We start from the raw sequence: 68,784 nt of genomic DNA, 5'->3' as shown, positions 1-68,784 counted from the left end.
CCAGGCGCAGGGATACCAGTACAATGAATGTTGTCACTGGGTAAGAATCTGTTTTTGTTGTGAACACACAGAGCAACTTCTAGTTACACGTGCCAACTCCCAGACATGAACATTTTTACAATCTGTTACGTCTCTTTTTTTTTTTCTTTTTTTTCAACCAGAGATGTGGGATTCCTTACCCAGTTTGCTCAGATAAACCAGTAAGCTATTGTGTAATACAGGGGTGCTCATCTCCAGTCCTCAAGCCCCCCCTACCCCCCCAAACAGGTCAGGTTTAAGGCTATCCCAGCTTCAGCACAGGTGGCTCAATCAGAGGCTCAGTCAGAAACTGAGCCTCTGATTGAGCCACCTGTGCTGAAGCTGGGATAGCCTTAAAACCTGACCTGCTTGAGGACTGGAGATGAGTACCCTTGGTGTAATAGATCAAGCTCTTTAACTAATACAGTAGATTAAACCTCTTATCGCTTCTTCTTGTGAAAAATGATATCAATCTTTTGGTACTGTGATGGCTTTTATTGGACCATCAAATACCCTATTTCCTTGATTCTAAGACGCACATTCTTTCCGATTTTCACATGTCTGAAATCGGGGTGCGTCTTAGAATCGATGTATTAAAAAATTTGATTTTTTTTTTTTTTTTTAAAGTGTCCACAGTACCAACCCCCTTTTTTCACTTACAATGTTTCAGGAGAGGTCCCATGTCAGCGGAGGACGAAGCGGGCGGCGGCAGCAGGAGAGGTCCCATGTCTGCAGATGGTTGAAGATGGACAGCAGGCGGGAGTGCGGTGGGAGTGCGGCTGCAATGCAGCGGCAGGACAGGTCCCAAGTCTGCAGGTTAATGAAGATAAGGAGACAGCGGACAGGCGGAGGCGGCAGGAAATCATAATAGCAGGAGAGCTGAGCAGGAGCAGAGCGGCATAGGGGAACGGTTTGGGAGGTGCACACTAACACCGGAAGTTGATCGGTGTCTGACTTCCGGTTACAGTGTGCACCTCCCAAGCCGTTTCCCTAGGCCGCTCTACTCCTGCTATTATGATTTCCTGCCAACTCCGCACGCCCGCTGTCTTATCTTCACTCACCTGCAGACTCGGGACCTGTCCCGCCGCCGCACTCCCGCCCGCTGTCCATCTTCAACCATCTGCAGACGTGGGACCTCTCCTGCCACCGCCGCCCACTTCATCCACCGCTGACATGGGACCTCTCCTGAAACATGGTAAGTGAAAAAGTAATTTTCTTCGATTCTTCGAGAGTGCGTCTTACAATCGATGGCGTCTTACAATCGAGGAAATACGGTAGTTCACATTATGCAAACTTTCATATATCTTCAGGTAGCTGCTGCTGCGAGATACAGGTGTTTGTACATTCTAAACTATGACTGTCCCATAAAAAGGCTTTACACCACCTGTTGTGAAATAAGGGTCCAATATAGCTGTTTTTATTTAATATTACTTTTCCTAAACTGTAATGGCCTGTATAAAAATGAGGCATGCACTGCAGTATATGTGGGCCTTCTGACATGAGAGTATACATCTTAACTGCTGGAGCTGTCTAATTTGTATATTTGTGGGCCTTTTTTGATAGTCAAAAGAAACAATGTGATAATGTGTTTGAATGTGTAAAACATTTCAATGTATCCGTCTATTGTCTTTTCAACCCGTCGGCAACTGCAATTTGTACAGAAGATTAATGATCTTGTATATTTTCATCCATGTGTCTTGTGAATACTAGATTTCATTAAAAATATAGATCTTCTGTTGTAGGTGTTGTCACGGTAAGAAAGGGCCACAAGCGATGATTTCCACAAATGTATCACTGTCATTTAAATATTGGTTCTGTTTTAAAATGGTAACATGTAGAAAGATGAATGAATACTTTCATTCTACAGGTTCGTTCTTAACAAAGTATTTGTTTTATAATAGTAGCTTGTTCTTGTATAGAGCTGCTAGTTTTACGTAGCGCTTTACAGAGAGATTTTGCAGGCACATGTCCCTGCCCCGTGGAGCTTACATCCATGTTTTTGGTGCCTGAGGCACAGGGAGATAACGTGAGTTGACACCAGGAATTGAACCAGGTTCCCCTGCTCAACTCTGCCAGTCAGTGTCTTTACTCACTGAGCCACTCCCTCTCCTTGTAGTTGTAACAAAGAGTTTACAGTATATTGGAGTTGTAACCAGGAGAAACATAACGTTTCCTCTTGTTTTTTTACTGCTTTTATACCTTCTGCTTGAGTGTTTACAACAAGGGGCACCAAAATATTCACAATAATGTATGTACTTAATAGAAGGGATAGTAGAACACCCAACAGTCAGCGCACACTTATTCTAAGGCCTCGTCCAGGGTGGTGCTGAGCAGGCCGGCGCTCGCTCACGCTGGACACGTTGCGACAATGCACATGGCCTGCGTGAGCAGGCGGGCACGCCTGCTCGACACTCAGCCGCTTGTCGAGCAAGCAAAATTGATTTTGCTGCTCGCAAGCGCGTCACGTGAGCGGTTCGCCCAATGAGTGCGAACCAGCTTCGTGACGTCGGGGCCGCGCCCCCAGACGGCCAGGAAATGCACGGCCGAGCAGGGCGCAGCGCTGGAGCGCCAGCGCGCCTGTTCCCACCCTGAATGAGGTTTAAGTGTCACTCCTGCAGCTAATCCTTCTCACATGATCAACGGGGTCATTACAACACTAGAACACAAACAAAAAAGGAAGCACATGGAGGGACACTAAATGTTACTTGATGTAAAAAATACACTTAACAACACTTGCGCATAAAAATGCGTTCCAATCATCCTAGTAGGACTCAGATGTTAGCCTGAAACTCGGTTCCAGCCGATATTAGGGGCATTCCCTAATCAAGGACTCTCTCTCCCATCTGCTCAAGTGGGAGAGAGAGTCCTATTCCCTTACAGGGAAACCCGCAGATCAGCTGTGAAAGCCGGTCGCGGCGTTCTTGTTGGGGGGGAGGGGGGGACCAATGACTCCAGAAGTCTGTCGTAATGCGTCGTACATCACGGAACTCTGACTCGATGCCTCTACGTGTTTCACGTCTATGATGCTTCATCAGGGGGTGAGTCATTGGCTCCCGGAGTGGCTGTATTTATACCAAATTCATAATGAAGCCTGAACCAATAGGATGGGAATCCTTCTGCTATTCAAACATTTACTTAACTAAAGCATACCATAAACAAAACACAACAGTTACTTTCATACCACATCAATTTAAACAATATCCATTTATAAGAAAAAGTTATAAAAAAATGTATTATAAATATATAACATCACATATGTGATAAGCCTAAGGTGGCGTGTAAGAAAGCCAAAAACCTTAAAAGGATACTGGCTCCCAGTGTCCTTAAAAAGCTTAATATGAATGGGAACCCTGATGGTTTTATGGAGAAACCTATAGGCAATCACTGCTATGGCAGGTGCACTGTATGCAGCTATATGTCTAAGGACAAAATACTATGTGATGGCAAAACAGGGAAGGATTATAGAATTAACCATTACATCAGCTGTTTTACCAACTTTGTGGTTTATGCAATAAAATGCCCGTGTAACTTGCTATACATTGGTAAAACAATTCGTCCTCTTAAGATGAGAATAAGGGAGCATATTACTGGGATCAGAAACGCAAAGTGCCATATGGAGAATGGTAAAAGAATCCACAATTTGGCACAACATTTTCTAGACTGCATGATGGCCAATATGTGAACCTTGATTTTAGGGGTTTAGAGGTTATCCCTAAAGATCCCAGGAGGGGAAATAGAGAACTGCGATTATGGCAGAGGGAGCAGTTCTGGATTTTTGTATTACAAACCAAATCTCCAAATGGTTTGAATGAGCTAATAGAACTGGCACCCTTTTTGCAATAATATCACGACTACTGGACTCTTCCTCTGATATAATCCCTGGCTACTAATATGTAATGATCAATGTAATCATAATTAGGCTATAGTATAATATATGAAGAAGGATAATAAGTGATAATAATGTCTCCCTTAGCAATTTATGATTGATTGAGATTTTGAATACTGGCTAAGATTTTATAACTATCTTAATTCGGATCATAGGGTGTATATATGGAGGGATCCTTTATGATATGGCTATATAAGTATCCCTCTCTTTAATATATATTGAGGGATCCTTTATGATATGGCTATATAAGTATCCCTCTTTTAATATATATTTATTTATTTATAAAATATTTTACCAGGAAGTAATACATTGAGAGTTACCTCTCGTTTTCAAGTATGTCCTGGGCACAGAGTAAAACAAATAATACATGGTTACAAGTACAGTTACATAAATGAACAAGGTATACATTATATACAAGACATTGCGTGCACAGTTATAGAAAATATATATTATGAGCGTATGAAACAGTTACAGACCAGATTAAAGTGTGAGACAGCCTTAGATTTGAAAGAACTTAAGCTGGTGGTGGATATGAGAGTCTCTGGTAGGTTTTTCCAGTTTTGGGGTGCACGGAAGGAGAAGGAGGAACGTCCGGATACTTTGTTGAGCCTTGGGACCATGAATAGTTTTTTGGAGTCTGATCTCAGGTGATATGTGCTGTATGTGGTAGGGGTGAGGAGCTTGTTCAGGTAGCTGGGTAGCTTGCCCAGAAAGTATTTGAGGGTGAGACAGGAAAGGTGAACTTTGCGCCTAGACTCTAGTGATGACCAATCTAGTTCTTTGAGCATTTCGCAGTGATGTGTGTTGTAGTTGCATTGGAGAACAAAACGACAAATTGAATTGTAGAGGGTGTCAAGTTTGCTAAGGTGGGTTTGAGGAGCCGAGCCATATACTATGTCTCCATAGTCAATAATTGGCATTAGCATCTGCTGTGCAATACGCTTTCTGACCAGGAGACTTAGGGAGGATTTGTTCCTGTAAAGTACCCCTAGTTTGGCATAGGTCTTGGTTGTCAGGGTATCAATGTGCATCCCGAATGTTAAGTGGTAGTCAAACCATAAGCCCAGGTATTTAAAACTAGTGACAGGTGTTAGGGTGGTGTTAGCGTTGGTTCTAATCAGGAGAACAGTCACTGGAATCTTTACAAATTTAGTCTTGGTCCCAAATACCATTGTTACAGTCTTGTCAGTGTTTAAAAACAGTTTGTTTTGGGAAATCCAGTTTTCGAGTCTCAAAAAGTCAGACTGAAGTATGTGTTGAAGGTCAGAGAGGCTATGGCTGTGTGCATATAGGATTGTGTCATCTGCATACATGTGTATTGAGGCTTCCTTACAAGCTGTGGGAAGATCATTAATGAACACTGAGAAGAGTAGGGGCCCAGAACAGAGCCTTGCGGGACACCACAGGTGATATCCAGGGGGTTGGAGTTAGAGCCTGAGATGGACACATGTTGGGATCTTCCTGATAGGTAGGACTGAAACCAGTTTAAAGCATGTTTCCCTATTCCAGAGCTCTGGAGTTTGTTAAGCAGGCTAACATGATCAACTGTGTCAAAAGCCTTTGCAAAATCTAGGAATACTGCACCAGTGAGTTGTCCCCGTTCCATTCCACACTGGATATATGGAGAAGTGTGGGGACATTGGTTATGTTGTTTCATAACTATATTCTTATAGTATACATGTCAACATACTGTATGGAACGGAATTATAATGACCTATAGCCTTTTTCTATGAGGTTTCTATGGTTGTTGCCTATACTATTATATTAGATTTATTTGCCTAATTAACAACTAAGAATGATATTTGTGATAACATTAGTTTTGTATACTACAAGTGTGCCATTAGGCTGGAAGTGCGATGATCGTATATTGGTGATAAAAATGGGGAATTATCAATATTTGCAAAAATTCTGATGAGCCCTGTTGATTAATAGTATGCACTTATGGATAATTGTGATTAGAATTGTTAGAACCAGAGATGTGTGAATTTTTCTTATAGATAAATGGATATAGAGATATTCTTTGTTTAAATTTGTGGTATGAAACTAAATGTTGTGTTTTGTTTATGGTATGTTTTATGTAATTGTTTTAGTTAAGTAAATGTTTGAATAGCAGAAGGATTCCCATCCTATTGGTTTAGGCTTCATTATAGATTGGTATAAATACAGCAACTCCGGGAGCCAATGACTGACAAAGCATCATAGGCGTGAAAAACATAGACCGGTTTTCACAGCTGATCTATGGGTTTCCCTGTAAGGGAATAGGACTCTCTCTCGAGTTTGGGTTCCCCTCTCTCCCCCTTGTGCAAATGGGAATGCCCCTAATATCGTCTGGAACCGAGGTGCAGGTTAACATCTAAGTCCTATTTGGTTGGAACGCATTTTTATGTGCAAGTGTTGTTAAGTGTATTTTTTACATCAAGTAACATATTTTTACTTTTAGTGTCCCTCCATGTGCTTTTTTTTGTTTCTGTTTTTTTTTTATGTACTTGCACAGCATGTGAGAGAGAGATATAGAGACGCAGTTGTGTGAAAAAGAAAGTACACCCTCTTTGAATTCTATGGTTTTACATATCAGGACATAATAACCATCATCCTTCGCAGGTCTAAAAATTAGGTAAATACAACCTCAGATGAACAACACATGACATATTACACGTGTCATGATTTATTTAACAAAAATAAAGCCAACATGGAGAAGCTGTGTGAGAAAAACTAAGTACACCCTTACTGCTTCCATAGGAATTAAGATGCTAAGTAGCAGACAGGTGCTGCTAATCAAATGCCTTGATTAATTGATCATCAGCAACTGTGACCACCGCCTATAAAAGCTGAAGTTTTAGCAGTTTGCTGGTCTGGAGCATTCAGGTGTGTGTGTTAACACAATGCCAAGGAGGAAAGACATCAGCAATGATCTTAGAAGCAATTGTTGCTGCCCATCAATCTGGGAAGGGTTATAAGGCCATTTCCAAACAATTTAAAGACCATCATTCTACAGTGAGAGATTATTCAAAAGTGGAAAACATTCAAGACTGTTGCCAATCTTCCCAGGAGTGGACATCCCAGCAAATTCACCCCAAGGTCAAACCGTGCAATGCTCAGAGAAATTGCAAAATACCCAAGAGTTACATCTCAGACTCTACAGGCCTCAGTTAGCATGTTAAATGTTAATGTTCATGACAGTACAATTAGAAAAAAACTAAACAAGTATGGTTTGTTTGGAAGGGTTGCCAGGAGAAAGCCTCTTCTTTCTAAAAAGAACATGGCAGCACGGCTTAGGTTTGCAAAGTTGCATCTGAACAAACCACAAGACTTTTGGAACAATGTCCTTTGGACAGACGAGACCAAAGTGGAGATGTTTGGCCATAATGCACAGCGCCACATTTGGTGAAAACCAAACAGCATATCGGCACAAACACCTCATACCAACTGTCAAGCATGGTGGTGGAGGGGTGATGATTTGCGCTTGTTTTGCAGCCACAGGACCTGCGAACCTTGCAGTCATTGAGTCAACCATGAACTCCTCTGTATACCAAAGTATTCTAGAGTCAAATGTGAGGCCATCTGTCCAACAGCTAAAGCTTGGCCGAAATTGGGTCATGCAACAGGACAATGATCCCAAGCACACCAGCAAATCTACAACAGCATGGCTGAAAAAGAAAAGAATCAAGGTGTTGCAATGGCCCAGTCAAAGTCCAGACCTAAACCCGATTGAAATGCTGGGGCTGGACCTTAAGAGAACTGATCATAAACAAATACCCACAAACCTCAATGAACTGAAGCCACGTTGTAATGAAGAGTGGGACAAAATTTCTCCGCAACGATGTGAGAGACATAGTCATACAGAAAACGATTACTTCAAGTTATTGCTGCTCAAGGTGGTTCTACAAGCTATTGAATCATCATTTTCGCGCTGCATGTCAATCACAGCGCAGCCTGATTCAGTGACGTCAGAGCCACGCCCCCTATGCCGCATGCGCCATCACTATATCAACTAAACGCGCATGCCACGTGCAATGCCGGGTGTGCGCCTGCATGCACACTAGCGCATACTATATAACAAGCCTAAGGGTGCAGCTTCTCCATCTAATGAGGATCCTGGCAGATGCGGTATTGATCCCCACCAGGCACATACTCTCACGGTCAGACACGGAGACTCATGATGGTACAATGGTCTTTATTCCTTCTTCTCTTCCATGGAGCAAACTCCAGGAGCTTGAGGCCCCAAGAGTCCCTCAGCTCCCTCACCCTCTGACAGGGCAAAGGGAATCACTCCCACTCCATTGAGGGAGGGAAGACATGTGAAGCGCTATGTACACTAATGGTGCTATATAAATAGAGAAACAGACAGACAGACAGACATACATAATTTGGTGGAGTGCTTGCTTTTATACCCAGGGGAGGGGCTTGTAACCCTGCCCCATAACAGGGCAGGTCCAGGTACTGACAGGCATCACATCTGCCTGTGACCCAGTCGGTACCCTCCCCAGGTATGACACTCCAAACTGCAGGTTAGGCCTGCCCCTGTATAAGGCAACATTGTACCCATCCAGGCTGCAACTGCAGCCAGGCCCTGTGCCGGACTTTAACTCCAACACTGCCTGTTCCTATCAGGACTTATAGTGTTGAGGCCAGTGGAAAGGCTATAGCCAGGGGCACTAGACTACATCACTATAAGAAGCAAATATTCGTCACTAGAGGAACACTTCCATTTTTTCTTGTAAGGCAACAACCAAGTGCTTTACAGGTAAGGTGACCAGACGTCCCTTTTTTTATGGCTCTGTTCCGACTGTTTGTGGCGCTGTCGAGCGCTGTGTGTGCGACTGGTACTTGCCGGCTGCTGGTGCGCGTGCGCAATATAATAATATAAAATCTAATTTTTTTTCATATAAAAATCAAAAGTTTTTCCCCCGGTATACTCCTTTGCCTACAATAGCTCTCACACAGGCAGCCCAGGGCGCTGTCCTTGTGTTTCTGCGAGTCTTGCTGCTTTTTAAATTCAGTGGTCTCATAAGCGTCAATGGCGTCTCACTAATAAAAATCAGTACTTTTCCCATTAAAATGAAAAAAATTTGGGGAGGCAGATTCCACAGGTTTGATTTCAGTCCTCAGAAGTTGGCGTTGGGAATTTTTGCCGCAATGTGTCGATGGCAGCAAAACGGTTAATACCAGCGCAGCATTGCAGGGGACAACGGTTCATGAGGACCCGCTGCTCGCTTGTAATATAGAAGGAAGGCCCTCGAAAACCACTGTGCGACCATCTTTATTTGGGGGTGATTTCCCCCCCCCCCCCCCCCAATAGAAACACATTGTGTAAACGGACAGCAGAAGTCTGAGGGTGGAATAACATACACAGTTCATCATAAAGTCGCCTAAAAAAACAACAAATGTCACATACATGCCAAGGAGCATGATATTTAATTGTTTTTTTGTTTTTTGTTTTTTTTTAAGAATCCATAATTATTGTAGCATTAACCAAACTTCATACTGTGGTTAATTCTACGTACAAAGTCACAGTGGGGCTCTCCCCTCCACATACCCTCAACTGAAGGGAACACTGCCAGGAACAAAGATGGCGGCTCCCTGCTGCGGTCACGTGGTCAGCGCGGTATGGGGAAGCTGGGCTGTGCAGGGAGCTCGTGCACGTGTCGGAGCCCTGCGAGCTTGCTGTGCAGCATGGGCACGTGAACTCAGGTAAGGAGGAGAGGGTGTCACTCACAAGCTTCGGGTGCTGGCAGGGTGTCAGGGCACGGGCTGAGGGTGATTGTATAGGTGCAGGCAGGGTGTCAGGGCACCGGCTGAGGGTGATTGTATAGGTGCAGGCAGGGTGTCAGGGCACCGGCTGAGGGTGATTGTATAGGTGCATGCAGGGTGTCAGGGCACCGGCTGAGGGTGATTGTATAGGTGCATGCAGGGTGTCAGGGCACCGGCTGAGGGTGATTGTATAGGTGCAGGCAGGGTGTCAGGGCACGGGCTGAGTGAGGGTGATTGTATAGGTGCAGGCAGAGTGTCAGTGCACGGGCTGAGGGTGATTGTATAGGTGCAGGCAGGGTGTCAGTGCACGGGCTGAGGGTGATTGTATAGGTGCAGGCAGGGTGTCAGTGCACAGGCTGAGGGTGATTGTATAGGTGCAGGCAGTGTGTCAGGGCACGGGCTGAGGGTGATTGTATAGGTGCAGGCAGGGTGTCAGTGCACGGGCTGAGGGTGATTGTATAGGTGCATGCAGGGTGTCAGAGCACCGGCTGAGGGTGATTGTATAGGTGCAGGCAGGGTGTCAGTGCACAGGCTGAGGGTGATTGTATAGGTGCATGCAGGGTGTCAGGGCACCGGCTGAGGGTGATTGTATAGGTGCATGCAGGGTGTCAGTGCACAGGCAGAGTGAGGGTGATTGTATAGGTGCAGGCAGGGTGTCAGTGCACGGGCTGAGGGTGATTGTATAGGTGCATGCAGGGTGTCAGCGCACAGGCAGAGTGAGGGTGATTGTATAGGTGCATGCAGGGTGTCAGTGCACGGGCTGAGGGTGATTGTATAGGTGCATGCAGGGTGTCAGTGCACAGGCAGAGTGAGGGTGATTGTATAGGTGCAGGCAGGGTGTCAGTGCACGGGCTGAGGGTTAATGCACAGGTTGGGTGTCACTGTGTTGTGCAGGTAGGCTACCAGTAAAGGAATTGTTTCATTATGCAGGTTGTTGCACAGGACGGTGTCATTGCTATATATATATATATATACATACACACACACACACACTCTCCTATATGCAAAAACGTGAGCGCCTGTCCCTTTTTTCTGTATCTTTATGGACAGTATGCACCCTTCCTCCTTTACCCTTATTTTTTGTTTTGTGCTTGCCCTGTTTCCTATCTATCCAATCTATCTATCTATCATGCAAGGTGGGTGTCACAATGCAGTGTCACTGCACAGGCAGGATAACATTGGTTGGGGCAGCTCACCGCATTAGTGGTACATGCTGGGTGTTATTGTATGGGGCAATGCTTACCACATGTGCTTTGCAGTTTACATTACACTATATTAAAGTGACATTGCAGGTATTTACACTCCAAAGCAAAACTACCCAAACGTTGTTCCACTTTACCACCTGTGCTGAAGCAGGGATTTCCTGAAAACCTGACCTGTTGGTAGCCCTTAAGGACTGGCGTTGGCCGCACCTGGTGTAGAACCTATTGCTTAATGCAGAATCTTGTCCTTCATAACGGGTGTGGAGAACATGAACCTGTTTATATTCAGCTCCTCAGTTGCGCGCTGGAAGCCTTGCAATGTTTTCTTGCTTTTTTTTCTTGGCTGTTTTTGGAAACCCGCTGTGGCGATGGGAAATGCGACTAAGGGCTCTTCTCCAGGCTGAGCGCGATCAAACACATTGCGCCAATGTGTTTGACCAGCGTGCGCATGCAAGTGCGCGCATGGTGCTCCGGCGAGACAAATCAATGTGATTTTTCCCGCTTGCTGGCGCGTCACGTGAGCAGTTCGTCCAATGAGGGAGAACCAGCTCCGTGACGTCATAGCCACGCCCCCACCCCCACGCGCAACTAGTTGGCCAGGAATCGCCTGAGCGCCTGACGTCATGGCACGCGAGCGCACTCGGTTGCACCCTGGCCGCGGCCTTGGGGTGATTGACTGTTCTGCTTCCAAAGACGTTTCACCTCGGCCGACGTCGCCCCTATTCTCCACTTACCCCGTCCCTGGGTGTTTCGAGCCCTGTTATACATGTTGGTCAGGGTGACTGCAGATGTAAGGAGGTATCCCTCCCGAAGAGCTGTATTCTCCCTCCCTCTCCCTCCACCATGTCAGGAAACGGACTCTGTTACTATTTGTTCCACTTCTCCACTCTGTGTTATTGGTGCTGTATTGTAACACATTCTCTGCCAAGATTACAGCTTTGATTTGAGTCACATTTGATACATTACAGTGTGCTGTCATTGGTGAATAGAAACATGGGAAGGATGTTGATCCAGGGAGACATCTGATTGGCATTATTTGAAGTCAGGAAAAAAAAATATTTCCCCCCTATGAGAAATCATTGGGTAATGTGTCACTGGGGTTTTTTGTTTGCCTTCTGGATCAAAATACCGTAAATACTGCTGGGGCACCTTTTATTTTAAAACTTCTCGGGGGGAGGGAGGGGGGCGTAGCAGTTGCATTTTCTAAATTCCAGGCACTTCACCGCATTCCTGCCGCCGTCGCGCCGCTGATCCACGGTTGATCTGTTTAATTATAATGGTTCGGATTTAATTGGGTGCAATTCTTCGCGTATCCGCCAGGTGGCAGATATTCATGAATTGTAATGAATGCTAATGTGCTACAGTAATGTATCTACTTGCAGGTGTTTAAAAAAAAAAAAAAAACCACAGTGGTCCATTGTGAATTGACCTTGGTACTGAAGAAGTTACAATACTGTATCAATTTAGACGTTTCATAATAAAAACTAAATGCACAGTGTCTTTTTTTACATAACTGTACTGGATTTCTCCTGTCCTGCAATGAGTACACCAAATAGGATATGTATCTGTCATCTAAATTTAGCATAGGTTGTACTCTATAGACTTTTTTTTTTGTCCTCCTCTACTAAGTAACAAAAAAAAAGAATGGAAGTATTTGTAATGGAACCCGCAATAAGGATGGTAGTTCTACCGTTTCTCTGCCAATGACATTATTTTGCATTGGTTTAAAGCCGCAAAACATGTGAAACCTTATGTATTATTTCTCTAGTATTAAATAACAGGGAATGTGGTTTTTGTTGTTTTTAATTCAACTCTTAATGCCATTTTTAATTGGGTTTGAAGCATCCTTTGATTGCTATAGTATAGCAGGATTTAGCCCACCTCGCTAGCAGTGCAAGATCTTTGCAACACTTTCCTGTTTGTGATAATTTGTTGCCAATATTCCCTGCAGTTTCAGCTGTAAACTGTAACAATAGTCAATGTTACCGTAGTAACATCAGGATACATTGTAGCTGCTGAGTTACACTGACTGACGGATTGATTGAAACTGAAAGGCGACCATTATGTTAGGCACACAATCAAGATTTTGACAGATTTATAACAGGAGCACCAAACGATTGGCAGTTTAGGTAAGAATGTAGAATTATACATTGTGACTCAGGGCACTTCGGATTTTAAACCAATTTATTTCGACAATGGATTCGACGTTTCAGTTGTCACAGCGACCTTTTTCTAGAGTGACGGGCATGACGCTGTGACGACCGACACGTCGATAACTTGGATAACTAACCGGTATTCCCTGAACCAGGAGTACCGATAATTGTACGTGTGTGTGTGTGTGTGTGTATATATATATATATATAGATATATATATATATATATCTATATATATATATATATATCTCCAGGAGACAAGATATAATGCAAAAGTATATATTAAACACAAAATACAGGCCTGTATTTTGTGTTTAATATATACTTTTGCATTATATCTTGTCTCCTGGTGGGATAATGGGTTCACTATTCATTCCTGTTGAACAAGCACCTACCCTCGCATAGCCTTTGAAGTGCCTGCGTGTGCGTGTGTGTCTGTGTGTGTGTGTGTGTGTGTGTGTGTGTGTCATAATTTTATATATTTGGAATTATACATTTTCACATGCTTTAAATATACAAATAAGAGGGGGAATGTAGTATATCAGCTTGACGGGTTTAACCCCATAACGCCCAGACACCAATATTGCATTGCTATCGGACTATAACGTGTTACGTGGCGGAGTGGTTTTGAGATCATTTTTGCATCGAGAGAGATTAATGGAGTTACAACATTTTTGCCTTATAAAAAGGGGAAATAAAGGTGCAGCTCACCCTCTGCCTCTCCCCTCTTTTGTTATGGGTGGTACACAGGGGTCATGTCTGAGTTCAGGAAGCACTAATCCTTTAAAAACATTTCTTTAAAAAATATGGTAAAACAGGAAGCTGGTAAATAACGTAAAAAATATATACTCTTGATTTGTAAATAAATAATAATTTTTAAAAAAAAGTAGATCTTTTCCTAGTGTTTTTACACTGGTTTGTGTGGGGAAGATTTCCATGTAATGTCAGCGGGCAGAACGCCTTAAGAAGATTACATGTCCATGGGAATAAAGCTGTTTACAGCCAGTGCAACCTGGATTACTCAATTTAAAAAAATAAAAAATGAAATGTATTGATATCTTTTCAATAAGCCTTAAATACCCATGCATTCTTTTTTCCCCTAATGCGGCTTTACTTCACATACTGTGTGTTTGGATATGTTCGTTGTGTGTTGCTTTCCCCCCCACCCCCCTTCCTCTTGGGAAGTAATGATTTTGCAGTTTGTATATGAGATTATTTTTAAGTAGCAGATTGAGACATAGAAGATGAAGCAACCTTCCTCCCCAAGTGACCTGGATTTAACCCGATTAAAGTCCTCCAACACAGACCTGCCCAGTCTGTCACCCTTCTCACTACTTAAAGCTACTATGCTAATACTGTGCGTTTCATCCACACACACGGATTTTTACCTTGGTGTTTAAAGCAGCAGAACGTGACATTTTGTACTACAGAACTGATTAAAAATAAAGAAAAGAAAAAAACCCTTATAAGATAATAGTGATTGTGTTATTTTTAATTCAACTCTTAATACAATTTTTAATGCGTTTTAAAGCATTCTTTGATTACTTTAGCCCACCTCCCATGCAGTGCATGATGTTTGCAACACTTTCCTGTTTGTGATAATTTGTTGCCAATGTTCCCAGTAGTTTAGGCTGCAAACTGTAACAGATGCAATAGAAACCGTCTGGTAGCTCAAGGGTGAACACACATATGGCCTAAATAAGCACAAAAAGGTAGAGTGTAAGCAGAGTATATGGAGATAATGCCTAGATGGAGATGCGTAGTGCGTGAGGGGTAACGGAGTGCAGACCCGTGTCCAATATATGGATGTTCGGCTGCATGTAACACAGTAAGTGAAAACCGGTATGGAGTGTGATTACTCGCGATTGATACCGTTCCCCTTTCTCCTGGCGTAGCGATGCACCTAGATAGGTGATTGGCGTCCGTCCCATTGTGTGACCACGATCAAGGTGTAGCAGTGAGGGAAGAAGGATCGATGCACCGGGGAAAAATGGATAAATTATTAAACTACATATAACAGATACTGTCACGAACAAGACTGAGAGACCTCCTCCCTCGCGTTTCGCGCAAGACTGCTCTTTCTCCTGCAGTGGGGATGGGTTCAACCTTGTCTTGTAAATATGTACACTTTGATAAAGCCTTCTCAGGCGAAACATGTCAGTGTGATTTTCTCCATTTTTTGTCCTTAATAAATTCGTTTATTTTTCACGCTCTTTGCTTTTCTTTGAAGCGGTGCAGCGTTTTTTGGCTTTTTTATTTGCCTTTTTTTTCTCTTGTAAATATATGCTACAACTATTAACTTGCTAACTTGCTAAGACCAGTTATATAATTCACATATGTAATTCATTATTTCCCAGTGTTAAATAACGTATAATTTCCTAATAACCATTAAGTACAATAGGCACAATCATAATCGCTTCAGGGTTAACACTTAATGCGCCAGAGGATTTAACCTGAACAGCACTGCATGGGTTAACAGAGGCTGTCGACTCCAGCCCTCAAGACAACTCCTCCCTCCCCCAAACACTTCAGGTTTTCAGGATATCCCTGCTTCGACTGAGCCACTTGTGCTGAAGCTGGGATATCCTGAAAACCTGACCTGTTGGGGAGTCTTGAAGCTCTGGCTTGGTCTCTTGTACGAGATAACATTGTCATACAGTGTGGTACATGCTTGTTATCCCCGTGCAGGATGAAGGAATGGTGGATCCAGGTTGGGCTGCTCATCGTGCCTCTTCTGGCTGTGTATCTGCACATCCCCGCCCCCAACCTCTCCCCCGCGCTGTTCACATGGAGGTCAGCGGGATCTTTCTTCACCTTCCGGGAGCAGCGCATCTTTTACAGAGGTGAGGTTCCCATACACCCCTTTCTCTCTCAAAGCAGTTTCAAGATCCGTCAGCCTGGGGATTCAGCAGGAAGAGCGTGAATCCGTTGTAAGGTGCAATCCAAGATCTTTTTTATAGTTTTAGATATTTTGTGTTGCTCTAAACCTTTAATTGTCCCAAAGCAGACCCGATTATTGCCATGTTATGAAAGTGTATACTTTTAGGTGCAGTTTTACTGCCCTTAGCATTACTGCCCTTATCTCTCCGTATTGCTGTCTCTTGTCCTTGTAGCTGGTTATTTGGCAAGAAGGGAATGTCCTGCTGAGGACCTTATTACGTGGGATATTCCGATTGAGAGTTTGCCCTGTAAATGACGACAGTACTAATAATAGATGTATTTTTCTGGTATAGCGCTTATGGTGTGCGCGGTGCTGTGCATATAATTTTTTTTGCAGTTGTGATTCCCTGCCCCGCAGAGCTCACAATCTGTTTGTAGTGCCCGAGGCACAGGGAGATGGAGACTTGCCCATGGTCATAAGGAGCCGACACCGGGATTTGAACCAGGATTCCCAAACTCGGTGTCCTTGTTCTCAGAGTCGGTGCTTGTGCTCGCTGGGCCGCTGGGTGCTCGCCGGGCCGCTGGGTGCTCGCTGGGCCGCTCGGTGCTCGCTGGGCCGCTCGGTGCTCGCTGGGCCGCTCGGTGCTCGCTGGGCCGCTCAGTGCTCGCTGGGTGCTCGCTGGGCCGCTCGGTGCTCGCTGGGCCGCTCGGTGCTCGCTGGGCCGCTCGGTGCTCGCTGGGCCGCTCCGTGCTCGCTGGGCCGCTGGGTGCTCGCTGGGTGCTCGCTGGGCCGCTCGGTGCTCGCTGGGCCGCTCGGTGCTCGCTGGGCCGCTCAGTGCTCGCTGGGTGCTCGCTGGGCCGCTCGGTGCTCGCTGGGCCGCTCGGTGCTCGCTGGGCCGCTCCGTGCTCGCTGGGCCGCTCCGTGCTCGCTGGGCCGCTCGGTGCTCGCTGGGCCGCTCCGTGCTCGCTGGGCCGCTCCGTGCTCGCCGGGCCGCTCCGTGCTCGCCGGGCCGCTCCGTGCTCGCCGGGCCGCTCCGTGCTCGCCGGGCCGCTCCGTGCTCGCCGGGCCGCTCCGTGCTCGCCGGGCCGCTCCGTGCTCGCCGGGCCGCTCCGTGCTCGCCGGGCCGCTCCGTGCTCGCCGGGCCGCTCCGTGCTCGCCGGGCCGCTCCGTGCTCGCCGGGCCGCTCCGTGCTCGCCGGGCCGCTCCGTGCTCGCTCCGTGCTCTCTGGGCCGCTCGGTGCTCGCTGGGCCGCTCGGTGCTCGCTGGGCCGCTCGGTGCTCGCTGGGCCGCTCGGTGCTCGCTGGGCCGCTCCGTGCTCGCTGGGCCGCTCCGTGCTCGCTGGGCCGCTCCGTGCTCGCCGGGCCGCTCCGTGCTCGCCGGGCCGCTCGGTGCTCGCCGGGCCGCTCGGTGCTCGCCGGGCCGCTCCGTGCTCGCCGGGCCGCTCCGTGCTCGCCGGGCCGCTCCGTGCTCGCCGGGCCGCTCCGTGCTCGCCGGGCCGCTCCGTGCTCGCTGGGCCGCTCCTTCTGCCCAGTACAGACTTTAGACTTGCGGATCTGTTTTACAAATACTCCAGATCAGAAGCGCGTTTGCTGGGCGCAGGACTCGAGCCACGGATCTCTCCCCAGTTCTTTCCACGCTGGCAGAAATAGGTGCCACAAGTACAGATGGTTAGGGCACCCAACACGCAGCCCGTTCTCCTCAAGAGAACATGCCACCCTGGGAACGGAAGTTTGCAGGAGATGTATTAACACACACAAATCTTTTTTTGGTGCTGTTTCTTTGGTCCGTCTCTGTTGCGTTGCATGTACGGAACTCGCGAGCGATTTTTTTTGAGTGCAAATAAAATTAAATGGCTCCTGATCTGTATAAAAAAAACAAAAAGACAGAACGCACATAGTGAAGCACAATTAAAAGATAATTTTACTAAAAAATTAAAGGTTCTGCGTCCATCAATGTAATGAATATCAAGCAGTGGGGTTACCACACGGAAGAAATGATCACAGCTCTCCACTGGAACGGACGCGAGGCACTGGATACCAACAGACCACATCCAAGGCAGCAGCTTCCGTGAGACCTTCAGTCAGGGTAACCAGATGTTGGGGACCGGTGAAGAGTCCCGTTATGAGGCTCAGAAGCCTCCGTCAGTCCTACAGCAATGCAGCTCCAACAGCACGCCGCTCAGACCCGTGGTGCGCCTTCTGATGACGTCACGACACGCTCCTTCTCACATGGAGCGGGGGGAGAGAGCGCATCGGCGAACAACACACAGGGCTGGCAGGGTAGCAATAGTAAACACCCGTACCGACAGGCAGTGAGGCAGGGGACCGGGAGGCACAAGCCAAGAATGTACTTGACAAACAGTATGGTCAGATAGATGAACAATCCCTGGTATGGGTTTTTAGTAATTAAAGTGTTCATTTTTGTACGGTACACACTATGTCTGGCTTTCCGTTTTCCCATATATATGGCTGATACCTTGGCAACCTGAGAGAATCAAAGTATCCCCAGGAACCCTGAGAAATAGAGAGAGAGAGAACCTGCACGAATTTTCCACACTACCCACATCAGTTTGCGTTACATGATCGTTAACTTATGAGAAAATGTGAGTTCTGAATTTATAGAAATCTACCGAATTTGGAGTATAACCTACAAAGACTGTGTTGCACTATTGTATCATTTTTTATTCCACATATTCACCACTGAACGAGTTGCGCTCCTCTTTTCTTCCCACAAGTTCCAGCAAGAAGGATTTCTGTGGACCATCCTTCTAAGGGCTTTTGAGCAGCATTTATTCTTATTTTCACCTATTGCACTTGTTTGCTATTGATTTGCACATTATTGTTTATCTTTATATCACTGTTTAAGTTACATTATACCTATCACTCAAATACCTCTTTTGAGCGCTGTTAGAGGTTTTTCTCACAGTACATGAATAACGGGGTAGGGTATAATGATTACAGAGTACATGTATAACGGGGGGTAAGGTATAATGATTACACAGAACGTGTATAACAGGGGGTAGGGTATAATGATTACACAGAACGTGTATAACAGGGGGTAGGGTATAATGATTACACAGAACGTGTATAACAGGGGGTAGGGTATAATGATTACACAGTACATGAATAACAGGGGGTAGGGTATAATGATTACACAGTACATGTATAACGGGGGGTAGGGTATAATGATTACAGAGTACATGTATAACGGGGGGGTAGGGTATAATGATTACACAGTACATGTATAACAGGGGGTAGGGTATAATGATTACACAGTACATGAATAATGGGGTAGGGTATAATGATTACACAGTACATGTATAATGGGGGGTAGGGTATAATGATTACAGAGTACATGTATAACGGGGGGGTAGGGTATAATGATTACACAGTACATGTATAACAGGGGGTAGGGTATAATGATTACACAGTACATGAATAATGGGGTAGGGTATAATGATTACACAGTACATGAATAACGGGGTAGGGTATAATGATTACAGAGTACATGAATAACGGGGTAGGGTATAATGATTACACATTACATGAATAACAGGGGGTAGGGTATAATGATAACACAGTACATGAATAACAAGGGATAGGGTATAATGGTTACACAGTACATGAATAACGGGGTAGGGTATAATGATTACACAGTACATGAATAACAGGGGTTAGGGTATATTGATTATACAGTACATGAATAACGGGGTAGTGCATAATGATTACACAGTACATGAATACTAGGGGTTAGGTATAATGATTACACAGTACATGAATAACAGGGGTTAGGGTATAATGATTACACAGAACATGAATAACAGGGGTTAGGGTATATTGATTATACAGTACATGAATAACGGGGTGTAGGGTATAATGATTACACAGTACATGAATAACGGGGTAGGGTATAATGATTACACAGTACATGAATAACGGGGTAGGGTATAATGATTACACAGTACATGAATAACGGGGTAGGGTATAATGATTACACAGAACATGAATAACAGGGGGTAGGGTATAATGATTACACAGTACATGAATAACGGGGTAGGGTATAATGATTACACAGTACATGAATAACGGGGTAGGGTATAATGATTACACAGTACATGAATAACAGGGGGTAGGGTATAATGATTACACAGTACATGAATAATGGGGTAGGGTATAATGATTACACAGTACATGAATAACGGGGTAGGGTATAATGATTACAGAGTACATGAATAACGGGGTAGGGTATAATGATTACAGAGTACATGAATAACAGGGGGTAGGGTATAATGATTACACAGTACATGAATAACAGGGGTTAGGGTATAATGATTACACAGTACATGAATAACAGGGGTTAGGGTATAATGATTACACAGTACATGAATAAAAGGGGTTAGGGTATAATGATTACACATTACATGAATAACGGGTTAGGGTATAATGATTACAGAGTACATGAATAACGGGGTAGGGTATAATGATTATACAGTACATGAATAACGGGGTAGGGTATAATGATTACACATTACATGAATAACAGGGGGTAGGGTATAATGGTTACACAGTACATGAATAACGGGGTAGGGTATAATGATTACACAGTACATGAATAACAGGGGTTAGGGTATAATGATTATACAGTACATGAATAACGGGGTAGGGTATAATGATTACACATTACATGAATAACAGGGGGTAGGGTATAATGATAACACAGTACATGAATAACAAGGGATAGGGTATAATGGTTACACAGTACATGAATAACGGGGTAGGGTATAATGATTACACAGTACATGAATAACAGGGGTTAGGGTATATTGATTATACAGTACATGAATAACGGGGTAGTGCATAATGATTACACAGTACATGAATACTAGGGGTTAGGTATAATGATTACACAGTACATGAATAACAGGGGTTAGGGTATAATGATTACACAGAACATGAATAACAGGGGTTAGGGTATATTGATTATACAGTACATGAATAACGGGGTGTAGGGTATAATGATTACACAGTACATGAATAACGGGGTAGGGTATAATGATTACACAGTACATGAATAACGGGGTAGGGTATAATGATTACACAGTACATGAATAACGGGGTAGGGTATAATGATTACACAGAACATGAATAACGGGGTAGGGTATAATGATTACACAGTACATGAATAACGGGGTAGGGTATAATGATTACACAGTACATGAATAATGAGTAGGGTATAATGATTACACAGTACATGAATAACAGGGGGTAGGGTATAATGATTACACACTACATGTATAACGGGGGGGTAGGGTATAATGATTACACAGTACATGAATAACGGGGTAGGGTATAATGATTACACAGTACATGAATAACGGGGTAGGGTATAATGATTACACAGTACATGAATAACGGGGTAGGGTATAATGATTACACAGTACATGAATAACGGGTTAGGGTATAATGATTACACATTAAATGAATAACAGGGGGTAGGGTATAATGATTACACAGTACATTAATTAACGGGGTAGGGTATAATGATTACACAGTACATGAATAACGGGGTAGGGTATAATTATTACACAGTACATGAATAACGGGGGGTAGGGTATAATGATTACACAGTGCATGAATAATAGGGGGTAGGGTACAATGATTACACAGTACATGAATAATAGGGGGTAGGGTACAATATTACACAGTACATGAATAACGGGGTAGGGTATAATGATTACACAGTACATGAATAACAGGGGGTAGGGTATAATGATTACACAGTACAGGAATAACGGGGGGTAGGGTATAATGATTACACAGTGCATGAATAACGGGGTAGGGTATAATGGTTACACAGTACATGTATAACGGGGTAGGGTATAATGATTACACAGTACATGAATAACGGGGTAGGGTATAATGGTTACACAGTACATGTATAACGGGGTAGGGTATAATGATTACACAGTACATGAATAACAGATGGTAGGGTACAATGGTTTCACAGTACATGAATAACGGGGGGTAGGGTACAATGATTACACAGTACATGAATAACGGGGTAGGGTATAATGATTACACAGTACATGAATAACGGGGGGTAGGGTACAATGATTACACAGTACATGAATAACGGGGTAGGGTATAATGATTACACAGTACATGAATAACGGGGGGTAGGGTACAATGATTACACAGTACATGAATAACGGGGGGTAGGGTACAATGATTACACAGTACATGAATAACGGGGGGTAGGGTATAATGATTACACAGTACATGAATAACGGGGGGTAGGGTATAATGATTCCCAGTACATGGATAACAGTTCCACACAGGGATGTGGGGGTAATTGGGCGTCTCTCTCTCTCGCTGATATAGTGTGCAGCCAGATCATTTGCCTCGTGTATGAATCTTGTTAAAGCAGCTGAAGATCATATAGCACTGAGCGATTTCAAATAAGTAAATTACAGGATTGAAGCAGGGGGTCTCCGGAGCTGATCTGCATTCATTCCAGCTCCGGAGACACCCTGCTTCCAGAGATACAGGCCTCTGTAGGTGCTGTTGGTATCTCCGTGGAGATTAAATATCCAGGTCACGCAGGCCAATAGGAAGCTGCCAGGGATGACATCACAGCCTCCTATTGGCCCGCGGGACATTTAAACGCCGCCATTATATTAGGCACACCGTTTCTCTGACCGGCACCCCCTCCCGAGGTAAGTATCTCTGGAAGCAGTTAATGCAGTTCAGCTCCCGGGACCCAGATTAGTGCTTTAATCTCACTAGTGGAAGCGATGGAAGAACCTGGATACGTTGGCGCAGAGTCCGAATGTTGCAGTTTGCTGCTGAGTTTGGAGCGGTGTGCATGTGTGCGACACTCCTTAATCTCTGTTCTGTAATCTCTCCCCCGCCAGGTCAGTGTTCGGGGTTAATGTTTGTATGCTCTGCAGCAAGAGTATTTATTACTCTACACCAGATAAGCAGTGAACTCCAGGATTAGTGTCTGTGTGTTTATTCATTTTCCTAATGCTACAGCGCCCATATTAACCCCTTTTTGTAGGCAGGACAGCCTGCAACACTACAATGCCACCTGGGCAATGAGGAGGTTAATGCAGTCCAGTGCAAAATATATTATTTATGTTCAAATTGTCTTTACAAAGGCAATCCCCAGCTGTTTGTTTGTTTATTTTTTAGTTTGGAGCAGGGGGTCTCCGGAGCTGAAACCCAGTAATTTCAGCTCTGGGGACCCCCTGCTTCTGGAGATGCTTACCTCCTGAAGGGGGTGCCGGCTTCTCCTGCAGGTTTCAGCTTCATCACATGGGCCAATAGGAAGCTGCACCTCCCATGACGTCACGGCTTCCTATTGGCTCGCAGGGCGCGGCATCTTCGAAGCGCAGACACATAGTGAACCCTGGAGTGGCTCCCGGCGCCCACTACGGAGGTGTCTGGAATCGGGTAGTCCCCGGAGCTGAAATGTAATAGGGGTTCGCTCCGGAGACCCCCTGCTTCAATTCTGTATTTTAAAAAAATGAAGGGGGAAAAAAAAAAACCGGGTTGGGTCGTCTCCTTTTAATTTCAAACATTTTTATTGGATTTTCACAGAAAAAGATAAATACAGAGCGAGAATACTCAGATCACAAGGCCCAGAGACAATCCGGCTGGTGGATATCGCATATAACAGATTTAGAACGGACAAGAGACATTATCCATAGTCCAACCGCTGCAATCATCGCGAGTACTTCTTGTAAACATGCCCGAGTAGTTTGGGGGCCTCCAGGACCTGTCCGCATTACATCTGGGTGTAGATTGTGTTCCTGGTTAACCACTCGGGAAAGAAAGAGAACAAAGACAGATAATGGAAACAGGGAAAGGGGGGGGGGGTGTGGGGGAGAGAGAGGGAGGGTGTGGGGGAGAGTGGGGGGGGGGGAGAGGGAGGGGGCGTGGGGGAGAGAGATGGGGGAATGAGTCCCCTGTCTTCCCCATCTGCTGCTAGCTTTGGGAAAGATATCTCACTTTGATCTGATTTCCTGGCCCAACTCCAATTTGCCTAGAAATGTTGCATTATTCAGTATTGTCCGTCCAGGGGGGATTTTATTTGGGAGTCTTTGGGCTGAGAAGGATCATCCTGCATGGCCTCTTTTTAGAGGTGCAATCCCACATAGCCGGCCAGAAAAGACAAATGTAACAGACGAACTGGCTTCTATAAACAAATCTAACAGTGCTAATAGCAAAGGTTTGGCTGATTTTCATTTTGGAGGAAAATGAGTTACAAGTTTAATTTCCCTGGGGTAGTGTTTGTCAACCAAGTGTTGTGTTTTTTTTTTAAATATTTACCCTTATCCCCCCCCCCCCCCCTCTCTATCTTTATCAGAAAGCCAATAAAGATGCGGGGAGGGGGGACTGTGGCTGTACGAGCACTTGCTGATCGCACAGTGGGAGCAGCCAGAGGAAATCACACCCCTGCCAAGTCTCAATAATCAGTGTTCGACAAACCTATACATTTGCTCGCCCCGGGCGAGTGGATTTAACCCCCGGGCGAGTAAATATTGGCCCAAGCAGCACATGTTTGGTACTAGGTGGCGAGTAGATTTTTTGGTGATTTGTCAACAACTGTCAATAATAATATAACAATACTTCTAGATTTGGGTAGAGAACAGCGTTAATCACCCAAATGAGACCCCTTTAAACCGGACCCTGGGATTAGTTCTCTCTGGTTTTAGGAAGGATTGCTCCTTTAAATTTGCTTTTAGTCCTGATCACAAACCGTATTGTAATGTCCGCCAGTCATTTGTTTATATTGGGCCAGAATTAAAGGGATTGTTGTTATTAAGCAAATACCTTTAGTAGGGGGGTGGCCGACAACAGTCCTCAAGGGCCCCCAACAGGTCAGGTTTTCAGGAGGCGCAATCAGTGGCTGACTTCGAAGCCGGGGTATCCTGAAAACCTGACCTGTTGGGGGGGGGGGGGGGGTCTTGAGGACTAGAGTTCAGAACCCCTATAGCTCCCCAACAGGTGGGTCAATCAGTCCCTGCTTCAGCACGGTCTTCGACTGAGCCACTGATTGAGCCACCTGTGCTGAAGCCGGGATATCCTGAAAACCTGACCTGTTGGGGGCCCTTGAGGACTGGAGTTGTCCGTCCTTGGTGTAGTCGTGCAAAGCCTAATCACGTTTGAATTACTGCTGGCTTCTTTCTCCGGTGAGCAATGAGCCGAACTGCGCTGTTTTTTGTCCCGGAAGACCTCAAATGTCCCGAATTACTTATGGTCAGGGGCGTAGCTATAGCCCGGGCGCCCACTCTTCCTCTCCCCCTCCCCACCTCTGTAAAGACAGGTGGGGGAGGGGGGGGGGAGATGGTATGCAGCCAGTGGAAGAGTTACTTGAGGCAGAGCAGGACTGCAGGGGAGGAGCGCGCTCTAGTGGTGTGACCCGGAACTTCCAGTGTCTGCTGCTAAAGTGCGCGCTCCTCACCTCGTGCTGTCCTGCTCTGCCGCAAGTGATTCTACTACCGGCTAATTCTTTAACACCGGGGGCCCGTCGCTGCCGCATACCATTTTTTTTTTTTTTTTACAGATTTGTAATAAAGGAAATCACACTGGTTCTCTTCCTCGTACTCCCCCGCCTCCCCCCCTCCCCCTCCAAATCACGGTTCCTTTAGGCTTGGGTCCCGCTGCGTCCGGCGGCGCGTGCGTGTTACCCACCATCACCTGGTATCCTCCCAAGCCGGTCCCAGTCCCCCCTCGCTGCACGGCTCACTACGCGCTGTGACGCGTCAGCCGCCAGGGGATGCAAGAGAATTGAGATCCCGAGCGGTGACGCGTCACGTGGTGCACGAGTGAGCCAGTAAGGAGGGGAGCAGGGAAGGAGCTATGGGAGGGAGCCGGGGAAAGTGTGTGTGTGTGTGGGGGGGGGGAGGGGAGGGGGGAGGACGGACCGAGGGGGGGGACCGACGGGGGGGGGGGGGGGGGACCGGCGGCTCCCGCTCGCTACAGACCGCAGGTAGCGGTCAATTGCCTCTCAGCGCGCCGCCTGCATGCAGTGCGGGCAAGAACACTGTAGAGGATTGGTTAGACACTCGAACATGCCCCAAGCACTCACAACTCACCAGGTAGGAACAAAAATAAAATACATTTTATTAAACTACATAAAAGTTGCAAACTGGGGACATACTGGGACAAAACAAACAAAACTCTCCTCCCACATGTTTCACGCTCTAACAGCGCTTACTCAAGGCTGCTGACAACAAGCCATATTGTACTACGTTTATTGCTTCATATAACCACTATCCCTTCCATGTGCTGGGATTTAAGTGTCTTTAGAGCTGCCAATGGTCTCTATATATTTCTCATGCAGTGCGGGCACGCTGACTGAGGCAGTGCGGGCACGCTGACTGAGGCAGTGCGGGCACGCTGACTGAGGCAGTGCGGGCACGCTGACTGAGGCAGTGCGGGCACGCCGACTGAGGCAGTGCGGGCACGCCGACTGAGGCAGTGCGGGCACGCCGACTGAGGCAGTGCGGGCACGCCGACTGAGGCAGTGCGGGCACGCCGACTGAGGCAGTGCGGGCACGCCGACTGAGGCAGTGCGGGCTCGCCGACTGAGGCAGTGCGGGCACGCCGACTGAGGCAGTGCGGGCACGCCGACTGAGGCAGTGCGGGCACGCCGACTGAGGCAGTGCGGGCACGCCGACTGTGGCAGTGCGGGCACGCCGACTGTGGCAGTGCGGGCACGCCGACTGTGGCAGTGCGGGCACGCCAACAGGCAGTGCGGGCACGCCGACTGAGGCAGTGCGGGCACGCCGACTGTGGCAGTGCGGGCACGCCGACTGAGGCAGTGCGGGCACGCCGACTGAGGCAGTGCGGGCACGCCGACTGAGGCAGTGCGGGCACGCCGACTGAGGCAGTGCGGGCACGCCGACTGAGGCAGTGCGGGCACGCCGACTGAGGCAGTGCGGGCACGCCGACTGAGGCAGCGGGGCCTGTTAGTGACCTGAGCGAGACTAAAATGGCCAGCTCTGGCATCACTGCTTCGGGGTCATTGCTGGACATTGGCCTGCAGCCAAAATATTTAATTTTGAAGACTTGGCAATGCATGAAATAACATCTTCATAATGAAGCCTTGTGTTTCTCCTTTCAGGAGATTACACCTTTAATTAGTCACACTAGGTAAACCAATTAAAGGTGCAATATTTCCAATGGCGCATATATAAAAAAAAATCTATATACATATACCTGTAGGGAGAGTCTTATTTTAATTCCTAAAGCACTCTCTGACCCTATAACCGTTCCACCCCAACAATTCCCTCTATAGACATGAGTTCAGGTATTCCCAACCTGTCGTACAATTACCATTGGATGTTACCCCAGGTCCTCTGCTTCAGGTTGTATTGGAAAAGAGAGAGACGGAGGCAAAGAGACAACAAGCCCGATATTCAAAGCAACGCCGCGATCATAGTGCAGGATCGCACGCCGCGAAAACAACGTGTGTTCCTCAATGAGGCCGCCCATAGTGCGTGCGAGTGTGCAGAGCGATCACGCGGGCAAAATTTTGAAAATACAATCCAAATTGTTTTCTTCGAGCGACGGCCGCGTCACGTGAGCAGTTCAGCCAATGAGGGGCGAACTGCTCACGTGATGTCACGGCCACACCTCCCGATACCTGCAGTGCATGTTTCCTGTGCGCGTGACATCACGCGATCGCGCACGCCGGCACTACAATCACGGCCTTGGAGGTGTTTTTACAAGAAATGTTCTATTGTACAAGAAGTAGTCAGGAAAAACCCATTAGATTTCTATAAGTATAGGTGCAAGTAAGCACGGTGTCTGGTGTTAGTGACACTGTTACTGCTGCAGTTGTGCAGCATGCTGAGATTGGATACTGCTGATGTAATCCATGCTGGGATATTTGCACTGACCTCATGTATGTTGCCTCATAATAAATATTGGCATTGATATAATGCATATTGGTTTGGATTAAATGGCACTGATATACAGTAACATATATAACTGACTTGTACTTAATGGCATTGATATAATACATACAGGCATACCCCGCATTAACGTACACAATGGGACTGGAGCATGTAGGTAAAGCGAAAATGTACTTAAAGTGAAGCACTACCTTTCCCCCACTTATCGATGCATGTTCTGTACTGCAATCGTCATATACGTGCATAACTTATGTAAATAACACATGTGTAATAGGCTCTATAGTCTCCCCGCTTGCGCACAGCTTCGGTACAGGTAGGGAGCCGGTATTGCTGTTCAGGAACTGCTGACCGGCGCATGCGTGAACTGCCGTTTGCCTATTGAGCGAGATGTACTTACTCGCGAGTGTACTTAAAGTGAGTGTCCTTAAACCGGGGTATGCCTGTATTGGCTTGTATTTAATGGTCTTGATATAATGCATATTGGCTTGTATTTAATGGTCTTGATATAATACATATTGGCTTGTATTTAATTGACATCATAATAAAAAGATGACGGGCGCCTATTTGCGCAGTGTATTCATTTGCACCGCTAATTGAACGTGTTCATTGGAGTCGTGTTGCTTTGACTTGTTTGGTCACACTCCACCAGCAGTCCTGAGAACACCATGAGATTGAGAAGCATTGTATTAATGCTGGGTGAGCTTGGATGGACTACTGCAGGGGTGGCTAACTCCAGTCCTCAAGGGCCACCAACAGGCCGGGTATTAGGGATATCCCTTCAGCACAGGTAGCTCAGTCATTCTGATTGAGCCACCTGCGCTGAAGCAGGAATATCCTTAACATGAACTGTTGGTGGCCACTTGAGGAGGGGAGTTGGCCACCCCTGGAGTAGAGATTCCAGGTGACTGGCTCATGCACTTGGCCTTCCTGTGATCCCTGATCACAAGATCCTGTAACCTACTGTAGTGTGCATGGAGCAGCGAGAAAGGCCCAAGAGACTGACGTTGATGCATCTGCTGTCGTCCTTCAGTGAAACACCCTGTGCGGGGAACCTGCTATTTCCTTAGCACGGGGCGGGTTAGAGAATGTTGCTCTGCTGCTCTTTGCATGAACATGATGGTAGGCGGTCAGATCACCAACAGAGTAAAAAGTGAACATATAATAGCAGCGTAATGTGAATACAAATATCACTTGGAAAAATGTGAACAATTATTATTCTGTGCTGACCCAAACCAAGTGATCTCGGCAAATCTATATCTATATATGAAATTGTGGTTAAAGAAACCATATCTGAATATGGAAAATACACAACCTTATCTCAAGGGTTAATTTAGAGAGAGTGCTGCTATCCAAATAAGATGGCTCGTCCTCCCAAAAGCTAAAAAGAAACAGGCAAAGGACGAGCGCACGGCTCTCATAGAGTTTCTTTCTCTGTGATGTGCAGCACTTTGACTAAATAAAGCTGATTTTATTCCAAGTTTGGCTGATTCCCATCTCGTAGTGACCGCCTATCATCTTTATTTGCACGACTCTCATAGTTTAGTACTTAAAAACATATTGCTTATTGTGGAAAGGGTGAGTATCACACGTACAAAAAGGCACTTCTATAAAGCATATCATGTAACATATTGCCGTGAGTTACCACAACACCACCTGAACACCGTTTCCACACACGCCGCAGATTCGCGCTGACCGCTCCTGGTCGGGGCGGCGACAACAAGGCAGATGAATAGAAGGATTTCCAATCAATGCGTCCACAGGCCCGGAAAATCCAACGGAAACGCGATCGCTAGTCAGTGGCACACACCAGTAGGAGTATCACTAGAGGCGGTAGCGAGCAGTGGCTGATGATGTCACCGACGTGACCATACGGCAGCACGTCATAAAAAGCCCAAATGTAACTGCAAACATAAGAAATACACACAATGTTTCGAATAAAGTCCACAGACTAGAAATGCAACGCGTTTCGCGGTGCAAACTACTTCATCAGGGATGGTAGGTCAGATCGCTAAGCCTGCAACTGAAGAAAGACCAGTGGGTGTCAGGCTTTCATATAATGCACTGGTTATCAATCTGTGTTCCATTTTTTTTAAAATACCTTGTGACCTTGGGCCAGTCACTATCTCCCTGTGCCTCGGGTATCAAACATAGATTGTAAGCTCATTGGGGCAGGGATTGTGCCTGTAACATTCTATGTACAGGAAAGACTACCACGCGCTATATTATTATACTATTGGGAGAAAAGCGCTATATGAAATAAAGTTATTATATGTTACTCATGAGACAATCATTTTAATTCTGTAATATTTCAAATAGCAATTTAACAAAAGGCTATTAAATATTTTACTGTAATATTAGAAAATAAATATATATTCTATCATATAGAAAGCTGTTAGTTTATTTAGAAAATATACACGCTGCCACAGCATACTATTTTTCTGTGCATCAGATAAGTGAATTGGAGTTACGCTGAGTCTTCATACATTGGTGAATGTTTTAAAAGGTGGAAAACCATGGACATAAGGAGCAATCTGTGTGCGGATATAGCACCGCCTGTCTAGTTTAGTCCCTTATCTGCCAGGAATACAATGTAACACTAGCCTTTTCATCCCATTATGAATGATTTCATGTTTAATAAAGGGCATTCTCCATTGCAATTTGCTTCTTATTTAACATCACTTTAAAAAAAAAAAAAAAAAAAAGGATGTACGTCTTTATTTATAAGGCGCCATTAATGTACATAGCGCTTCACAGTAGTTATACACGTGACAATCCTATAAATGGTGTTTTTTCACTAAATTCTACTTCCAATAAATCTGGCTATAAATGTCTTCTTTCTTTGTTAGATTCCTGGGGGGCCATCGGCAGCTCGGACGTGGTAATTCTCCTGCACGGTTTCCCCACCTCAAGCTATGACTGGTACAAGGTGGTGCTCTCATCTCTGATTCAGTAACTTCTAACCCAGGGTTTCCCCATCGAGTCCCGTCCTTGAGAACGACCTTCAAGCCAGGGCTGCGGAGCAACGCAGGCCTGAGCAAGTTTGGCTTGGTGATAATTAGCCAGGTTAATTAGGTGTTCTTGAGGGAAATCCTGGAAACCTGGTCTGTTGGCTGTTCTCCAGGACTGAACAGGGGGGAAGCCGTGTTCTGGCATTTTAAAGGTTTTATGTGGGGTGTTGGGGATGCTGTTATAGTTTATGTATATGGGTACATCATATATAACAAGTGCACTGCGACAATTCCAGATGTGCAAGTTGTGCATAGGGTAGGACTGGGTGATTTGGGGGAATACAGGCAGAACGCCTCGTTAGAGGGTGTATGAAATGTTTTCAAATACATTTGAATTGCACGTCAAGGCTAAAGCACTAACATTTGCCCAAGGAAATAAAATAAATTAAACATTGGACATATGGGTTAGAATGGGCCAGATTCACTCACTCATAAAGAGTCATTTATTTATTTTTTTGCGCCAAATTCATGAAGACAAAATTGGGTGCAAAAAAAAAAACAAAAAAAACTGCCTTGAGAGTAAATCTGACTCCTCATACAGCAGCAAATTACCCAAAATGTGAAATGTTAACAGGATTGAACCCAGGGGTTTTCCTAGAGCTGAGAATAGAGAGGGTCTTTTCCAAAGGGTCTCCCCTCCTGTTAAAATACAAAACTAAATGAGAGACGCTGGGAATGCAGAATTAAAGAATGTGCTTCTCTCTGCCTCTTATCGTGTGCGCAGGAAAATAAATATATATTCGTTGCGAGCTTTATACCACGTACTTCTCTGCTGACCAGCATAGGGCCATTTAAGCCCGTGTTATATTGAGGTGTACCTAATGCTTTATCATGAATGGGCCATAAGGGGTCATCCGGTGTCTTATGGAATAGCTCCACTTAGTAAATATGGGCCAAATCTGTGTATCTGTGTTATCCTCCCCCCTCCCCCCACCTCTCGTTGAGTCCTATTAGAAATAACACCTGCCCCTATTACTTGTACGGGAGTAACATGTAGCCATTTATAAGATTTGAGAATTTAAATGCAGCGATCTCCAAAGTGCTACAGTGTAACGATGGAAGCACAGAGTGGCTGAAGAACGTGTAAATGGCACATTACATGGATACATCTCCAGAACAATGGCAAGTGTGTAATCCAGTAAGAGCAACTGCATTTCTATTGGCTTCTTCAGTAAGCTCCGAAGGGCGGAAACTCTCGTTGACGTGACTGAGTGTCTCTGATCACTGAGCGCCGGCTGCTTCAGAGATAATGGAATAAGATCGGTTTTCTCTTGTAGAAATTCAGATGTTACATTTTGTCTGGTAGCCCTTGAGGTGTGTTGGGGGTTCTTTCCTTGTGGCGGTGGGACTGGCTGGAGTGTGGGGGCGGCGTGGGCTGGCCGCAGTGTGGGGGCGGTGGGACTGGTCGGATTGTGGGGGCGGTGAGATTGCGGGGTATTCAGTAACACTCCCCCCTCCCCCTCTCTCTGTGTTGCAGATCTGGGACGGGCTGACTCAGAGATTCCATCGCGTGATCGCCCCAGATTTTCTAGGATTCGGGTTCAGTGACAAACCGGTAAGTGGAGCAGATAGTGTATAATATCTCCCTCCTGCACAAAGATGTGATGGCTCCGGAAAAATAACCAAATGACACGTGCGCTCCACAGGTTTACATGAGCCAGCAGTATACAGGGATCAAGTAGGTCACTGCGATGCTGTGTTTAAAAGGAAACCGGGATTTGGTGATTTTTAAAAAGTTTTTTTTTTTTTTTTTTTTTTGGTATCCCGTCTCCGGTTATTAATCGCCTTCATTTTCCATCGACCTGTGTAAACTGGGCCTGTCCTGGGTAAAACAAGGACATATTTAGTAGGTTTAGGCTCCCCCCCCCCCCCCTCCCCTGAAAAAGAGACTGTGTTTATCTCTTTGCTACAAGAGGTAACTGCATTACCCTGCAGGCCATCGGGCGGCAAGGGGCCGTGCCTTTTTGGCATTAGAGATTACATTTACTTAGATTGTAAGCTCTTGGGACAGCGTCTCCTGCTGGCATTTACCTGCTGCACTTATCCCCATTTGTTTGTCATTTATTTACCTTGTATTGTATTTGTAATTTTGTAAAGCGCCGGGCACACTGTTGGCGCTATAGAAATAAAGTGACCCGTACGTACGAATCAGAAATCCCCCCTTTTTGTCAGACTGTATCGATCTTACATCAGAAGTCACGTCCCACTGCGTCTGCCTCCCTCCCCTGAAGAGCTTGCAATCTAGACACGTGTAGTGGGCGTGCAAAAGGTCTGACAGTGTAAATCCGTGGAATCAAAGCGTGGCCGCTGCTTGGGCATAAATGAACGAGCGTCCGTAAAAGAAGACAGAGAAAGTAGCAGACTCTACTGTTCCCTCTAACACAACAAATCACGTTCTACAGCCATGTAGAAGAGCACAGCGACTGGGATTAAATGGCCGTGATGATGCAGAATATCACAGGATATTCACCATCACGATGCCCGCTGGGGCAGTAACCCCGGCTACATCTTCAACCGGGAGAAGGTGACCAGTTCTATGCCAAAGCGTTCTGTAGGAAGGATGGGTTTCGTGGTTGAGTGTTGACGTTAAGGAGATGGGGTGAGTGAGTCTTGTGAATAAGTGAATCCGTTTTAATGCTTCCCCGTCCACGTTCTAAAACGGGACACCCTCCTCCGCGTGCCCGTTTTTGTAACACGTAACCCAGATTCGTTGTTGGCCTTGTTAAACCGCTGCTTGGCGTGTGATGATGATGATAATGATGATGATGAACGAGTGGGGTTTGGGAAGACTCATGACTCGTGGCTCTTTGCAGAGGCTCCACCGATATTCCATTTTCGAGCAGGCCAGCATCGTGGAGGCGCTGACCCGTCACCTGGGCCTGACGGATCAGAAAGTGAACCTCCTGTCCCACGACTACGGAGATACTGTCGCCCAAGAACTCCTGCACAGGTGAGAGCTGCCGTGGGGGCTTCTCCCTCAGTCACTGGCGGGGCGGGGGGGGCTTCTCGTGTAGGGCCAGATTAAACTAATGACCGGGATATGTTTGGAGAGGTTAAACAAGGTCATTTTATGCCCAACTCCTCCTGTGTTGAAAAGTGAGTTCCTTTCAGCACTAAAGGGTTTGCACCAATCGGATAAGTGTATATATATATTTCTACATTTATTTTTCAAAGTTAACCCTTTAAAGTGTTTTATTAATGTAATATTAAAGGGTCTGTAGCTTTTCTCTAAAAAATTAACCACTTCTCAGTGTAACTGGCTTCTGTAACGAGAGTAAATTACCCTGAAAGTAACCATTTGAGTTATTTGTATCCGGTGAAAAAATGAATGTTTCTATTGTCTTTGGACCTCTTAATTCACGATCCTCATATACTTATATTTAACTGTTTGCCTAACAATGGGCATCGTAACTACCCGGAAGGGGGAATCGCTCCCAGGGCAGAAGCACACTGATGGCAGTGGTGTGTTTTAAGGCAGTGGGACCCTTCACCAGTCCTCAAGACCCCGCAACAGGTCAGGTTTTAAGGATCGGCTTCAGCGAAGGTGGCTCAATCTCTTGCTCAGTCGAAGACTGCACTAGTGCTGAAGCTGGGATGTCCTGAAAACCTGACCTGTTGGGTGGGGGCTTGAGGACTAGAGTTGAGCACCCCTAGTTTAAGGTGTTACATCTGGGTGACTGATGTCCTATTAAACTCTGAGACCTATAAAAGCTGTAAACACGGGGAGGTGGGACATGGAAGGGAGTTGATTTGCTCTGGCTGCTCCCTTTTGTCTAATGTCTGTGTGTGCAACAGGAGTTTGCACAGACAAAGCCCCCTTTATTTTACCACCTCGCTGATAAGGACAGGGTGGGATAATGGCAAAGAAAACACTTAATTAACAAACACTCCCCCATTTAGAAGGGCCAAAGAAATTCAATCTGTAATTCATTTCCAAAGACACAGAAGCAGCCACATCTTTGCTTTTACCATGGTTATGTTATTTTCAAGGAAGCTAATCAGATGTCCAAATTGCTTACAAAAGTTTTTTTTTTGGGGGGGGGGGTCAGCTACAAAACAATGGACAAAAAGTAAAAAAATAATTGATGTATGGATTGACAGACAGTCTTTAACACCAGAAGATGCTTGTGAGTGAGCTGTTTGGGAGGAGGTAAGGGAGGTTTCCTGTCCGTTTGCACCTCTCTAATCACCGTTTCAGTCGGCCGGGTCTGAGGATGCGTTTACCTCTGTGTGTGTATAATGTAAGACACGTGATTTAGGGGGGCTCACCTCCCAGTCATCGAGCCCCCTCAATAGGTCAGGTTTTCAGAATATCCCTGCTTCAGCACAGGTGGCTATCAGAGGCTCAATCTTCAACTGAGCCACCTGTGCTAAAGCTGGGTTATCCTGAAACCCTGACCCCTTTGTGGGAGGGAGGATAGGGGTGGGGGGTGTGCGAGGACTGCAGCTTAGCCCCCAGCTACAAATGATCATTTGAGAGAGATTCCGGCCCTGTGTCCTGCAGTAAATGACTGGACGCTGATGCATTATGCTCTATATAATGTTCTTTCTTTTTAGGTATGAGCACAAAAGAGCCGGACACATTAATATCGGCAGCTTGTGTCTCTCTAACGGAGGTAAGTGGATCATTTCACTGTGATGATGGGGAGGAATAGAGGGACAGAATTTGGCGACGGTGAGATCCGCGTTCTTGCACTTGGTTTGTTAGGGGGGTGGGCGAGCTAATTTTTGGGGCCGAGTAGGTAGAAGAAAGAAAGAAAGAAGGGGGTTGCACGAGTGTCAGATCCAGCAAAGGATAGCTCCCCTGCATACCATCATAACTTGCACTCTCTGAGGTGTCACTCTCACACACTACTGCAGGGCTGGCCAACCCCAGTCCTCAAGGGCCACCAACAGGTCAGGTTTTCAGTGTATCCCTGCGTCAGCATAGATGGCTATCATTGACTGAGCCACACGTGCTGAAGCAGGGATATCTGTTAATCCTGACCTGTTGGTGGCCCTTGAGGGCTGGAGTTGGCCACTCTTGCTGTGTTTGGATTACCATGCCGTTTGTACCTCCCCTACCTCTCCACGTGTGAACACGTAACTCCTGAGCACCATACACTATATAATGTTTGGATACAGCGTATAGTCACCTACACAGAACTTGATCAGTAATAATTACAAACCAAACCACGTGGGCGCCATGTGCTGCGACTTGGTGCTGTCTAGTATATCTGAGTCTGTGTTTAGGCGTAATGTCTTATCTTATGGTTAGGGATTCCAGTTTTTAGGTTTTAACCGGAAAAAAAAACTTCACCGGCGGACCATCTTACACTTTTGGTTAAAATCGGCATCCTTTCCTATCAAATTCCATTTTAGTGGCAGCCACAGGTAGGAGACGTGGGCATTACAGGGGGAGTATGGAACATAAAAAAAAAGTGCACCGATAAATACTGAATTCAAATTGTGTGTCCGTTACTTTTTATTGTTAACACAGATTTTTTTATTTATTTTTTTAATAAAAAGAAAACGCCAGAAAAATAAAAATACACTGATTTGATGAAAAATCATACACCGAAAACTGGAATCCCTATTTATACTACAGGGGAGTAACGATGTCTTGCAGAACATTATAGATGATCGTCCATAAAGACTCATTTATATCGTTTATAAAGGCAGCCGCCGGATGCTGAAAATGTCCCCTGGAGATATTGTGTGCGTTTTTATCATGTGAAAAGTACACCACGAAGAAGCTACTGTACATTGTGGATGATAGTTTTGACCTTGCTTCCCTTTTTTAACCTTTTTCGGTTAAGGAACCCTGTAACTATATTGTGACACTTGGAGATCAGATGCATTGTAAGGAACCCCAACCCCCTCTAATAGCGCGTCTGAGATCAGATGCATTGTAAGGAACCCCGACCCTCTCTAATAGCGCGACTGAGATCAGATGCATTGTAAGGAACCCCGACCCTCTCTAATAGCGCGTCTGAGATCAGATGCATTGTAAGGAACCCCAACCCTCTCTAATAGCGCGTCTGAGATCAGATGCATTGTAAGGAACCCCGACCCTCTCTAATAGCGCGTCTGAGATCAGATGCATTGTAAGGAACCCCAACCTTCTCTAATAGCGCGTCTGTAATCAGATGCATTGTAAGGAACCCCAACCCTCTCTAATAGCGCGTCTGAGATCAGATGCATTGTAAGGAACCCCTACCCTCTCTAATAGCGTGTCTGAGATCAGATGCATTGTACATTCTTCTGTAGCTGAAACAATTTTCAAATGACCTGAAAACTTCAGGTAACCCTTTACGGATGCCCGGGGAACGCCTGCTGAAAAACACCGGGCTAGAGAATGAGATACTATGTAAGGGAAAGTGCTGGGGGAGGGGGAGGAACGGATATTTAAAAAAATAGTCTATACTAAAATACCAGTAATATGCAACATCTTCCATGCCATCATACTACACCGCCTACCAAATGTGAAAGATGATGGATAGAGGGTTTGAACGGGCCTTTGTAAGATGGTGCACTCTCTCTCTCTCTCTCTCTCTCTCTCTCTCTCCTCTCTCGTCTCTCTCTCTCTCCCTTATCTCTCTCTCCCTTATCTCCCTTATCTCTCTCTCTCCCTTATCTCTCTCTCTCTCTCCATTATCTCCCTTATCTCTCTCTCTCCCTTATCTCCCTTATTTCTCTCTCTCTCCCTTCTCTCTCTCTCCCTTCTCTCTCTCTCCCGTCTCTCTCTCTCCCTTCTCTCTCCTCTCTCTCCTCTCTCTCCTCTCTCTTCTCTCTCTCTCCCTTCTCTCCCTTCTCTCTCTCTCCCTTCTCTCCCTTCTCTCTCTCTCCCTTCTCTCCCTTCTCTCCCTTCTCTCCCTTCTCTCTCCCTTCTCTCCCTTCTTTCTCTCTCTCCCTTCTCTCCCTTCTCTCTCTCTCTCTCTCTCCCTTCTCTCCCTTCTCTCTCTTCTCTCTCTCTCTCTCCCCTCTCTCTCTCTCTCTCTCTCTCTCTCTCTCTCTCTCTCTCTCTCTCTCTCTCTCTCTCTCTCTCTCTCTCTCTCTCTCTCTCTCTCTCTCTCTCTCTCTCTCTCTCTCTCTCTCTCTCTCTCTCAAATCAGCTTTATTGGCATGACGAAAGAACATTTCAGTATTGCCAAAGCGTGAATAATAGGGGGTGGGGGACAATAATTACATGAATACTAGGGGGTAGGGTATAATGATTGCACGGTATATGGGTAACAGTTTCGCACAGGGCTGTAGGGGTTAGTGTACGTCTCTCAGCTTGTGGCAGGTGCTGATATAGTGTGCCGCCAGTTCTGCTGTGGTTTCATCTTCTCCCAGGAGGATCGCTATTTTTTGGTTCTCTTCTATATTATTAAAGTTCTGGATAACAGCAGTGAGTTTCTCTAGGTGGCCACTCCTCACTTCAGAGTATTGTGTGCAACGCAACAGGAAGTGTGTTTCATCTTCTACCTCTCCTAGTTCACATCTTTGGCACAGTCTCATCTCCCGGGGCTTCCAGTTCTGGCTGTGGGCACTTATTCTGTACTGGCTCAGGGTCTGTCTCCGTTTTGGGTCTTTTACCTTCATATATGTATTCTCTCTGTAGGCTGTGGTAGGTCTCCAGCTTCTTTGAGCGTTGGATATCATTTTCCCACACAGTCACATACTGCTTCTTCATTTCGTTGGCGATTGAGTTGATTTCTTTTTTCGGCAGGTTGTTGATCTGTGTGGGGTTTTGTCCTTGGAGTGAGAGGACAAGTTATTTGATGGCACAGGGTTTAGTGAGGAGGTCCTGGCTTCGCATTGCTCTGTAGCAGTAAGACTGTGGGTGGCTGGTGTTTAGTGGGTGCTCAGCCCAGCATGCATTGTTTGATGTACTCCTGTGTACTTGGAGAAGGTATTTGCAGAATTCCAGATGCAGTATTTTTGTTGGGCTAGTATCCCATTTTGTGGAGTCTGGGTATGTTACAGGGTCCCACACCTCGCTGCCATACAGAAGGATGGGTGTGATGATGCTGTTGAATATTTTCTCCCAGATTCTTATTGGTGGTTTGAGGTCGTACATCTGTTTCCTTATTGCATAAAATGCTCTGCGGGCCTTCTCCTTCAGTGTATTTATGGCCAGGTTGAATTTCCCTGGTGAGCTGATTGTTAGACCAAGGTATGTGTAGCTCGTTGTCTGTTCCAGTGCATTGTCGTCCAGTGTGAATTGCAATATGGTTGGATGTGTTTTAGATTTTTTCTGGAATACCATTATTCTGTTTTTTTCTAGGTTCACAGAGAGTGCCCATGTCTGGCTGAATTTTTCTAGTATTGCCAGTTTCTGTTGGAGGCCTTGTTCTGTTGGAGACAGCAAGAGCAGGTCGTCTGCGTATAGTAGAGACTTAATCTCAGTTCCAGCCAAGTTGAGCCCAGGTGCTGAGGAGGATTCTAGGGCTGCTGCGAGCTCATTGATGTAGATGTTAAAAAGTGTGGGACTCAGGCTGCAGCCCTGTCTAACTCCACGGCCTTGATGGAAGAAGTCTGTCCTTTTGTTATTAACTTTCACGCAGCATTTATTTTCAGAGTACATACTTTTGATCGTGTCGTATGTTCTCCCCCCTATTCCGCTTTCTAGTATTTTCAGCAATAGGCCTGGAGGCCAGATGGAGTCGAAGGCTTTTTTGAAGTCCACAAAGCAAGCAAAGATTTTGCCCTTGTTGGTGTTGTGGACGTGCTTATTAATCAGGCTGTGTAGGGTATAGATGTGATCCGTGGTGCGGTGGTTTGGCAGGAAGCCTGTCTGGCTCTTACTCAGTACACTCTGCTCTGTCAGGAAGCTGAGGATTCTGCTGTTCAAGATGCTGTTGAATAGTTTTCCCAGGGTGCTGCTGACACAGATACCTCTGTAATTGGATGGGTCCATCCTGTCTCCTTTCTTGTGGATAAGGGTTATCAGTCCTTCGTTCCACAGTTCAGGGAAGTAGCCAGTAGTGAGGACCAGGTTGAACATTTTCAGTATTGCTTCTTGTATAGATGGATTGCTATACTTCAGCATCTCTTGTAGAATGCCATCTGGTCCGCTGGCTTTCTTGGTTTTTATTAGTTTTCTTTTTTCTTTTATTTCCTGGATTGTGATTGGTATGTCAAGGAGGTTTTGGTTATCTTTTATAGTGTTCTCCAGTGATGTTTGTTTGGTGAGGATTTGTTTTTGTTCTTGCGTCAGGTTTTCTTCTGGGATTTCTTGGTAGTAGTTTTTCCAGATGTTGCCATTCTGAATGGCCAGGTGTCTGTTATTCTGCTTTGTATCCAGATGTTTCCAGGTTTGCCAGAAAGTATTTTCATCTAATGCTTCTTCAATTCTTTCTAATTTTTTGGCAATGTGGTTTTGTTTTTTCTTCCTTAGGGTTGTGCCTGTAATGCTTCAGGTGTTGGTGATACCTCATTCGTAGTTCTGTATTGTTTGGGTCTCTGTGTTTTTGGTTTGATATTGTTCGCAGGCTTTTTCTAAGGGTGTTGCATTCCTTATCAAACCATTTTTCTTTGATTTTGTCATTTGTTGTTGGTCTGTTAGGGCTAGTTTTTTTCAGGTTTGATGTCTTTGCTATTAGATGGAATATTTTGTTGAGATTTCTTACTGCCAGGTTTACACCGTGTTTGTTCTGCTCGTAGTTTGTGTCCTGGAAGCTTTGGAGTAGGTTTCCAACTTCTGAGCTGTTGATTGTTTCTGTGTATGTCGCGAGGCTCTGTTTTGTCCATTTGTAGGTGGCTTTGAGGCTATAAAGGTTGGAGAGGGGTTTTTTGTGTTGTGCTTGGTTGGTCTGGTCTCTTAATAAAGAGCAGGGTTTGATTGTGGTCTGATAGGGGTGATGCTGGTGTAACTATGAAAGCACTGATGGCTTGTGGGTCTATGTCGGTTATTGCGTAGTCCACTACGCTGCTGCCCAGCACAGAGCTATATGTGTATCTACCCAAAGAGTCTCGTCTTGTCCGTCCATTGATAATGTACAGTCCCAGACCGCGACACAGGTTTAGGAGCTCTTTACCATTTTTGTTTGTTGCACTGTCGTAGCTGGTTCATTGACGTGTCACAGAGCTATGACAAGTGTCATTTCCAAAGATGTAGTTATTTCCATCTGAAGATATGAAATCCTGTTCTCTGCCTGTTCTGGCGTTCAGGTCTCCACATACCAGCACTTTACCCAGGGTCTGAAAGTGGATTGCCTCTGTCTGCAGGGTCTCGAAGATGTCTGGACTGTAGTATGGGGAGTCGGAGGGGGGGATGTATGCTGCACATAGGTATGTGTCATATTGATGGGTGAACATGGAGCCTTTTATTTGTAGCCACAAGTGGCTATCTTCTCTCTTCATTGGGTTTATTTGGCTGTTAAGCTCCTCTTTGTACCATATTATGATTCCTCCTGAATGACGGCCTCGTTTTACACCTTTGTGTTTTTGGGCTGGGACTAGGAGCTGCCTATAACTAACTCTCTCTCTCCTCTCTCCTCTCTCTCTCCTCTCTCTCTCCTCTCTCTCTCCCCCTTCCCCCCTTCTCCGAAGCACAGGCTCTTCCACCATGTTATCACCCCTTTAACTCGCTTCCTGAGCTTTTTAAATAATCCACTAAGTCTGATGTTTTTTCTCTGTGCCATTTCAGGTATCTTCCCTGAGACTCACCACCCCAGGCTTGTACAGAAGGTCAGCTGAACCATTGTTAATATATTTTGAGACCACAATGCATTGCTTCTATAAGGCCCCCTTGCAGCAACTTTTAAACGAGGGTAGGACGATAGTGGAGACTGTAATTATAAATTATCTAATGAACATGGTTTCCGAACTGTATCCAAAATATTCTGATATAAAGGAACTGTGTGTATATGTGTGTGTATATGTGTGTGTATATGTGTGTGTATATGTGTGTGTATATGTGTGTGTATATGTATGTATATATATATATATATATATAACACCCCATCCTACTTATCCTATACAACAATATTGCAGTATTAGTGCTTTTTTTTTAATGCACTACTATGCATCGTATATAATGTTACATTAAAGTGCAATATTTTATAACCTTTTGAATGATAACATTCAGAATAAAAAATTATTTGAATTCCTAAAATATCCATCATTACTAAATAATTTTCGGGGAATGCCCTAGTAACCTGACTGCAGAGCCTTGGTAACCTGACTGCAGAGCCCTAGTAACCTGACTGCAGAGCCCTGGTAACCTGACTGCAGAGCCCTGGTAACCTGACTGCAGAGCCCTGGTAACCTGACTGCAGAGCCCTGGTAACCTGACTGCAGAGCCCTGGTAACCTGACTGCAGAGCCCTGGTAACCTGACTGCAGAGCCCTGGTAACCTGACTGCAGAGCCCTGGTAACCTGACTGCAGAGCCCTGGTAACCTGACTGCAGAGCTATGGTTGAAAACCAACCATACATATGCCAGTGCATAGTCACTGAGCAACGCATTGCAGGCCCCATAGGGGTTATTAGGACGGTCTAGGAAATGTACTCGTCGCGACCACATTTCCGCCGGCGTTTAGCTGCAGGTGACCTCGCTGCCGGGATCCTTCGCGGCGAAGGTAAGTCACTAATCTTAGCCTTTACCCTAAAGCCCCCTAATATTGACCCCTAATACTAATGCTACCCCCTACCCTAAGCACTAAAACCCCTACAATTAACCCCCCACCCTAAAGTTAACCTCCCCCAACCTAAAACATACCTTCTCATAGAAAACGGCGGGTCCAGCGGCTGCGGCAGAGGGTTCCCCTGCGGCCAGACGCCGACGGAGACTTGGTTCTGGCGGGGCGGCCGTGACCAAATGTCCCATTCCGTTAATCGGGCGGCCCCCCTTTCATTAAAGCCAGGGTCCGACATTTAAATTGCGATGGGAGATTTCAAAGCCAGTCCCATGTCCTATATAAAATGGGAGACACCCGCACAGAAAGGAACGTGACACATTGCGCTTCGGCCGCGGTTTCATTCTTCCGTTATTCTGCAGGTTGCATTATATTACAAAGTGTTTTTGTTTCTTTTCCCCCCGCTTCTGTGTAGCTGTTAAAAGACAGTGGGATTTTTTCACCCATCCTCACCAGACTGATGAACTTCTACCTCTTCACCAAGGGGTGAGTTTGTCTTTGCCGAGGTGTCTGGGGTAATAAGATCTCTCTTCTCATAATCTTTTATGTATAACGCGCCAGCATATTCCGTCGCGCTGTACAATAGGGTCGGAAAGACGAAAGACAATAAAATAACGAACGTTAAGACACATTGCTACAGTGGGTGAGGAGGGGCCTGCCCCAAGGAGCTTACACTCTATAAGGAAGGGTGAGTGGAAACATAGGGTACAGGGGGACACAATATTTTACCCACGACCAATAACAGAGCAGCGGTAACCTCAGCGAACGGCACGACTCTGGTGTCATGTCCAAGAGAGTTTGAGGAAGAGTAAATTGAGACCCCCTCACCGCAGACATGCAGGGGGAGCGGCTGACCAACACCAGGTGGTCTTTAAAGTTGTGCAGTGATGGCATATTGGGGAGACGCTTGGGGTGCTAACTTTGGTGCGACTCTGGTGTTGTGTCATCCCAAGTGCAGTACAAAGGACTCGGGGTCATTCCCTTAAGGTTGGAGGAAAGGAGATTTCACCAGCAACAAAGGAAAGGGTTCTTTACAGTAAGGGCAATTACAGTGTGGGATTCATTACCCATGGAGACTGAGATGGCAGATACAGTAGATATGTTAAAATAAAGGTTGGACATCTTTTTAGAAAGGAAAGGTATACAGGGATATACCAAAATAAGTAAACATGGGAAGGATGTTGACCAAGGGAGTAATCCGATTGCCAATTCTTGGAGTCAGGACGGAATTTATTTTCCCCCTTATGGGATATCATTGGATGATATTTCCCTGGGGTTTTTGGTTTGCCTCCCTCTGGTTGATACTTATCTTATATTTGTATTTACAGTATTTTATGTCGTCTACATTTAGCACATGTTGGCCTTGATGGACGTGTCCTTTTTCAACCTCATCTACTCGGTCACTATGTCCAAGATAGTTTGAGCAAGAGATGATCACCAATGCGTGTAGCAAATAAAAAGGCAGGAATTCAATAAGCAGAATGTAACTGAGTTATAATGTATCTAGGGCTGTGCACCATTCTCCTTCTGCTCATATTGATGCACAGTTTATTTAGTGCGTTGATGCGCAGTTTATTTAGTGCGCTGATGCGCAGTTTATTTAGTGCGCTGATGCGCAGTTTATTTAGTGCGCTGATGCGCAGTTTATTTAGTGCGCTGATGCGCAGTTTATTTAGTGCGCTGATGCACAGTTTTAGTGCGTTCATGCGCAGTTCATCACCAGCTGAAGCTTTTATTTTCGGGTGGTGGGGGGTCCTGGCAAAGCCAATATTCCAGTTGAGTCCACGCGCCATGTCTGACGGTGGTTTGACGCTTCCTTTTCACAGAATCAGCGAGGTGTTCGGTCCCTACACGCAGCCCTCCGAGGCAGAGTACTGGGACATGTGGACTGCGGTCAGGACCAACGATGGGAATCTAGTAGTAGACAGGTACAGTACGTTAATCTGATGGTTCAGGCGAATTACCCCATTCAGCGCTGGCATCCCCTGTTCCCCCGGAAGGGCTGAAAGGTACAACCCCCTCTAAGTAATATTGGAATATATTTGATGCCAGTACATCTGTTTGAAATAGTTTGTAAAAGAGTGAGTGTCAATGCAGGGTTTTTGTAGCCTGTGTCCAGCATATGTGAATGTAAAGTTATACAGTATGTGATAACAGCCGCCCGGTCACTCAGTATTTTGCAGTATATAAACCAGCGACACAAGCACAGGGACCGCTGGGTGGGAGCTCTTACCAATGCATCGGTTCCATGTGAGTATTTTCTTGGGTACCCAATAAATCAACAATTACACCTTTCCTTTCTTTCTCAAGACATAGGAGTCTGTTTTTATCACAGTCTTCCATGTGAAACCGGTGCCAAGAATATTAGGCCACCGCCCTGCGTTAACAAAAAGCATTAGGTACTGCTCCAGTTTTGCAATTATTTTACACCCTGGGGAAGAAATGGAAGGTAGCTGCACATTAAACCATATTTAAACAAACATGTATTACTCCATTACTTGCAGACAACGTTTCGACCCTCATACTAGGTCTTCCTCAGAGCAAAACTGAGCAAGACCCTCTAGTGCTGGTTGAAATGTCTGTGTTTTAAGGCGCAGGAGAGTGTGTGAGAGTGTGTGTGTGCGTGAGAGTGTGTGCGTGAGAGTGTGTGCGTGAGAGTGTGTGCGTGAGAGTGTGTGCGTGAGAGTGTGTGCGTGAGAGTGTGTGCGTGAGAGTGTGTGCGTGAGAGTGTGTGCGTGAGAGTGTGTGCGTGAGAGTGTGTGCGTGAGAGTGTGTGCGTGAGAGTGTGTGCGTGAGAGTGTGTGCGTGAGAGTGTGTGCGTGAGAGCGTGTGCGTGAGAGCGTGTGCGTGAGAGCGTGTGCGTGTGCGTGAGAGTGTGTGCGTGAGAGTGTGCGTGTGCGCGTGTGCGTGAGAGTGTGTGCGCGTGTGCGTGAGAGTGTGTGCGCGTGTGCGTGAGAGTGTGTGCGCGTGTGCGTGAGAGCGTGTGCGTGTGCGTGAGAGTGTGTGCGTGAGAGCGTGTACGTGAGAGCGTGTGCGTGTGCGTGAGAGTGTGTGCGTGAGAGTGTGCGTGTGCGCGTGTGCGTGAGAGTGTGTGCGCGTGTGCGTGAGAGCGTGTGCGTGTGCGTGAGAGTGTGTGCGTGAGAGTGTGCGTGTGTGCGCGTGTGCGTGAGAGTGTGTGCGCGTGTGCGTGAGTGTGTGTGTGTGTGCGTGAGAGTGTGTGTGTGTGTGCGTGAGAGTGTGTGTGTGTGCGTGAGAGTGTGTGTGTGTGTGCGTGAGTGTGTGTGTGTGTGTGCGTGAGAGTGTGTGTGCGTGAGAGTGTGTGTGTGTGTGCGAGAGTGTGTGTGTGTGTGTGTGTGTGTGTGTGTGCGTGAGAGTGTGTGTGTGTGTGTGTGCGTGAGAGTGTGTGTGTGTGCCTGAGAGTGTGTGTGTGTGTGCGTGAGAGTGTGTGTGTGTGCGTGAGAGTGTGTGTGCGTGAGAGCGTGTGTAAGCCCTTTATAATTGTTTAAATACAGTACAGTCTGGTCACCTACATACTGTAGGAAAGGACAGAGGCTGAACTAGATGCAATGGCTTGAATAGAAATCCAGTGTATACAGTGGAGGTGCAGTCCCACCTAGGTGCAAAGGGAATTAATGGTGGCAATAAGTTAAATAGGTTAAATGTAGGCGATTTGAAAACTATCAACCTGGTTTAAGTATTTCTATTGCCATTTTTAATGAATCGGTCACCCCCCCGGCCGGGGGTTATTGTAATCTGCTTTTTATATATATACCGCAGTGCATCTCATTTACGGGCCGCTGGATCCCGTCAACCCTCACCCTGCGTTCCTGGAACATTACAAGTAAGTTGAAGGGACGTGGCAATAATAAAGATGGCGCCTGAAAAGCAAAAGATTACGACGCATGCAGGAGCTCTACATTAGGGGGGGCTATGGTGATGTGAAAGGGCAACGCCTTCATTAGATAGGTGTGAGCCAGTAGTGACTTAAAACTAGGCTCTGACACCTTAATAGGCAGTAAGAAGGGTGGGACACAGCCGCCGTGCTGGTCCTTTCTGCCATGTAGTAACTAAGGAGGGAGAGGGAGGAGGGGGTATGATGAGTAAGGGGGTATGATGAGCAAGGGGGTATGATGAGTAAGGGGGTATGATGAGCAAGGGGGTATGATGAGCAAGGGGGTATGATGAGCAAGGGGGTATGATGAGTAAGGGGGTATGATGAGTAAGGGGGTATGATGACTACTTGGATATGTTACAAGCTTCCAAACGGACCCAGAGAGGTTGGAAAGCTGGTAACATAACTGCTATCCTTAGATTCAAAAGCTTGTAACACATCAACTACTTGTTGGCCCAATAAAAGGTATCGTACCCCCGACTCCCTCTCCCTCCTGTGTTACTGCGCCTCTTAATGGAAGAGTTCTTCATAGACGTGTGCACCGGTCTCTTCTTCATGGGCGCGTCGTTATACAGCGATGGATCGGTCCACAGCTCTGTATTCGTTCATCTAAATGTACTCCGCACGTGTGCTCTTCCCGACGAGTGGCACTTTGCAGTGGGAAATACTGGTCATTAAATAGTGATTAAAATGGACCGTTTTCTATTTTCTTGCCTGAAAATGTGTTAATGTACAAGCCATATAACGTGCAGTGTGGTCCTCCCCATTTGGGGACCTGTGGACCAACCTGTTATTTGTTGATGTTTTTGCATCACAATTCATAGTATTAACCCTTGATTTGGGTGGTATGTTTGAAGGTCGTTATGTGACTTGTTACATATAATGCATCGACCTGGATTCACTGAAGGTCAATATTATCGCTGTTCTTTATTTGTGTGCTACATTTACGGTTATATTCGCTACAGATTAAACGTTTAAATAACGCAGCGGTAACTCATTTTATCGCAGCGATAGGAGCAGGCTACATTTAATGCCAGGATCATCTAATTACATATGCAAGAGTGTTACATTTAACGACTTTCGCAAATCAGCCTGCAAATGAAGTACTAATTACCTGATCACGTGCTGCTACCAAAATCTCTGATGCCCGGGGATATCGGGCTGCGACTAAATATGTCCCCATTTTACCATCAACCCCTAGGCTGGCATTGTGCTGATCTACTGTACACACACATACAGAACGTGCACCCACACACACACGTACTGTACACACATACATATAGAGATATATAGCGGCCACTATGGACATAGGCAAGATAAGACTAGTCAACCTAGAATAATGCTAAAAGTACAGTACCGAATATTAAAACTGTTGAACCTATTAATATATTAGCATCTTCGAAATCCAAGTGACCATAGTAACATGCCTAACATTGGCACATACTGTATAAGTACTGTATCCTTTTTGTATTTCATTTGTAGGGTGTTTGTTGTATGTTAACCCTTCTGGTGCCTGAAGACATTCCTTTTACAATGCATTGGTAGCCTCAGGCATCAAAGGGGTTAAATAATGTCCTGCCACAGGGTTTTATTAAAGGACCAGATGCATTCTCTGCCCCCCCCCCCCATCCCCCCCAACCGTGTTGATTTCAATTCCGGGGAACCCCTACTTCCTGAGATACTTACCTCCGTAGTGGGTGGTGGTAGCAGCTCCGCAGGTCTAAATGTCCTGGTCAAGCTAGCCAATAGGAAGGCGCAAGGTATGACATCACAGCTTCCTATTGGCCCGTGTGACATGGGAGTTTTAAATCCGCCATTCCGATAGCATTGTGTGGATTGTACTGATGCAGTTATTAAAGGGGCAACAAAAATAAATAAATAATAATAAAATAAAAGACGGCTTGGACTGCTGCTGTAACTTGGTGTCCAAGTGATGCAGTTTGGACTCATTTACAAAATCATTCTAGTACATACCATTTACATTAGTGCATCATGGGTTTCTCTCAACACCGGTTTCCACCTTATACCTGACATTTTGTAACCAGAACTGCGCCCATTGAAAAGGTTGGTACATAGACGCACAACATATAATGCACGTTTTTCTTGCGTCAAGGTAACGTCATTTCCACTTGTGATGCCTGGCGCATACACACCTCCGTTACCGTGCCCCTCACCCTCCTCTGTCTTTTCTCCGCAGGAAGGAGATTCCCAAGTCCACGTTATCTGTTCTGGACGATCATATCAGCCACTACCCACAGCTGGAGGATCCCACGGGCTTCCTGAATGCCTATCTGAACTTTATCAATTCATTCTGAGCCGGAGCCAGGGAGAACCGCGTGTTCATACGGTGCAGCGGTCTGCTTAGGGTGACCTTCACCGCTTCATCCTCAGAGATGCCACACGGGCCTGAGATTTAGCAATAAGGCATTCAATGAGTTTGATGACACTTTGAGGGAAATATGGTCCTTGAGGTTATGGCTACCAAACTCAAGCAGTGGCTACAACCTAAAATCTCAGGGATGATCTTTAGCCCAATTTGCTTCTGGGGTCGGTCTTTATATGCTCTCATATAACATATTGACGTCCATTCTTATGTGCTTGTTGTGTGGTTAAGTCCACTTGCTTATGGCCTGAAGCGCTCATCCATTTGTTCTGGATGGGTGAGTTAGAGCCGATCTGTCTGGAGCTGAAATATCTGGACGCTCATCTCATACAAGTATTTTCTGTCATCTCTGATGTTACCCAATGCAAAAAAAAAAGTGAGCTTGGTAGTTTTAGCTCAAAAAGAAGCAGTTCTGCAATACTGGGCATCTTTTTGTACATTAATAAACGCAATAAAAACAGATCTATACAGCGTGTGAAAGGGCAGTTTATCGAGTCGCCAACTAGACGTACAGGTAATGGACACGTAACACTAAAGTGGGGGCTCACTGTGTACAAATATCTCTCGTATGCCATGGTGAATACTCGCAATTAGAGGTCAGGCGGACGTGCGGCACGCATCAGCTCCGTAACCGATGCAGAATGGACACATTCCACCGATCGGCAGAGTTCTCCAATGCATAATGCGTCTACTTTACAGGGAGTTGGCCAGTAATGATACATTTGTAAGCTTGGTGAAACCTACCTCTTACAAAATGAATAAACACAATATGTCTGCGATGGCACGCTTACAAGTAGTTAGTGGTGGCAAAATATGTGAATGCCCCATGATGATGTTGCTATACTCTGACTCCTCCCTTTGGGAATTAAAAAGATTTATTCCTCCTTACATTGCTTATATCTCTGCTAGTTTCTGTATTATAAGGAGTGGGTCAGCAGGGGGAGTCCGGTTTATATCAGCCCCTTGTGGCCCTGGGCAAATTAATTTATCTCCCTGTGCCTCAGGCAATAATATTAGATTGTAAGCTCTATGTGGCGGCACTACCTATAAAATTCTATGTACAGTGCCGTCTACCACCTGCTAAATTGTGACGTATTTGGAGTCCGATTGAGAAACCCTATATGAAATAGTTATGTTGCACTGTATATACTTGTTGAGGCCTTTGTTCAGAAGAGTTTACAATGTAACTTTTCATGCGCCATGATTCTATCCGGGTTTCCCCATTTAGAAAGTAACGTTCTTACCGCTAAACTACTCCTTCGGCCCTAAGATATCAGTGTGTTTTATACCCAGGATTTCTGTAATGAAGGCCAAGCTGAGACACAAGGAGCTAGGTTACACCGACCTCATAAATCGGGATACGCGGAAAAAGACGATACATTTTGTAACAACGATTTTGATTTGGATACAACATCCTAAAAGCTCATGCGGGAGTGAGGCAAGGTCAGAGTTTCCATCGTGTGAGCCAATGAATGATCCATTTCTGAAATGGTCATCAACGTGATCCTTGATGCAGATGGGATCGTGTGATGGAAAGGGCCATTTGCACCACTCTAATGCTAATATGATTCATACCTACCAATGGTGTGGAGTCAAGTACCAGGCAATCCTTTTATGCCATGTTTTACATATAAAAGGTGCACTCTCCAAATATACATTTTTATTTATTTAGGGGAAACCGGAACGATTTATGGTGTAGACGAGAGCAGTGGTCGCCAACCTTTTCTGCAATGAGCACTACTGATCACTGAAAACTCCTGAACTACTAAAACATACTGAAAATATGTGGGTTAAGCCCCCAGTCCAGCAAGTTTTATAGGTAGCCATTAAATCACCAAATAACGGGTAATTATTATCTCTGCAATAGCATTTACAGCTAAATTACACAAACATGGGTAAGATGAAGGAAAGCTGATCCTCGCTGTGTATAGAGAAGCAGGGCAGCTTTGGTGGGGGATCTGCCGTTGGGGGAAAAAATGCAAGGGGCCGGTTGGCAGGCTTCAGCGTAGGAGGCGCCTGTGTGCGCACCTGTGGTTACAGTACTGCCAGGCCACCGTGCCACTGCATCTCGTCTGCAGCGGGGGCCGCCTACTTAGGCTGCAGCCATAGAATGCGCACGACAGAAAAATCCAATTTTTTTTGTCTGCTCAAAATCCTGTTGCGTGGCCCGGAATGGTGCACTTACATGAACTTGTTAGTGCCACGAGCGCCGTGTGTGCACTATGTCCGCAGCCGGCAAGCTACCGGTTGCTCTCGGCGGGTTGGAGACTTCTAACTAGAAATGATTCACTATTCATTTGACCTCACGGGTCTCCTCCCCGTCACTGCTATGGAGAAAAGCCTTCACGTTTACACAGCAAGTCGTAGGCTACTGCGTAACCAGGTTTACTGAAGAATGCATTAAAAATACTTTATAATAGTTAACCGCAACAAAGTATGTAAGTTGCAAGGACTGCACCTTTTTAAATGCTTCAGGATATGTGCAATTCCATGTACTCAATCGCATTACACACAAACTATATTCACTGTACATAGGCAGGTGTACCTAGTGTCATTGGCAGCCACAGGTGTGTTCTCACGTGGGACCACATTGAAAGGGATTAAAAGGACCGTGTACACTACTGGCTCTTTTTCTGAATCAGACAAATAGTATTTTTAAGTAACCTGAGTCTTAAGCTTTTTCCCTTCAGGCTAGTTGTCTGCTTGCTCCACCCAAAGGCTGCGCTTATAGTGCCGTCGATGGCGACACGACGGGTGACATCACCCGTCGCTGTCGCCACAGGCGAAAGTTATATTTCGCTGGGCGGCGGCGGCGGCGTGGGTTTTTCCGGGCATTTCATTGGTTCAAGGGCCGTCACATGAGGCGACAGCCCTTGTAAAATCACATTTTGCCGGCTACCAGTTTTCGCGACAGCGACGTCGCTCCGTCACATTGTCGCCGTCCCGCTTACTATAAACGCACGCGGCGGCGGCAATACGTTTGTTTTCGGGCGACGCCACCGGCACTATAAGCGCGAACTAAGGCCTCGGCCACGCTGCCGCTGAGCTCGCTCATGCTTGAGCGGTGACGTCAGCAACTCTCCGAGCATGAGCCATGGGCTGTCCTGCACAGGAGCGGGGAGGCGTGGCTATTATGGGAGGGGGCGTGTAATTGGCCGGATCGGGGTGTGTTCATTGCAGGAAGTTTAGTGAAGTCACATTGTTCTGCGAAAAATCAAACACCAACAGCTATGGAGCTCTCGGCATTGAATCTCACGCTGCTGCTGGAAAATCATGATTTAACAATGCGGGTGATGGATTCAAGAGAAAGTAATGTCCATGAATTGAATGATGATCTGGAGAATTTGCAACCCTATCCAAATGTAGCCCTGTTTCCCCTACCCCTAAGTGAGATTGGGGTGGGTATGCTTTCTCCTGCTACTTCTAGGTGTTGGGCTGTGTACCTGTTGGCAAACAGGAGGGCTGAGCGCTCCGCGATGGTGTTGGGAGAACCAGGACAGGGGTGCAGGTTACCTTATTCCTGAGTGGTGCAGCGCCTCCAGTCAGCACAAGTTCTCTGAAGGGAACAGAGGATGGGCCATGCTGACACCTTGTTCTTCCTTTACACAGCAGGCAGCAGACAGTAATGATAAGGATGCTGGGTACAATTGGCTTTATTGCAGATAGATGATTATCAGACAGCAACACAGATGCAACACAGATGCATCCCTTTTCTTTCCTTGTTCCCATCTCCTGGTCAGAGCCCTGACTCAGGCCTGTTCCTCTTCCCTATCCTCTGGTGGGAAGGAGGAAGAGACTCCCCACTCCACAAGTGGAGGGAATCAGAACTTCTTCTTGAACTTCACATCACTCCAGACTGACTAATTTAGGAGCGTGTCAGAATTTATAACCTGAGATTGGGGGTTGGAACCCTGTCCCATAACAGCACAGGTTGAATACTGATTGGTGATCACTGCTTTTGGATGAACCAATCAGTATCCTTCTCTCAGGCTGCCACTCTCTGGTGGTTGCTAGGCCTGTCATTAGATGCCAGAATTGTATCAAAGGCTGTAATACACATACACAGCCTACAGAAGGAATTAACCTTTCCACTGCCTGCACCTAACAGAACTAACACTGGAAAGGCGCAGGAAAATAAGTAGCGTCCGGGAGGCTAGGCTATAGAAAAAACTTCGTAAGCATGAAAATAAGCATAAAAATAAATTTTTTTCAATACGTGAGAATGAAACTCCAAACTATTGATTACATATTGTCACGTATACAGAACACTATCTCCTATCAGAACAAATTTTGATGTGACAATTACTGCAGAAGAAAGGCTAATGATGACACTGAGGTATGTTGTCTTAAATATTTTAGTAATTGTTTGTTTGATTATTTTAGTGTTGTATAGAAGGTTTTGGTATTTGTGTGTTTTGTTGTACTTCATTTTTTAAATGTTATAAATGTGGGTTTTTAGGTAATTCCCTTACTTCCATTGTCGCCCCTGTCTCTCCCCTCTGCCCCCTCTATCTCCCCCTGCGTCCCTCTGTCTCCCCTGCGTCCTTCTGTCTCCCCCTGCGTCCCTCTGTCTCTCCCTGCGTCCCTCTGTCTCTCCCTGCCTCCCTCTGTCTCTCCCTGCCTCCCTCTGTCTCTCCCTCCCCCTGCCGGAGGCAGAGGGGGACACAGGGGGAGACAGGGACGCGTAGGGGCATATAGGCAATACAGAGGAAACAGAATAGAGGGAATACCGAGAAGGGGTGAAGGCAGGAAGAGATGTAAATCATTCTCACTCTTTCCCCCCATTCATTTGCCCCTCCCTTCACTTTTTTTCTTTCGTACCTCTGTCGCTGTTCCCTCTCATAGCTTCCTTTCCTCTATTGTCCTAAACAGCATTATGTTTTTTTGTTGTAAATTATCCATTACTAACTAATATTTTTTTTTTCCTTAAAGGTTTCTATCAACAGGAATATCATTTCGTGGACTTGCCTTTTCTATGAAGATGGGGAAAAGCACAGTGGCTAAAATTGTTCATGAGACGTGTTGCTATTTCCGAAACATTACAAGCAGCTCATATGCAATTTCCTACAGAACCAATGTTGAGTGAAGTGGCCAATGAATTTAATCTGAAATGGAACTTTCCAAATTGTGTTGGCTGCATTGATGGAAAACATTTTTGTTTTAAAACACCCCTAAAAATTCAGGCAGCACGTACTTCAACTAGAAGCATTTCCATTCAATATTCTTGCAAGCAGTTGCAGACGCAAATTGTAATTTTATTGATGTTGGCGCATACGGCAAGCAAAGTGATGGGGGGGGAGGGGGGTGTTTAGAGCTTCTTTGTTGTAGCATCTCATCGAAGCAAAAACTTTGCAATTTCCAACTGAAAAGTGTTTGCCATCAAGTACAAAAAGCTTCCCACATGCTCGTCGCAGATGGGGCATTTCCTTTCTTGACATATTTAATGAAGACTTCGAAATGGAGAATACTGTTAAAAGCTATTGAAACCTCTGTTCCAAATGCAAAGAATATAGTCACATGCTTCGTTGTACTGAATAATATTGTGATTGACGATGAAGGAGCAAGTGAAGGATCATTGATGGACCGTGGTCCTGCAGTGTGCAGCCATCTTGGAAGAGCGAGAGGAAATAACGCGCAAGGAAATACAGCTACAATTATACGCGACCGTTTCAAAGATTATTTTAATTCAGAGGGTGCTGTCCCATGGCAAAATGTTGTGTAGGCCTTGTACAACTACACGTCTTTGCATGTAATTAAAATGTTGGGAATCACAGCAATGTAATAGTGAATATCTTGTACTTCTATTTCTTGAGGAAATTGTTAAAGACAAATGTAACTTCAATAATGCAATGTGTTGTACTTTGTACCGTTGTATTAATAAAATGTTTCTTGTTTATCTAATGTATTGGTCTTTGTAATAGTTCACTGTTGGGCAATTCATTGTTTAGTACAGGGGTGCACAAACTTTGTTTGCTGCGCCCCCCACCCATTCCCCCCCCCCTTCACCGGCTCCTCTCCTCGCGTCTCGTCAAATGATGCAGCGGGGTCGTGTGACATCACGTTGCCATGGAAGACGAGTGACGCTGGCAGATTTAAGGTAATTTTTTGCAGTAGCAGGGGCCTCATGCGATCCCCCGGCATTTAATTTAAATGCCTGGTGGAAGAACACGGGGCCCCTGCAACAGCCCGCACCGCCCCCCCCCCCCCCCCGAATAATCCAGCGCCACAAACTTTGCACACCGCTGGTTTAGTGTAGAAAACACAGACCTTGATAACAAGTTCAACATTTAATCATCATTTTTTTTTTTCCTTCAAAAAACCGTATACATATTTAAATAACATCAACCTTTTCCAGCATGGAAAAATAGTGCAAAATGTATAACAAAACATTGGTTTACCCCTAGTGCAATAGTTATATAAACATGAACTGTATGAAACGATATAAATACTTCTCAATGCAAAACAAGTCATTTTAATGATTGGTTTTGAATTCGAGAACCGCAGCGACAACAGCATCGTGTAAAAGTTTGCGAGGTTTTATTTTTGCAATGAGGTCCAGCTCATTCATCATCGGTATTAGGGCCTCATGCAGAGAGCAGCGCTATTTAAAATTGGAGAGGGGAATAAAAAGTAGCTTTAATGGAGAGTTTTATTCTCCATATGCAGAAATGGGCGAAATCCGCTATTTTTAGCATTACTGCATGTGGAGAATTGTAAATGAGGAGATGCGCGCAGCTGAAAGGGGAAAAAAAAAATAGCGCATTTTTTTTCTTCCCTATAGCCGGCGAGCTCCTGCTTCTTGCCAACTTTAGTTGGCGGAGAAAATTGAAGAAAATCGCGCCAAAAACAGCCGCTAGATGGCGAGCGCGCCTTTCTGAATTCGGATATTTTTCAGACTGGCGAGATGTAGTTTCTCGCCAGCCGCGCGGCGAGATTTTCAAATAGAAAAAAAAAAATGGCGCGTTTTTCCTACCTCGCCATTTTCAGCTGTTTTTTGCGCGATTTTCTCCGGAAAATGGCGAGATTTTAAATAGCGCTGCTCTCTGCATGAGGCCCTTAGACTTTTAAGAAAAGTTAAATCGGCATCTTTTTCTGCTGCATATGCCGCCGATAACAGTTGCAGTTTTCGCGCCTCCATGGCTACTAGCTCTCTATCCAACGCTAGAGCGTTCCTGCGTCTCTGGCGCTGGAGGTTCCTGAGAAGATTAAAAGATTCCACTTCAGGGACTTCTTCCAGTGACTCAACAGGCTCTGTGAATATGCAGGTCTCCAGGTTGGAGGATGCTAATGCAGGCATCATCTGATCCTGAAAAAACAGCATCTGAGTGTAGAAAGACCAGGTCGACGTCACTGCTGGGCCCAGAATCCCCAGAACGTGGATCATTCACTTTCTTCAATTCCCTCCGGAACGCATGTTGCAAGTTCTTCCACTTGCTCTTGCATACTTCAGCTTCATGAAAAGATTGTAGCTATACCATTTAAATAGTTAAGTAATGTGTAATTAAACATGTCCTATGAATAAAAAATAAGTTTTCATAACAAATGGCAACATCCTCAGGTGTACAACAAATAATTAACTATTGCATCTATACATATTGTACATCCAATATGAAGTTTGACTTTGTTTAAAAATTATTTATTCTCTACTAGCTGATATACCCGGCATTGCCCGGGATTACATTTTCCCGCTCCCTTCTCTCTCTCTGCTCTCCCCCCTCTCTCCACAGCCCCTGTCTCTGCTCCCCCCCCTCTAAAATCCCCCCAAATCCCCTCTCTCCCCCATTCACATGAATCTGTCCCCCCCATGACATGAAGGCACCCCCTCCCCTGCACAGCTCCGGTTCCCCCACCCCCCTGCACAGCTCCGGTTCCCCCACCCCCCTGCACAGCTCCGGTTCCCCCACCCCCCTGCACAGCTCCGGTTCCCCCACCCCCCTGCACAGCTCCGGTTCCCCCACCCCCCTGCACAGCTCCGGTTCCCCCACCCCCCTGCACAGCTCCGGTTCCCCCACCCCCCTGCACAGCTCCGGTTCCCCCACCCCCCTGCACAGCTCCGGTTCCCCCACCCCCCTGCACAGCTCCGGTTCCCCCACCCCCTGCACAGCTCCGGTTCCCCCACCCCCCTGCACAGCTCCGGTTCCCCCACCCCCCTGCACAGCTCCGGTTCCCCCACCCCCCTGCACAGCTCCGGTTCCCCCACCCCCCTGCACAGCTCCGGTTCCCCCACCCCACTGCACAGCTCCGGTTCCCCCACCCCCCTGCACAGCTCCGGTTCCCCCACCCCCCTGCACAGCTCCGGTTCCCCCACCCCCCTGCACAGCTCCGGTTCCCCCACCCCCCTGCACAGCTCTGGCTCCCCCACCCCCCTGCACAGCTCTGGCTCCCCCACCCCCCTGCACAGCTCTGGCTCCCCCACCCCCCTGCACAGCTCCGGTTCCCCCACCCCCCTGCACAACTCCGGTTCCCCCACCCCCCTGCACAGCTCCGGCTCCCCCACCCCCCTGCACAGCTCTGGCTCCCCCACCCCCCTGCACAGCTCTGGCTCCCCCACCCCCCTGCACAGCTCCGGTTCCCCCACCCCCCTGCACAACTCCGGTTCCCCCACCCCCTGCACAGCTCCGGTTCCCCCACCCCCCTGCACAGCTCCGGTTCCCCCACCCCCCTGCACAGCTCCGGTTCCCCCACCCCCCTGCACAGCTCCGGTTCCCCCACCCCCCTGCACAGCTCCGGTTCCCCCACCCCCCTGCACAGCTCCGGTTCCCCCACCCCTCTGCACATCTCTGGCCCCCCTGCACAGCTCTGGTTCCCCCACCCCCCTGCACCCCTGCACAGCTCTAGCCCCCCTGCACAGCTCTGGCCCCCCTGCACAGCTCTGGTTCCCCCACCCCCTGCACAGCTCTGGCCCCCCTGCACAGCTCTGGTTCCCCCACCCCCCTGCACCCCTGCACAGCTCTGGCCCCCCTGCACATCTCTGGCCCCCCTGCACAGCTCTGGTTCCCCCACCCCCTGCACAGCTCTGGCCCCCCTGCACAGCTCTGGTTCCCCCACCCCCTGCACAGCTCTGGCCCCCCACCCCCCTGCACAGCTCTGGCCCCCCACTCCCCTGCACAGCTCTGGCCCCCCACCCCCCTGCATAGCTCTGCCCCCCCACCCCCCTGCACAGCTCTGGCCCCCCACCCCCCTGCACAGCTCTGGTTCCCCCACCCCCCTGCACAGCTCTGGTTCCCCCACCCCCCAGCACAGCTCCGGTTCCCCCACCCCCCTGCACCCCTGCACAGCTCCGGTTCCCCCACCCCCCTGCACAGCTCTGGCCCCCCACCCCCCTACACAGCTCTGCCCCCCACCCCCCTACACAGCTCTGCCCCCCCACCCCCCTACACAGCTCTGCCCCCCCACCCCCCTACACAGCTCTGCCCCCCCCACCCCCCTACACAGCTCTGCCCCCCCCACCCCCCTACACAGCTCTGCCCCCCCCACCCCCCTACACAGCTCTGCCCCCCCCACCCCCCTACACAGCTCTGCCCCCCCCCCCACCCCCCTACACAGCTCTGCCCCCCCCCCCACCCCCCTACACAGCTCTGCCCCCCCCCCCACCCCCCTACACAGCTCTGCCCCCCCCCACCCCCCCACACAGCTCTGGCCCCCCCACCCCCCTACACAGCTCTGGCCCCCCCACCCCCCTACACAGCTCTGGCCCCCCACCCCCCTGCACAGCTCTGGCCCCCCACCCCCCTGCACAGCTCTGGTTCCCCCACCCCCCTACACAGCTCTGGCCCCCCCACCCCCCTACACAGCTCTGGCCCCCCCACCCCCCTACACAGCTCTGGCCCCCCACCCCCCTGCACAGCTCTGGCCCCCTACCCCCCTACACAGCTCCGGTTCCCCCACCCCCCTACACAGCTCCGGTTCCCCCACCCCCCTACACAGCTCCGGTTCCCCCACCCCCCTGCACAGCTCCGGTTCCCCCACCCCTCTGCACAGCTCCGGTTCCCCCACCCCCCTTCACAGCTCCGGTTCCCCCACCCCTCTGCACAGCTCCGGTTCCCCCACCCCCCTTCACAGCTCCGGTTCCCCCACCCCCCTGCACAGCTCCGGTTCCCCCACCCCCCTGCACAGCTCCGGTTCCCCCACCCCCCTGCACAGCTCCGGTTCCCCCACCCCCCTGCACAGCTCCGGTTCCCCCACCCCCCTGCACAGCTCCGGTTCCCCCACCCCCCTTCACAGCTCCGGTTCCCCCACCCCCCTGCACAGCTCCGGTTCCCCCACCCCCCTGCACAGCTCCGGTTCCCCCACCCCTCTGCACAGCTCCGGTTCCCCCACCCCCCTTCACAGCTCCGGTTCCCCCACCCCCCTGCACAGCTCCGGTTCCCCCACCCCCCTGCACAGCTCCGGTTCCCCCACCCCCCTGCACAGCTCCGGTTCCCCCACCCCCCTGCACAGCTCCGGTTCCCCCACCCCCCTGCACAGCTCCGGTTCCCCCACCCCCCTGCACAGCTCCGGTTCCCCCACCCCCCTGCACAGCTCCGGTTCCCCCACCCCCCTGCACAGCTCCGGTTCCCCCACCCCCCTGCACAGCTCCGGTTCCCCTACCCCCTGCACAGCTCCGGCTCCGGTTCCCCTACCCCCCTGCACAGCTCCGGCTCCGGTTCCCCACTGCACAGCTCCGGCTCCGGTTCCCCCCTTCACAGCTCCAGCTCCGGTTCCCCCCTGCACAGCTCCGGCTCCGGTTCCCCCCTGCACAGCTCCGGCTCCGGTTCCCCCCTGCACAGTTTCGGCTCCGGTTCCCCCCTGCACAGTTTCAGCTCCGGCTCCCCCCTGCACAGCTCCGGCCCCCCACCCCCCTGCACAGCTCCGGCCCCCCACCCCCCTGCACAGCTCCGGCCCCCCACCCCCCTGCACAGCTCCGGCCCCCCACCCCCCTGCACAGCTCCGGCCCCCCACCCCCCTGCACAGCTCCGGCCCCCCACCCCCCTGCACAGCTCCGGCCCCCCACCCCCCTGCACAGCTCCGGCCCCCCACCCCCCTGCACAGCTCCGGCCCCCCACCCCCCTGCACAGCTGTGGTTCCCCCCTGCACAGCTCTGGCTCTGGTTCCCCCCTGCACAGCTCTGGCCCCCCACCCCCCTGCACAGCTCTGGTTCCCCCCTGCACAGCTCTGGTTCCCCCCTGCACAGCTCTGGCCCCCCACCCCCTGCACAGCTCTGGCCCCCCACCCCCCTGCACAGCTCTGGCCCCCCACCCCCCACCACAGCTCTGGTTCCCCCCTGCACAGCTCTGGCCCCCCACCCCCCTACACAGCTCTGGCCCCCCACCCCCCTGCACAGCTCCGATTCCCCCCTGCACAGCTCCGGTTCCCCCCTGCACAGCTCCGGTTCCCCCCCACCCCACTGCACAGCTCCGGTTGGCCCCCCACCCCCCTGCACAGCTCCGTTTCCCCCCTGCACAGCTCTGGCCCCCCACCCCCCTGCACAGCTCCGGCCCCCCACCCCCCTGCACAGCTCCGGTTCCCCCCTGCACAGCTCCGGCCCCCCACCCCCCTGCACAGCTCCGGTTCCCCCCTGCACAGCTCCGGTTCCCCCACCCCCCTGCACAGCTCCGGTTCCCCCACCCCCCTGCACAGCTCCGGTTCCCCCACCCCCCTGCACAGCTCCGGTTCCCCCACCCCCCTGCACAGCTCCGGTTCCCCCATCCCCCTGCACAGCTCTGGCCCCCCTGCACAGCTCTGGTTCCCCCACCCCCCTGCACAGCTCTGGCCCCCCTGCACAGCTCTGGTTCCCCCACCCCCCTGCACAGCTCTGGTTCCCCCACCCCCCTGCACCCCTGCACAGCTCTGGCCCCCCTGCACAGCTCTGGTTCCCCCACACCCCTGCACAGCTCTGGTTCCCCCACCCCCCTGCACAGCTCTGGCCCCCCACCCCCCTGCACAGCTCTGGCCCCCCTGCACAGCTCTGGCTCCCCCACCCCCCTGCACAGCTCTGGTTCCCCCACCCCCCTGCACAGCTCTGGTTCCCCCACCCCCCTGCACAGCTCTGGTTCCCCCACCCCCCTGCACAGCTCTGGTTCCCCCACCCCCCTGCACAGCTCTGGTTCCCCCACCCCCCTGCACAGCTCTGGTTCCCCCACCCCCCTGCACAGCTCTGGTTCCCCCACCCCCCTGCACAGCTCTGGTTCCCCCACCCCCCTGCACAGCTCTGGTTCCCCCACCCCCCTGCACAGCTCCGGTTCCCCCACCCCCCTGCACAGCTCCGGTTCCCCCACCCCCCTGCACAGCTCTGGTTCCCCCACCCCCCTGCACAGCTCTGGCCCCCACCCCCCTACACAGCTCTGGCCCCCCACCCCCCTGCACAGCTCTGGCCCCCCACCCCCCTGCACAGCTCTGGCCCCCCACCCCCCTGCACAGCTCTGGCCCCCCACCCCCCTGCACAGCTCTGGCCCCCCACCCCCCTGCACAGCTCTGGCCCCCCACCCCCCTGCACAGCTCTGGCCCCCCACCCCCCTGCACAGCTCTGGCCCCCACCCCCCTACACAGCTCTGGCCCCCCACCCCCCTGCACAGCTCCGGTTCCCCCTGCACAGCTCCGGTTCCCCCCTGCACAGCTCCGGTTCCCCCCCACCCCCCTGCACAGCTCCGGTTGGCCCCCCACCCCCCTGGCATCCCACCCCCCTGCACAGCTCCGGTTCCCCACCCCCCTGCACAGCTCCGGTTCCCCCCTGCACAGCTCCGGCCCCCCACCCCCCTGCACAGCTCCGGTTCCCCCCTGCACAGCTCCGGCCTCCCACCCCCCTGCACAGCTCCGGCCCCCCACCCCCCTGCACAGCTCCGGTTCCCCCCTGCACAGCTCCGGTTCCCCCCTGCACAGCTCCGGTTCCCCCACCCCCCTGCACAGCTCCGGCCCCCCACCCCCCTGCACAGCTCCGGTTCCCCCCTGCACAGCTCCGGTTCCCCCCTGCACAGCTCCGGTTCCCCCACCCCCCTGCACAGCCTGCCCCCCCCTTTCCTGCACAGCCTGCCCCCCCACCTCCCCACCTCCCCCTTGCAAAGTCTGCCCCCCCCACCTCCCCCTTGCAAAGTCTGCCCCCCCCACCTCCCCCTTGCAAAGTCTGCCCCCCCCCCCACCTCCCCCTTGCACAGCCTGCCCCCCCCCACCTTGCACAGCCTTCCCCCCCCCCACCTCCCCCTTGCACAGCCTTCCCCCCCCCCCACCTCCCCCTTGTACAGCCTGCCCCCCCCACCTCCCCCTTGCACAGCCTGCCCCCCCCTTGCACAGCCTGCCCCCCCCACCTCCCCCTTGCACAGCCTGCCCCCCCCTCCCACCTCCCCCTTGCACAGCCTGCCCCACCCTCCCCTGCAAATGAATAATTAAAAAAAAAAATACTGATAAAATATAATAGCAAACGTCTTAATAAAAAACAAAACATTGATAAATCCTACTGTGATAAAATAAATACTTACCGGGTACGTCAGGAACTGTAGATATTTCTTTCCACAGTTTCTGAAGGACATTTCTTTCATGGTAAGATGTACTCTTCTGATCCCAGAGACGATCTCTCCGGAATACTTCTGCAGTTAGCAATTCAGTCTGGCACGTGTCCATGTTAACAAATGTTTGTACTGCAGCAAATATACAATACAGCTCTGGCCAACAGGAAAGGGGCTCCCCTGTGATTGGCTGCACACAGGCAGCATGCCGATTGGTGATTCGCCCGAGAGGGGTCACGTGGGCGTGCTCAGAGCATGAAAGTATACCTCCGGTGTCTCCTCAAGCACAAAGCTTGGGAGAGCGTGTGCGTGCTCGCATGAGGCCTCGTTCAGGGTGCAGGCTTCGGAGGGAGGGCGTGCTGCCGTGGGACACAAAGTATTCAAATTGAATACTGGTTGTCAGGGTAGCAGCTGCCCTGTCTCCGAGGCCGGGAGTTGACGCTGGCTACAGTTTCAATAAACAAAATATTCGTTTTTGGAGTTGCAGCAGCGTCACTGGGACCTCGGCAACCACTGAAATCATTCTTGAGAATGATTTCAAGACTGTAGTCTCGATCCCGAACCTCACGTGTAGCCCCGCCCCCTCCTCCTCTGTAGCCCCGCCCCCTCCTCAACTCCTGAAACCGTCTGCTGGGGATGAACACACATCGCCCAGCAGACTGCCGCCCTCCCTCCCGAACGCCCGCCCTCCAACTCCTGCCTCTGGCACCTTGAACGAGGCCTGAGAGAGCGAGAGCGTAACAATGGCTTAAATAAGATTTTTTTTTTTTTTTTTTTAAAGGAATTTTTTTTTTAATAAATAAAAAAAATATATATTTGTGCACTGACTGACTGACTTTTCTGGTCTTCGCCGCTGTATGTCGGCTCCACGCTCCCTGCCGTGCGCGTGGCCCTTGTATAGAAGGGTTGACTAACCTCAGCCATCTATAACTGCCGCACGTGCCCACACGATTGAACCAGCCTAAGCGCGGACCGCGGGGACTCAGCATAACATTGAAGAATTTAGATGTGTCCAGTCTGCTGCGTACCGGAGCAGACGTTACAGAAGGCACCAGAATAAGGAATAGATGTAAGTTCCTCGCTAAACATCAGGTCGCAATGTTTATTTAAATCATACTTGTCTGTTATAGGGGGTCGTGGCACCCTAGTTTGCACCTGTATATTATAGCCGGCAGTGCTGCATGGGACTGGAACTGTGAAGAGGTTGGAAACAGGAAGAACAGAGGGGAAACAGGAAGAACAGAGGGGAAACAGGAAGAACAGAGGGGAAACAGGAAGAACAGAGGGGAAACAGGAAGAACAGAGGGGAAACAGGAAGAACAGAGGGGAAACAGGAAGAACAGAGGGGAAACAGGAAGAACAGAGGGGAAACGGGAAGAACAGAGGGGAAACGGGAAGAACAGAGGGGAAACGGGAAGAACAGAGGGGAAACAGGAAGAACAGAGGGGAAACAGGAAGAACAGAGGGGAAACAGGAAGAACAGAGGGGAAACAGGAAGAACAGAGGGGAAACAGGAAGAACAGAGGGGAAACAGGAAGAACAGAGGGGAAACAGGAAGAACAGAGGGGAAACACGAAGAACAGAGGGGAAACAGGAAGAACAGAGGGGAAACAGGAAGAACAGAGGGGAAACAGGAAGAACAGAGGGGAAACACGAAGAACAGAGGGGAAACACGAAGAACAGAGGGGAAACAGCGCAATGCATCAGTCTGCCGCCTGCAAAGCTGGAGCAAGAAACCACATCCAGGTTCTCAAAGCAAAAATACCACACTGAATCCTACGGAAATTGTTGCATGAATAAAATCCGCTGCCGTTGCTCGCTTTGCAGGAGGGAGACCCTTTTATACACATTCTCCCAAACGCCCTGAATTTGAGTCCTACCGTCAGTCATTAGTCAATCAGCTATTTCCGAATGCATTCAAAAAGGTGTCCAAGTTATACTCCAAACAACTGCAATAATGACATACACTTGGATAAATATTTTTATTGCTGACCAAGTTCCGGAACAATAATTTCAAACACTGAAACCCTTCAGGTTTATTTCTCTAAATAAGATCACTTTTTGACCAAAAATACTGTAGACTTTTCCTCCCTGTCCAGAAACGCGCATCTTGGCTTCTAAATGAGCAGGCAATGTCTGTACGTGCGCAATACGTTACAGGGAACAGCAGAGTAACATTGCAGAATTGATGCCCCAGTTGGCAGAACATGTTTCAGCCCGGTGTGTTAAGAGATCGTAGGATAATAACACATGGTAATATTCTGATGCTTTATTCCTGTTAACTCTTTAGTTGCCAGGAGTTACTAGCACATTGCTGGCTCATTTAGCAGCAATAAAAGGTGTTCAAGCTCAATCCTTCCATGCAAGCGATACGATTTTCTTTGTAGAGGCTTAGATTTTTCCTATGCTTTGCTTCCTACAGAAATTAGGGCTGGGATTAAGGGTGAAGAGATCCAACAGTTTAAATTCTTGCTACCAGGGGGACCTGTTAATGTTGCGGTTTGCTTTGTTCTTGTGATTACTCAATAACCGCCACGTGAGCAAGCGGGTGACAGTTTAGCCCACTTGGAAGCAGAACAATCTTACTCTTGGCCATTTTAATAGCGGTTACTTTGACCTAGTTCAGGATAAAAGAGAGATTACAGTGAACAGATTAAAAAAAAAAAAAAAAAAAAACAACAAGAGGACTGGCACCACACAAGGGAATAAGAAAACCTATCCCGTGGTGGTATTCAAGCAGAAAAATATTTTCCTTCAAGACCACATGAGTGCATTGATATTTTTTGTTACAGTATAGAAATGACACGTGGATACTTTATTCATGAGCACCTGTGGCAGGGCTTCAGTATCGCGAGTGCTCCCTATCCAATGCATTAGCCCCACAAATGGAGGACACGTCATTCTGTCCGAATCTTGTTTTTACATTCAACTAGTACGGTGGCTGTGGCAAGAGAATGGCCCTGCACAGGGAGGACACGCACAGGGAGGACACGCACAGGGAGGAGGACACGCACAGGGAGGACACGCACAGGGAGGACGACACGCACAGGGAGGACGACACGCACAGGGAGGACGACACGCACAGGGAGGACGACACGCACAGGGAGGACGACACGCACAGGGAGGACGACACGCACAGGGAGGACGACACGCCTTACTGCCCCCTAGACAGGTCAGTGGCAGAAAAGGAAGAGGAGACTTTACCTGGTACAAGTTTTCCATTCTATGATCCCGCCTCAAATACCATGAAGTGGACAGATAAACATGTCTGGCAGAACCACCATGTTTCAGGCAACTTTGGGCCCACAGACTGTAGCTCAGCAGCCTAACTGGAGTGTGCAGCGGAGTTTATAAATTAGCGTGGGAATAATCTAGCGCATAACTAATCTTGTACACGGTGTGGTGAGCGCAAAAACAAGAACAGAAAAGCACCAGTAGTTGTCTCAATAGGGAATAGAGGGTGGGCTGGGGGGCGGTGGATGTAAATGACCAAATAATGTTAACAACACTCACACGGCCATGTGTGAGCAACAACCCATAATGGCAAGTGTCTTCTCTGCGAAGTTTGCTTCTCTTTTTCTCCTCCAACCAAGACCGTGGCAATCTCAGGGAATAGAGAAAAAGCAGAATCGGCGCAGGTAGGGACTTGTGGTGTAATAATAAATGCCAATAAATATCTACACTCACATGGCCATATGTGAGTGAAGGGCACTCAGGATCCCCAGCCACATATGTGATGGGAAACGGTGGGTCATCAGGTGTCATTCATTCAGCAGCATACAAATGCGGATGGCAGAAATAGATTCAATGAAGTTTAATCAAACAATACAAATAACAATGACGTGCCAAAGAGGAGAGGCACTTGCATAAAAACAGTGGAGTGGAGAATGAACTGGCAGACGCACGGCAACTTCCCTCGGTACTCTGCACGGAATTAATCCTCCCTCCCGCGTCCGGTTGGCAAGGTCACGAGCAGCTGCTTCGTTCAGCTACGGTGGCTGCCTGCTCTCAAAAGACCTCCGCAGAGCTACGCGTTTCCTCAGGTTCTGGTAGAGGTGGGGCTTGTGCTTCTCATTTGTGCCCAAGTAATTGCATCAACATTAGTGCTCGACATCTACGATTGGCTAGTAACACCTCTCTACAATTATGGTTCATTACAGTGCTTAAAAGACATCCGTTAACCCAATGATGAAAGCAGGGAACAGCCCCCTGGATAGACTTAAAATGCATAATTCATGTTAAAAACGGGAAATGGTACCATGGATCTGTTATGGCAATTCAAAACAGACAGGGGTCATGTGAATATGTATAAAGTACTTAACAATATTGTCATAAATAAATGCTCTAAACTGAAAGTTGATGACCATAGTATGTGGTATAAATACAATTGACCCTCCTCACAAAGCCAAAATTGCTCGTCTTAAAACTCACTCCTAGCTGATGTCAATTGCCAAATACCCAGAGGTGAGTGAAATGACGATACTGGTGGCAAAGAAATCTACTAATAGCAACAAATATAGGTATGCAAATACGGAACACACAGGTACAAATTTTGGGACCCTCTTAATGAATGAAAGACTTATGAGGCCGCAGACATGAAGAATATGAGGAAAATCTGTATCTGCTATTAATAGTAGAATACTAATTCTTTCAATTTGAAGTGGGAACTCCTACATATTAAGCAGGACTAAAAATGGGGGCAAAGGCAGACAGACATATTATGGCATTGGTTGAAGCCACATAGATGTAAACAAAGTGGTGAAGTCTAATTTTGACACATACAAGAACCAAATAACTCAGGAATCAGTGAAATAAACTGGTTTCTAAAATATGTAGATAAGAGAAACACAAATGTACATTTTGAAACCTTCTTGGTGAACGGGAGCCTAACTAATCTTACCGGATCATGCAATTATTTTCTGCAAGTAATGACGATGTTGGAATGTGCAAACTGGTTCTGTGGAGCGGCTAACCGAATAAACCGGTTCTGTGGAGCGGCTAACAGAATAAACCGGTTCTGTGAAGCGGCTAACCGAATAAACCGGTTCTGTGGAGCGGCTAACCGAATAAACCGGTTCTGTGGAGCGGCTAACCGAATAAACCGGTTCTGTGGAGCGGCTAACCGAATAAACCGGTTCTGTGGAGCGGCTAACCGAATTAACCGGTTCTGTGGAGCGGCTAACCGAATAAACCGGTTCTGTGGAGCGGCTAACCGAATAAACCGGTTCTGTGGAGCGGCTAACCGAATAAACCAGTGTTCTTTGCACATCAATCTGCTGGAACACAAAATTCATGGCAAACCAGACTCCTTTACTCCTTGGTGGAGATACATTTTATTTTAACATCGACAGGTATACAAAATCACTTCCAAAAGTAACAGATGAGACATTCCCCAATGAAATAAAATAGGGCTTCAGCTTATAATCCCCTACATGCTTAGTAGTAACCTAGTTTGCAGGAGTTGTTTTACCATCAGAATTGACCTCGCCCGAGAGGAGATTCAATAAGCTTAATGCATCCTGGTCTGGGTCCCTTCACGGCTAATTGCGTTTGCAATGTGTCTCACATTTGGCAGCATAAATCTGCTTCGCAATAAAATAAATACCCTCAGACAGACGGGAGCTGCTCTGCCATTTGAACAGTAGTTTAACAATTTAAGATGTTTCTCTCAAATTTAGGTACCAAAACAAAAGTGGCAAAATTCAACAGGATTTCTTTTATTTCCAAAATCTGATAACTGTGGATACTAAGAATGAAGAATAGTATTCCATGAAACGTAAATGCAATTTGTATAAATAGAGGTTTGTGGAACGGCCCTTTTATTAGAGTGTGGGAGTATGTTCTGATGGTAATGTAACTACAGCAGCGATGTCATACAAAGACTGGGTTAATGAGCCACAGGTCACAGATTCTGCAGATAAGCGTCTCTGTTATTTGGAATAGAGAGGGTAACGCACACATTGCTTTGCTTCCCCTCAGTCACAGACACATTGGAATGGACAAGGTGATTAATGAGATGTAACCGCTTTGCTCCCAGGCGGGTCTGCAAAGCATTTCAAGGAGTTAGAAACCCTGTTAGGTGGCAGAGTGGTCACCCAAACTAAGGCTTGTAGGGCAGGAAGTCCGATGCCAGAGACGGACTGGAAGTTCAGGCGTTGGTAGGGGGGAGGGAGGAGAAAGCTTTCCTGAAATGTTAGTGTGTGAGGGCAGGTTGTGCGAGTCTCCGGGGATGGGTCTAGCCTACTGAAGCCAGGACGACGTCAGCTGCAGTTTCATCCCTGCTCCTGACGGTTACTTGCATGGTGACCCCGTCAGCCAGGGCGAGCCTGGACCTCACAAGCACGTCGTGACCTCCTCTGTACACCCCTGCAAAGGAGAGAAATGCCGGATATTGTTACTATCTGTACACCCCGACAAGGGAGAGAAATGCCGGATATTGTTACTTAACCAAAAGCATGGTAATATTCATGGACCCTTTCTCTGCCAGTAGGTCTTGCACCAAGGGGTTTATCTATTGAAATGCAACAGCGCCAAGCCTGATCGGCACTATCACACTATAATGAATTACCTCCTGTTTAAACAGGTTTAAGTCATGCCCTA

General features: G+C 47.9%; 2 protein-coding genes across 7 annotated transcripts in view; one reads left to right on the top strand and one right to left on the bottom strand.

The window, feature by feature from the left end:
• Positions 1 to 9,495: 9,495 nt before the first annotated feature.
• Positions 9,496 to 49,174, top strand: MEST (mesoderm specific transcript). Of its 6 annotated transcripts, none has more exons than XM_075599359.1 (12): positions 9,496 to 9,595; positions 15,700 to 15,854; positions 30,665 to 30,744; positions 32,304 to 32,381; positions 33,670 to 33,776; positions 35,384 to 35,442; positions 41,442 to 41,482; positions 42,847 to 42,917; positions 44,258 to 44,359; positions 44,589 to 44,681; positions 46,209 to 46,272; positions 48,521 to 49,174. In XM_075599359.1, the coding sequence occupies exons 2-12, from the start codon at positions 15,701 to 15,703 to the stop codon at positions 48,686 to 48,688; spliced, it is 1,017 nt and encodes a 338-aa protein (XP_075455474.1). In that variant the 5' UTR covers positions 9,496 to 9,595; position 15,700; the 3' UTR covers positions 48,689 to 49,174. The 6 variants fall into 6 exon arrangements, with proteins under 6 accessions (XP_075455474.1, XP_075455475.1, XP_075455471.1 ...); XM_075599360.1 differs by having other exon boundaries at positions 33,640 to 33,776; positions 44,605 to 44,681; XM_075599356.1 differs by having other exon boundaries at positions 33,640 to 33,776.
• Positions 49,175 to 67,489: 18,315 nt separating this feature from the next.
• Positions 67,490 to 68,784, bottom strand: part of COPG2 (coat protein complex I subunit gamma 2) — a 41,312-nt gene continuing 40,017 nt past the window's right edge. The window contains exon 24 of the mRNA XM_075599355.1: positions 67,490 to 68,550. Coding sequence (XP_075455470.1) covers positions 68,420 to 68,550 — 131 coding nt within the window. The 3' untranslated portion in view covers positions 67,490 to 68,419. The remainder of the gene's footprint in view (positions 68,551 to 68,784) is intronic.

Source organism: Ascaphus truei, chromosome 5, assembly GCF_040206685.1.
Source record: "Ascaphus truei isolate aAscTru1 chromosome 5, aAscTru1.hap1, whole genome shotgun sequence".
NCBI lineage: Eukaryota > Metazoa > Chordata > Amphibia > Anura > Ascaphidae > Ascaphus > Ascaphus truei.
The sequence above is the reverse complement of the archived record's forward strand: the minus strand, read 5'-3'. Positions and strand labels throughout refer to the sequence as shown.

Bases quoted from the DNA above. Each gene is read 5' to 3' on its own strand.
- MEST (XM_075599356.1), top strand. From the start codon at position 15,701: ATGAAGGAATGGTGGATCCAGGTTGGGCTGCTCATCGTGCCTCTTCTG. The intron at 41,483-42,846 runs GTCAGCTGAACC...GCTTCTGTGTAG, and splicing joins ACCCCAGGCTTGTACAGAAG to CTGTTAAAAGACAGTGGGAT. The intron at 44,682-46,208 runs GTGAGTATTTTC...TATATACCGCAG, and splicing joins TACCAATGCATCGGTTCCAT to TGCATCTCATTTACGGGCCG.